The 72,089-nt window shown below is 41.1% G+C and overlaps 1 protein-coding gene and 2 pseudogenes across 1 annotated transcript; 2 read left to right on the forward strand and 1 right to left on the reverse strand.

Moving 5' to 3' along the window:
* The first annotated feature begins 473 nt into the window (after window positions 1-473).
* Fam199x (family with sequence similarity 199, X-linked) lies at window positions 474-24,735 on the forward strand. Its single transcript, XM_036174674.1, has 6 exons — window positions 474-932; window positions 13,412-13,631; window positions 19,255-19,404; window positions 19,718-19,879; window positions 21,414-21,686; window positions 23,100-24,735. Exons 1-6 carry the CDS (start codon window positions 736-738, stop codon window positions 23,268-23,270), a joined length of 1,173 nt encoding a protein of 390 aa, XP_036030567.1. The 5' UTR covers window positions 474-735; the 3' UTR covers window positions 23,271-24,735.
* A 41,029-nt stretch (window positions 24,736-65,764) lies between these two features.
* On the reverse strand, window positions 65,765-67,631 carry LOC118574789 (annotated as a pseudogene).
* A 2,248-nt stretch (window positions 67,632-69,879) lies between these two features.
* On the forward strand, window positions 69,880-70,483 carry LOC118574424 (annotated as a pseudogene).
* Window positions 70,484-72,089: the final 1,606 nt, after the last annotated feature.

Genomic DNA, 72,089 nt, shown 5'->3' on the forward strand with positions numbered 1-72,089 from the left:
TTAAAAGTGAGGCGGGAATTTTTTTTCCCCTCTCTCTATGGTCCATTTCCCTTACAGCTCATTGCTTTGGCTGGGGACACATACTGCAGGAGCTCAGTACAAGTAGAATCCAGACAGGGTGGGTGGTCCAGCGTGCTGGTGTTAAAGGACACGTGGGACTCGTTTTTCACATACTCCCTCCGTGTGACCTTGGCTAAGTCCCCAGTCCTAAGGGCTAGGGTTGTTATTTGGCTATCATTGGGTTCCTGAGTGCGAGTGGGAAGCGCAAGGAGGTTGGCTGAGGCATCCCAGAATCCGGGACGGCATAGAGCACGAGGCCAGCCAGGTGGCCCTGGGCTTCAGCCACCGACATTCAGTTCCTCCTCCACTCCGGCAGGGGGCAAGGGCAGCGGCTCGGGCAGCCCTGTAGTTGGTGGCGGCCGCGGGGCGGATCGAAGCCGCAGCGGGCGGCGAGCGCAGTGGGCGGGGCAGCCGGGCCGGGCGGCGGCGCCGCAGTGACTCTCTGGGCCCGGCATTGGCGGCAGCTTCCGAGGTTTCAGAGAAGCGGACTGGGTGGCCGGCGGGTCCTTGCGGCCTCCAGCGACCTTTGTGCAGAGCCCTTCACTCCTCGGGCAGCTGCGGTGGTGAACACACCCGGGGGCGGCGGCCACGGCGGACAGGTTAGCGTGGGGGAAGGGGCGAGCGCCTGAGTAGCCCATCTCCAGCCCCGGAGTCCGAGCCGGCCCATCTCCCACCATGTCCGACGAGGCGTCGGCCACCACTTCCTATGAGAAGTTTCTAACCCCAGAGGAACCCTTCCCGCTCCTAGGAGCCCCTCGTGGGGTGGGCACCTGCCCCAGCGAGGAACCTGGCTGCCTGGACATCAGCGACTTCGGCTGCCAGCTCTCCTCCTGCCATCGCACGGATCCGCTCCACCGGTTTCACACCAACAGGTAAGGAGCACTTCCGAGAGAGCAGGGGCGGACTTCCCGCAGCCCAGCAGGCGGCTGGAGGACGCCGGGTCGCGCTCCTGCCTGCTGCTCCTGGTCCCTCGTGCGGGGCTGAGCAGCGAGCTGCCCCCTCCCCCATCTTCCTTTGACCAGCGCTCTTCCCAGCTCCTCCCAGTTTTCACCCCCTGCCCTCTAGTTTTTCTTAAGACTGGTTTTCCGTGCCTTCTTTCTTCTCCCCCTTTCCTCTTTGGACTCTAGTGATTCCTCCCTTGCTGATCTTTTACCTCTTCGTGACCCCCCGCCCCCATCTGTACGCTGAGAATCCTAAACCCCAACTCCTGATTTTTAGAATCATCTGCAAAAGTTTAACCCCTTTCATTTCCGGCACTCTATAGAGTAGATTTGAGAGAGCCCAAAATCAATCTGTGGATCTTATGAAAGCACTTTTAACGCTCGAACCTCCTCTTTCTCAATTTTTAACCTCACCCTCAACCAAATTGTACCAGAGCATTAGAAAATTAGTCTTCCCCTCCCCCCCATTTTGCTTTGAAACCAGGATCTCTTGGTTTTGTAGTTAGGATGACCTTGAACTCCTGATTCCTGGCCTCTGTCTCCCAAATTCTGGGATTACAAACATTTATGATGTCCAACTAAGCTTATTGTATTTTAATCAGTTCAAATTTATAGTTTTCTTTTTGCAGCACTGTGGATTGATACCAGAGCCTCATGCATGCTAGACAATCATTCTGCCAACTGAGCTGCATACCCTTAGTCTAGAAACTAGTCATTCTTTTCTCCCTCCTTTGTGAACACCTTGCGTTACTTCTGTGGGCTATCCCCAAATGTAAACTCTGGAAAATTCCTTCCTAAAACGTACCACGTGGTTTGCATCCCTGGTGAGGGAAGTAGAGCAAGTGTAGGATGGGCTGATTTGTACAAATAACTTCTTCAGAGGGCTCATCTAAATTATTTTATTGGAAGGCAGTGTTCTGAACATGCAAGCATTTAAGTGTTATACCTAATTTGGAAGGGGTTTTCAATTTGGCCTCAAAATGGTTTATTGTATTTTAAATTGTGTGTGTATTGGTTGTAGTATTAAGACAACTCCAAGTTTGCTATGTGTATTTGGTTAAATCCATCCATATTTTGTGCACATTCCCCTCCAATCCTTAAATCAATCTATTTTTTACTGTGTAACTCATGCATTTGCATATATAATGAGATTTTCAATGGTAAATTCACAGTTTTGGGAAACAGTGTTATAGTTGAATAATCTAGCATAACAGCACAACACATTTTAAAATGAGATGACAGTGAGTTTCTGATAAAAATTCTAAATCTTCATTGCATACTAAAGAAACTGAGGCCCAGAGAGAAAGATCAAGTATGAAATTCATAATTCCTAGTCAGGTAAAGGCCTTTGGAGCCAGTGATAAAACTTGGATTAGAGCTAAAGGATCCCTGGGCATGGTGGTGAACTTCTTTAATCCCAGCACTCTGGAGGCAGAAGCAGGCAGATCTCTGTGAGTTTGAGGCCAGCCTGGTCTACAGAGTGAGTTCCAGGACAGCCGGGACTGATACACAGGGAAACCCCATCTTGAGAAAAAAAAACAAAAAACTTAACATTAGATCATTTAGTTCTTTTTTTTTTTTGCCGGAGCTAAGGGCCAAACCCAGGGCCTTGTGGTTGCTAAGCAAGCACTCTACCACTGAGCTAAACCCCCAGCCCCTAGTTCTTTTTTTTTTTAAATCATGGTCATAGAACTTTCTTAAACTAAGAGAAGCCTATTTAGCCCATGGTTTAATGAATATGCATGGAAAATTGGCAAATTAAGTGTGCTTAAGGTATTTAATTTTTGAAGCACTAGACCAAGTTACCTACCCAGTAAATTCAAATAATTTCAGAACTTAACCATCTCCGGTGATTGAGGGTAAGGGATTGGGTGAGACTTGAGGGACCGAAGAGATGGCTCCATGGTAAAGAGCATGTACTGCTTTCAAAGAGGATACAAATTCCGTTCCCAGCATCTAAGGATTATTTATTTATTTATTTATTTATTTTACAACTTGCTCTCCTCTGTTATCACCCCTTAAGACATTTTAGGTCAAGCCTGTTTTCCAGAATAGGGGCAGCCAGGGTGGAAAGGGAAGGCTCCTATTAAGGTTCAGTTTTCTGAAGTCAAACATTGCTTCTTCTATTTCCTGTCTGCTTATTTATTTAGTTATTTTTATTTATTTCAGACAGTGTCTCATTCTGTAGTATAGGCTGGTCTGGAACTCACTATGTAGCCCAGGCTGGGCTGGAACTTGACACAGTTGTGTCCTGGTCTCCAGAGTACTAGGATTGAAGGAAGAGCCACCAAACCTGGATTGACTGTTTCATTTCTAATATCCCTTTCCAACCCAACTTTTCCCAAGACTGGGAACAGTAAGCAGGAGTCCTAGCTATATGTAGGGTAGAAAGGAGTTGGTAATATATGTATGATGGATTTTTGCTCTAGTAACTTGTTTTTATATTATTATTATTATTATTATTATTATTATTATTATTATTTTGGTTTTTCGAGACAGGGTTTCTCTGTGTAGCTTTGTGCCTCTCCTGGATCTCATTCTATAGATCAGGCTGGCCTCGAACTCACAGAGATCCGCCTGGCTCTGCCTCCCGAGTGCTGGGATTAAAGGCGTTCGCCACCACCACTCGGCTTATTATTATTTTTAATGTTTGTTTGAGATAGGGTCCCATGTAGCCAAGGGTAGCATTGAATTTGTGATCTTCCTGTCTCTGTCTCTTGTGTTGAGAGTATAGGCATATATCACTAAAATTGATTCTTTTTTCTTTCCTTTTACTTTTCTTTATTTTTTATTTTATTTTTTGTTTTTTTGAGACAGAGTTTCTCTGTATAACAGCCCTGGCTGTCCTAGAACTCACTTTGGAGACCAGGCTGGCTTTGAACTCACAGAGATCCGCCAGCCTCTTTCTCCTGAGTGCTGGGATTAAAGGCATTGGCCACTACTGCCTGGCTCCTTCCTTCCTTCCTTCCTTCCTTCCTTCCTTCCTTCCTTCCTTCCTTCCTTCCTCTCTCTCCCTCTCTCCCTCTCTCCCTCCCTCCCTCCCTCCCTCTCTCCCTCCCTCCCTTCCTTCTGTCCTTCCTTCCTTCTTGGGGAGGGGGAGGAGAAGGTTTTATTGAGCTGTAGCCCAGGCTGACCTGGACTTCACTATACATCTAGAAAGTTTGTCAGTGGTTAGATATTTGGTTTAATTCTTTATTTTACTTCCTGTTTGTTACCAGATAAGAAAATGGCCAGACTGTTTATCAAGGGCCTCGTGATGATGACAGTTCTGTGCCTTCTCATTTATCAGATACCAGGCTGTATCTCCAATCTCATTAACCCAGGGAGTCACGGTACTAGTACTAGTGGCCTGTAATATTGAATCTCGTCTGTGACCTAGGTTGCTATACCAGCAGTCTAGATTTGGGGAAAAGTAAATCCCATCGCAAATAAATGCCTTTATTAAAGAACTCACTGTCCAGATGTTGCGATGGCATACACAAATGGTCTGTATTACTTAGAATGCCAAGGTAGGAGAATCACTTGACACCAGGAGCTTGAAACAGGTTTGGGTTAAGTTACTCGACTCCATCTTAGTTTTTATTTACCTTTTCCTGTGACTGTATTTTATGATGTAATTGGATTTGTCTAGAATTTTGGAAGAATAGAATAAATAAATAGAATACATTTTAATAAGTCAAAAATGAGTAGATTTATAAACAAAATGTCAGTGTTAAATATATGCATGTTTAAAACATTTTCTTTTAGTGAGGTTTTTCCATTGTAAAAAGAGGTTTCATTTACCTACCTTTCTATCTCTGGTTTCCTTCCTTCAATATTGGTAAGCCCTATAACTCAAATATGAGATGAAAGAGGATAATAAAACTACCTTCATCTTTCAGGAGAATTTGTCGCCAGCATAAACTGTTGTGAAAAGTGTATGGGTGAGGACATTACCTGATGTTTTTTCTGGCAGGATATGAAATGAGCTATTGAATATATCAATTACTCAGTTGGGTGATTGGTTCATGCAGAACTAGAGATGGTTCTAGAGCCTCATGCATGCTAGGCAAATGCTCTACTACTATTGTGTAACCCTTGTCATATTTTTATTCTGATCTTACAGGATCTTGCTGAGTTACCAAGGCTAGCCATGAAGTTGTACTCCTTTCTATGCCAGGCCCAGATCAGTTGTGAGATTTTAAAACCACAGATTTAGTTGCCCCTTACCACAAAAACCTCAGTATCTGTTTTCTATCTTCTTTTTCTGTTTCACTGTTGGGGATAAAGATATTTAGGGGCCAGGTGGTGGTGCACGCCTTTAATCCCAGCACTCGGGAGGCAGAGCCAGGCGGATCTCTGTGAGTTCGAGGCCAGCCTGGTCTACAGAGTGAGTTCCAGGAAAAGCACAAAGCTACACGGAGAAACCCTGTCTCGGGAAAAAAAAAAAAATCTTTATGGGGCTGGGGATTTAGCTCAGTGGTAGAGTGCTTGCCTAGCAAGCGCAAGGCCCTGGGTTCGGTCCTCAGTTCCGGCAAAAAAAAAAAAAAAAGATATTTAGGGAGTGCACTTTAGCACTGAGCTACATCCCCATCTCCAATTTTGTGCTTTTTATATCACCTGTAGGCATGGACCTGGAGGTTCTTCAGACTTGTGGCACTTTAAGCCATCTCGATAGCCTCACGGTTTGGGTTTTGAATACAGAGTCTCATTATATAGTCCTCACTGGCCTGGAACTCACTATGAAGACCAAGTTGCCTGGACTTGGGTTGCTCCTCGTCTCTACTTCCTGAATGCGGAGATTACAGGCCTGCACCATGCCTAGTTCTTTTATTCTTCTCTCATATGTTACATCCCGACTGCAGTTTCCCCTCCCTCCCTCCCCTCCCCCCAGTTCCCTCCCCCCACCTTCCCTCTCTCCCATATCTACCCCTGGCCCTCCTCCCCTCAGAAAAGAACCTAGCTATTTCCTTATTTTTAAATTGTTTCTGATTTTATTTTTGGCAGGGTTTTGCTCTGTAGCCCAAGACAGCTAGCCTGGAACACACTGTAGCCTAGGGTCCTCTTGAATTTGCTGGGCTCAGACTCATACAGTACTCTGGAATCACAGGCATGAGTAAAAGCAGCCAGTTTAATTTTAGTATTTAAATGACTACTTATCAAAATACCCAAGTCTTCAGTCCATATGTACTCTAGAACAGCCTTGGGAAGAAATGCTTGCTTTCCTCTTCAAAAATCAAACTAAAATTTGAATAGCAAGCTTAATTGTTAAAGTCAAACACCATAAATATTGGGGCTTTTGTCGACATTTTTCTCTTAAAGTTTTGGAGAAATTCTCCATTGACCATAATGTTATGCTCATAGTTAGAATTTTGGTGTTTTGCAGCCTTAGTGGACTAAAATGTGAGGGCTCGGGCTGGAGAGATGGCTCAGTAGTAAGAGCACTGGCCGCTCTTCTTCCACAGGACCATTCCCAGCACCCACATGGCAGCTCACAACCATCTGTAACTATTTCCAAGACATCCAACATTCTCTTCTGGCTTCCTTGGGCACCAGGCATGCATATAGGCACACACAAACATGCCAGGAAAACACCCGTACACATAAAAATAACTAAATAATTTAGAAGTGTAAAGGATTGTGAATTTGAATGATTCCATGCTGAACACACACTGAACATTCATTGAGACTTCCAAACTATCAGAACACTCTAAAAGAATCTTACTTAAATTTTTATTGCAAAAGCTCATTATAGAAAATTGAAGGCACTTTAAAAAGCCACACATCTCTTTTCTCAGAGATAACATAGTCAACACTTTGTTTCTCTTCATGTTTTTTTCTGTGTACAAATAGAGATTGAGGATTGCTTATCTAAAATACTTGGAATCTGATGTGTTTCTGATGTATAATGTGTGTGTGTGTGTGTGTATGTATATATATATACATATATAGCAGTATTTACATACATAATGAGATATGTTAGAGATATGACCAACATCTAAGTACTAAATTTAAGTTTCGAGTGTGTATTGAAGATATAGCTTGAAGCAAATTTTGGATTTGGGGACACTATAAATTCCTGATTTTTAGATTAGAGATGTTCCACTTATTTAAGTAAAAACAAAACAGGTTCGGGGCTATCTGTCTGTCTATCTATCTATCTATCTATCTTTCTATCTCTACATACACACATGTGTAATTTAATTTACCATTTATTTTATTTTGTGAGCTGTTTATTGTAATTATGTTGTACTTTCCTGTCTTTCTCTCGTGTGTATATATGTATGTGTATGTGTTCATGTATGTGAGTGTGTGTTTGTGTGTATAGGCTCAAGTGATGTTGACAATTGGTTTTGTCTGCTCTTCATGTTGTTCATTCAGGCAGGATCTCCCCATTGAAGCCAGAGTTTGCCTATTCAGCTAGCTTGTCTAACCAGCTTGTCCTGGGGATCCCTTGTCTCAGTCTGCAGAATGCTAGCGTGATAGGTGGACAGTAATCCCCACCCTAAATGTTTTCATCGTTCTGGGATTCAAAGTCTGCTCCTTGGCCTTGTGCTGCAAGTGCTTTAACCACTGAACCTTCTCTTCATTTTCAGTTGAATGTTGGAGAATATCATTAGTGACCTATACCAGGGTTTTTTCATGCTTTATTTTTATCTATTTAAAATAATATTATTTGCTAGGCAGTGGTAGCACACACCTTTAATCCCAGCACTTGGGAGGCAGAGAAACCCTGTCTCAGAAAAAAATAACCAATAAAATAATATTATTTGTACATATTTGTAATACTTCTATTATTTTTCAAATTTCTATTTAGGGAAGGGAGTAGATTCCTAGAAGGGGAATTATAAACCTCTTCTTCACATAGTACCAACTACCAGAAATGGATAAGTATTACTTACTTTGTTTTCTCTGCATTGCTTAAAGATAATAAGAAGAATTATATTTGCAAGTTAGACTAGATATACATATACAGAATTTAAAAATCGTTGACAGAAAAAGGTACTATTTTTCCATTTTGCAAATTATTTGTTTTATCTGTGAATCCTTTTCACTTGCTGCTGATTTAAAAAAAAAAGTCATTGGCATCTGTGTGGATGCATAATCTAGAGCCTTGCTGTATACACACAAACCTGAAACCCCGAGGAGCAAAGCAAAGGCCTGCCTCTTGTCAGTGATTGACTAGTTAGATTGCTAAGTGTGACAGGCTTTTCGTGAAGAATGCCATTATTCCTCATGGAGGCAAACGGGTTTCCACAGGATTCTTGCAAGCTGAAAGGCAATTCTAATTAAAAACAATTAGTAGCAGCTTCCCCCAGCACTGAAGATAGATAGTATTTGGCACTTAGATGTTACTAACAATTGTTAAATGGGTGAATGAACAAAGGTAGGGAGTGCTGTGGAGTCACATGGGATTGGAAGACAGGAAAAAATAGTTTGCTCAGTATATTGCTGCACCTGGGACAGAATTTCTGATTGCTATGTAGAGCTTTTATTGCAATACCTGGTAATTTGGTTAGTTTTGTTGGGTTGTTTATTATTATTAGTGTGTATGTGTATACTTTTTCATGTATGTGTATATGTGTTCATTCATACACAAGGTTTGATGTCATGTGTCTTTCTCAATCACTCTCAACCTTATTATTTATTTATTTACTTATTTAGGTTTTTCCAGACAGGGTTTCTCTGTAGCTTTGGAGGCTCTCCTGGAACTCACTTTGTAGACCAGGCTGGCCTCAAACTCACAGAGATCCACCTGCCTCTGCCTCCCAAGTGTTGGGGTTACAGGCGTGTGCCACCACTGCCCGGCCTCAACCTTATTTTTTAAATAACATTTACAATTTTTATTTAATTTATGTGTGTGAGTATTTTGCCTACATGTATGTCTGTGTACCACATAAGTGCAGTGTCAGAACCCCTGGAACTGGAGTTTACAGATGGTTCTGAGCCCCCATGTGGATGCTGGGAACTAAGTCCTGGTTTTCTGTAAGAGCAACCACTGAGCCATCTTGCCAGCTCCTAATTTATTATTTTCTTTATTTTTTGAGATAGGATCTCTCATTGAACCTAGAGCTCACTGATTTGGCCAGACCAGATGCCCAGCAAGACAGGCTCCTCTTATCTGCATCCTTCCCTCACTGGAATTGCATGCTCACATTGGTGTGCCAGTCTTTCTTACATGGGTGCTAGAGCTCAAACTCGGTTCCTCACATTAGCACCACAGGGGGAGCCTTACCAACTGGGTTGTTGCCCCAGCCCTATTTTTTTAAACGAGGATATTATCTGCCTAGTAACCATAAGATAAAACTAAGTAATACTAGAAAATGTTTTAAGGTCTGGGGAAATAGCTCAGTCAGTAAAACACTTGCTGAGTTTAATCCTCGGAACTCAAAACTTGGTGTAGCAGCGTGCACTTGTAACCCAGTGCTAGGGAGAGGGGTTTACTGGCCAGTCAGCCTAGCCTACTTGGTGAGTTCCAGCCAGCGAGACCCTGTCTCAAAACAAAAAGTGACGGTCCCTGAAAAATGACACAAGGTTGTCTTCTTGTCTAAACACACACATGCACATATCTACATAAACCCCTTCACTGATACATACCAGTATACGTGAAACAACAAAAGGAAAGGGTTCTAGAATTCTTAGATGAATTTTATATTTATGAAGGTTGATTGACAGCTGCTCTTTTATTTATTGAACTAAATTAATTTAGTGTTTGTGTTTCAGTGCTTTACAATTTTTTACCTTCAGCTCAAAAGGAAAATATAGCATGCAATTTTTATTGCCTAAATTTTGTAAGTTGTGGACTGTTGTATTTAAGGGTAGCCATAGAAAACAGATGAGGAATTTTTCAAAATTACATAATTCAAGAAAAGCTGGATTTAATGAAGGATGAGGAACAACCTAATAATAGACTTTTCTTCAGGAAGTCATTATTCCAGGAGCTTATTAGTATTGGAAATACTAGTTATTATTTTAAGGATTAATTTCCTTTGCTCCTGTTAAGGCAACTTATGTATATGTCTGACCTTAATGATCAATACTATAAAACTAGTGGAAATTTACAAAAGTGTGTGTATATATATATATATATATAATCTTTGAATGTCTGAAATACTCTTAAAAGCAGTAATGAAACATTAACACAAATAACAGAAATAGCTGATCCATATTTTTTTCCTTGTTTTTGTGATGCAGGGTCTCAGTATATAGTCCTGCCTAACCTGGAACTTGATATCTAGACCAGGCTAGACTTGAATCCGAGTGTTGGAACTAAAACATGCACCACCAAACCTGGCCAGACACAAATTTTTAAACACATTAAATATCAGAGCCTGCCAACAATCAGCTGGGTATCTGGATAGAGGTGTGTGGATTGAAGAGACAATGAAGAAGACAGAAAAGAGTCGACAGGTCTGCCAGTCAATGCTGGACAGCCCGAGTTTATTTCCCAGCCAGCTTATATACAGTTTTGAAGGACAGGGATAGAACAATGCACAGCACAGGCATTCAGCAGCTATCTATCCTGCCTTGCGTCAAGGAGCAGGCAGTTTCATTTTCTATCTCAGTGTGCCTCTAGCTGGTGTTAACAGCCTGGGTCTAGCTAGATAGTGTGTTCCTTCCCATGGGCTAATCAGGACTTTCTCACAGCCCTTCAAGGAGGCTCTGCAGGCTAATCAGGACGTTCTCATGGCTCTGGAGCAAGCAAGCCTGAACTCTATTGACTCAGAATAGAGTTCAGGTTCAAACTGGGAAACTGAGCCAGTTGTGGGCGCCCACAATTAAACAAAAGCTATTTTATATATTTTAAAATTTTATTCATTCATTATTGTGTGTGTATATATATATATATATATATATATATATATATATATATATGTATGTATAGTGTGTGTGTGTGTGTGTGTGTGTGTGTGTGTGTGTGTGTAGAGGCATAGACACAATAGAGATCACAGGACAACTTTGTGGACTTCTACCTTTATATGGGTTCTAAGGATGGAACTCAGGTCACCAGACTTCCTTTACCCTCTGAGCTATCTTACCCCTCTCAGAAACCTTTTTGATTAAAAGTACCATGAACCTTAGAATTGTATATATTCTTCGATCCAGTGGTTACTGTTCAAGTAGTCTATCCTAGGAGAACTTTTCTTTGGCTAAATAATTAGAAACAAAAGCTAATTTCAGCTGGATTGATGGCGCAGGACTGTAATCCCAGCTATTGGGAAAGCTGAGGCAGAGAGATTGCAAGCTGGAGACCTTCCTGGGCTACAGAGTGAGTTCTGTTCCAGTCTGTGCAACTTAGTGAAATCCATCCTTAAAATAAAAGTATCCGAAGACAGCCAGAAAGCCAGGAATATAACTCAGTTATAGAAGGTTTGTTGGCCTGTGTGAATCTCTAGGTTCATTTACTTGTGCTACTGCTACATAAGTATACACACACACACACACACACACACACACACACACACACACGGCTCATCTCAATATTATAAAAAAATGGAAACAGCCTACATATTTATTATTGAGAGAATAAATAAATCATGATGTATTCAGTTCAGTTGACTACTATATGAGATTGAAATGCTTTCATACAATACACAGGTTGAACATAATTTATGGAAAAATCCCTAGTCTAGAACTTTTTGAACACCATTACCACTGAAGTGGAAAATTCCATTCTGACTTCATATGATAGGATGTAGTCAAAATATAGGTGCATTAAAAATACTTTATTTTTCACTGGGTGGTGGTGGTGCATGCCTTTAATCCCATCACTCAGGAAACAGAGAAGCATGTAGAGGCAGGTGGATCTCTGAGTTAGTTGTACACAGAAAAACCCTATCTCGAAAAAAAAATACTGTATGTGGCCCTGCAGGTAGAGGCACTTAGCACCAGCCAAGGCTGATGACCTGAGTTCTGTCCTAGGGACCCACATGGTGGAAAGAGAGAGCCAACTCCTGCAAGTTGTTCTCTAACTGAAACACACACACACCATGGCATGTGCGCGCACACACGCGGGCACACACACACACACACACACACACACACACTAAATAAACATAATAAATACACAGTGTATAAGACTACCTTTACGTTATATGTATAGGGTGCATGTTGAAAATATGTTAGTTTATTTTTATGTGTGTGGGTGTTTGGAATTCATGAATGTCTGTGTATCCATGAGTGTGCCTTGTATCTATAAAGGCCAGAAGACAGTGCTGGACTCCCTGGAAGGAGTTACAGATGACTGAACTGCCATGTGGATATTGGCAATCAAAACTGGTCCTCTGGAAGAGCAGCCCCACATAAATTGGTTTTTTATTTAGACTTTGGTCTCATCTCTAACATATCTTAATATGTATACATACAAAAAATTCCAAAGATTAAAGAAACATTTGAAATCTTAAAACACATCCATTCCCAAACATGTCAGGTAAGATATTTGAATTGTTTACTTTAAAATATTTAGTATATAATGAGTAGTAAGTGAAAGTGGGATATTAAAATATATGTGCACGTGGGAAAAAAAACACCAAGAAGTTAAAATAGTAGGTCTTGCTGGATAGTGTACTAACTATGTTAATCTTCTTCACTTCTTTCTTATTCAAACACCTCTCGAGTGAGGCTATATAACATTAATAAAAATTATTGAAAGGGCCAGAGAAATGGCTCAGTGGTTAAGAGAACTTGCTGCTCTTCCAGAGAACCTGAGTTCAATTTCCAGCACCCACGTCAGTTAGTTCAGGCGGCTAACAATGGCCTGTAGTTCCAGTTCCAGGTGTCTGACACCCTCTTCTACCCTCCTGGACACCTGTACACACGGGGGTGGGTGGGGGAGAAAGGGAGGGAGAAAGAGAGAGAGAAAGAATAATCATTTAAGAGGCACTTGAACTTCCTTTTGTCTGGCCTGAAATGGATGACCTCATTCCTTAATAATAGTAATAACTGCCATGTATTTAGTGGGTTTTTGGGTTTTTTTCCTTGTTTTTTTTTTTGTTGTTGTTGTTGTTGTTGTTTTTGTTTTTGTTTTTTTTTGTTTGTTTTTGTTTGGTTTTTCGAGACAGGGTTTCTCTGTGTAGCTTTGCGCCTTTCCTGGGACTCACTTGGTAGCCCAGGCTGGCCTCGAAGTCACAGAGATCTGCCTGCCTCTGCCTCCTGAGTGCTGGGATTAAAGTCGTGCGCCACCAACACCCGGCTTAGTGGGTTTTTTGTATGTGTTAGTTTTCTGTATGGGTTGTGATATAATCCTCACAGTAACTGAGCCATCTCTCCAGCCCTTAGTATATTTCTTTAAAGGGTAAAAGCTTTAAAAAATATACTGCCCTCAGACTACAAAAGACATTCTTCACAAATACCATAAGTGGATTTTGCTAATGCCTTCAAATTGTGTGGGTTCTAGGATTCCTGATGTGATTTTTCTTGTGGTTTTGAAGGTGGAACCTCACTTCTTGTGGGACAAGTGTCGCAAGCTCAGAATGTAGCGAGGAGCTGTTTTCATCGGTTTCTGTGGGAGATCAAGATGATTGCTATTCCCTGTTGGATGATCAAGACTTCACTTCTTTTGACCTATTCCCCGAAGGAAGTGTCTGCAGCGATGTCTCCTCCTCTATCAGCACTTACTGGGATTGGTCAGATAGTGAATTTGAGTGGCAGGTAAGGATTTTTTTCCTTCTTACTAACATTGTAACATAAAGTAGGTTTTGAGTGGCAGGTAAGGTGCCCCCCCCACACACACACTTGTTAACATCATTATTAAATAAGTCAAGGTGTAAATTCTTCTTTCAAATTTTTCATTTCTACCTCCAAGTATTTATTTATGTTAATTTTTAAAAAAGATTTACTTGTTTATTATGTACACAGTGTTCTGCCTGCATGTATTCCTGAAAGCCAGAAGAGGGCGCCAGATCTCATTACAGGTGGTTGTGAGCCACCATGTGGTTGCTGGGAATTGAACTCAGGACCCCTGGAAGAGCAGTCAGTGCTCTTAACCCTAAGCCATCTCTCCAGCCCTTATTTTTGTTTTTTACATGTGCCAGTCACCTCTTACTGAACTTACTTCTCAGGATATGAAAAGATTCAGTGTAATTTGAATTCTTCATGATTGGGACATGATTGGGAGCTGGCAGGAAGTCATGTTAAGGAGTGCAGCGTGTCTTCTATTCTGGTTCCTTTTCAGTGGTACTTGTACCATTGCTCATAATTGAGTTTCTTGTAAGAAACATAAGGTGTTAGCTCTAAGTAGATGAAATGCACGTAAGCTATAGGTTAGCACCATGCTAACCCTAGTGATGGTCTCTTTGCTTGTGTGGACATTCTTTTTGTAATACTGCTCATAACCAATCGGAAATGCTTCAGCAATGACTTTGGGGGTGGAATTCTGCATCAGTATCCAGTATGGTAGTTCTCCCAGTGTAACATCCAGGACCTTCTTTGCTTTCATTACTATGACTGATGCCGCCTTGGAGTTTTGGGGAAGTCATTTTTTTATATATATTTTTTTGAAATCTTGTCGTACAGTTAGGAAATAGATGGAATGAACATTCTATAATTTTGCTATTACCCATTTTAGAAGTCTGATTCTACAGTCATCCTTTTGTAGCTTTTCATGTATTAAATGCCCAGCACTTTACTATGCAAATGTATTCTCCCTCCTTCCTAATTGATTGTGTTAGATATCAGATATGATACACCCTTTCTATCAAATGCATGTAATTTTTGGTTCTCTTATCATCTTATATACTTTTTGTATATAGATGTTTTTCTACCTACAATATTTTTTTTCTTTTTGTGGCTTATGTAATATGTAAAATGTCTTTGTGGCAAGATGTTTGAAAATACTGCATTATAATGAATATGATATATCAGAAAATGTGTGTTGCTTTATTGGAGCATCCATTTTATGATTGTAAAATAGCATTAAAAGAAGCTTCCCTTGCATATAGTACATGTTTTATTCAACAAGTAAACTTGAATCCCTGCTATTTTTAAAATCATCTAAATGTGGGAACTTATTTTTAAAAAGAGTTCAGCCATTATTTGCATTAAAACTATTTTTATGAAATATCAAATAACATGGGGTGGTACATTAAAAGTCTCAAAAACTCTTCTGGGAACCACTGTGAAGTGAAGTGCTTTTACAGATATAGGTGCATGTTCATATACACATAGTATGTATGTTCATATTACAAATATTTCACCCAATATTTGTATGATTTTTCAGATGATGGAATATGTCATTCTTTTTCAGATGATGGAATATCTCATCATAATGTTTTGTATCTACATCTATAAAGAGTGCTACACTCTTTATAAGTTTTAAAGAGGAAAAAGGAATTCACCACCCCCATTTTCATTTTTGTATAATTTCAACTCTGTTCTACATAGAGATGGAAATATACTTCAGATAAAAGTTTATTTTTTACCTTTAAAAAACTCTTAGCATTCACCATTTAAGTAATTTAAAAACATACAATTTTATGCTCATTAATATACTCACAATGTTTTATAGGTATCACCACTAATTCCAGGGTATTTCTGTAACCTTGCAAAAGGAACTCTATGCTTGTTAAGTTCAGAGTTTCACTTCCTCTCTTTGTCATCTGGAAAACACTGATCTGCCCTATAGATTTATCTCTAAAATATGTTTTTAATATTTTTAGTGTGTGCATGCATGTATGGGGGGGGGGCGTTTACGCACCACAACATACATGTGGAGGTTGGAGAACAACGTAGGAGTGAGTTCTCTCTTTCTACTATGTGCATCCCAGAGATCAAACCTAGGTTATCAGGCTGGAGTGTAAATTCCGTTACCCTCTGAGCTGTCCTGCTGACCTTTGATGTACTGTTCTTTCTGTGTAAATGGACTTACACAATTATATATGGCTGTTGTATCAAGCTTCTTATCTGCTGTGCTGTTTTCAAGGTTCATCCATATTGTAGCCTGTAACAGTACTTTATTCCTTTCTGTGGCTGATTTCAGTTTCTCCATCTTGGTCTATATTGATGTTTATCTTTTTTATTTCAGCCATCATCATATTGAGTGTGAAGTGGTGTCATATTGTGGTTTTGTTTTACATTTCTCTAATGACTAATGTTGAGCATCTTTTCATTACTTACATTTTTATATGTTCTTTAAAGAAACACCTATTTAAATCCTTTGCCAGTTTTTATTGATGTATGATTAATTGTAAACCCTTTTTCTATACTTTTCCTTACTAAATATATATTTTATGAAATTTCCCCTTTCGTAGGTTGTCGATTCATTTGAAGTGTATTTTACTTTAATAATTCCTTTTGAGAAACAAAATTTATTTAGAAAGGATCTTGCTACCTAGCAGAGGCTGGCCTTCAACTCAGGACTCTCCTGACTCAGTGCTAATCTTTCAGGCTTCTCCTACCATGAACAGCAAAAGGTTTTTAATTTAGATAAGGTCCTATGCCTGTGTTTTTTCTTTATTGTGCTTATGATGTTGTATTAAGAAGTGCTTTACCCAAGATCATGAAGATTACCTGTTCCTTTTAGGGTTTTAGAGATTTAGTTCTTATTTGTAGGCCTTTGATGTATTTTGAAAATTTTTTTGCATATGTCCCCCCACACACACACCTCAAAAAAACACCCTGAAACTGGGGAAAGCCTGTCTTTTTTCCTAGTTGGAAGGAAAAGCTTGCAATCTTTTCTGCTAAGTGTAATGTTTGTGTAGTTTTTCAATATGATAGCTAGAGAAGAATTTCTCTTTTATTCTCAGTTTATACAAATTCATTGCTGTGGGTGTTGATTTCTAGTTGTTGCTTTTTAATTCATCATCATTTGCTAAAATGTCTTGTATTTCTCATTGAATAGTCTTGGCATACTGTTGAAAATGGCTTTACTTTTGGACTCACAGTTCTATTGCCTTAATGCCAGTGCCTGTTCTTGTGCTTGTACAGCACTGTTTGGTGGTTCCGTAGCATGGAAAGCCGCTAGTCTTCAGGCCATGTTGAAAGCCGAAAACTGGCTTCTAATGTCAGCAAAGGAATGTAGCTGCAGGAATAGCATCAGAATTAGACAGAGTTGCTAGTAAAAGTGAAATCAAGCAGGCAAAAAGAAAGCCTCTTTCTTCTATCTTTGAAATCTTTCTTTTATCTGAACTGCCACCCACATTTAGGGTGGATCTTCCCACTTTAAATCATCAAATAAGGAAAATTGATTCCTTATCCAGTCAATTTGACAAACAAGATTCACAGTCTGTTAGGCTTTGTGTGTGTGTGTGTGTGTGTGTGTGTGTGTGTGTGTGAGAGAGAGAGAGAGAGAGAGAGAGAGAGAGAGAGAGAGAGAGAGAGAGAGAGAGAGAATGAGAATGAATGCATGTAGAATTCAGAGGCCAATCTCAGGAATACCATCCACACCATCCACATCTTTTGAGATACTATCTCTAATTGACCTGAAGCTCATCAGTTAAGCTAGGCTGACTGGCCAGTGAACTCCAAGGATCTGCCTCTCTCTGTTTTTATATCCATCATGTACTGCATTGTGCAATTGTATATGGATGGTATTGTGTTACCGTTCCAAGTATAAAATTTTCATGTAATGAACATGATTTCCACTCTGTTGAATCCCCTATACCTATTGCAGTGCCATATATGTATTAGAATTTAAAATACATATGAAAGCAATAGTTTTTAGAATTAAAGTTATCCTCTTTTGGAAAAATTCAAGGCCTAGAAATCATCCAGAGTGAAATATAGTTCCAATATCTAGATACCCAAGAACCAATAAAAGTTGATGTAGCTTGTAATCATGAAAATATTCTTTGAAAATTGCTAAGAAAGGAAAAGATTTTACCTATTTTTATTTCATTCTCCATATATTTCTTTTTTATTATTTCATTCTCCATATATTTCCTTTTTTATTTTTCTTTATTAATAAATTTTCTACTCACTCTACATACCACCCACAGATCCCACCTCCTCCCTCCTCCCACCCTCCAGCCCTCTCTCCCAAGCCACCCCACATCCCCACATCTCCCAAATCAAGGTATCCCATGAGGAGTCAGCAGAGCCTGGCACACTGAGCCTAGGCAGGTCCAAGCCCCTCCCCACTGCACCAAGGCTACGCAAGGCATCTGGATTTCTAAAAGCCTGCCCATGCACCAGGGACGGATCTCAATCCCCCTGCCTGGGTGCCCCCCAAACAGTTCGAGCCAAACAACCATCTTCCGTATCCAGAGGGCCTAGTCCAGTCCCACGGGGGCTTCTCAGTGTCCCCCACCTGCAGAATCCCTCCTCTCTCTTATTGCAGTCCAGATTTTACCTATTTTTTGATTAGTATCTTAAAAAATTACTTTAAATTAACTCATTTTAGAGGATATTTATATGCTTATCACTTTGATGTGACATGTTTTGGTTTCATGGGTGTATGTACATGTTCAGATAGATCAAATTATACATTTTGTAGTTTTTGTTTTTCAAGTATACATTAATAAAGCTGTTTAATCCACTCTTTTTAGAGGCAGTTAGTCTTGATACTTGTCTTGCTTTAATCGGATTTGATTTGATTTTTCTGTGTTTTGGGTTTAGGTTTTATTTCTCCTTTGTCTACACATTGTCTTATTTTCTTTTCTAATATTTCTATTCTTGAAAGAGTTTTTGCTTTATATCAATAGCATATTTTAAATTACTTTAGTTCTTATATATTCAGTACTGTGCACTTGAGAAGAATTTGTGGAATTATGTATCTTGAATAAAGTCAGTTATTGGCAGGTGGCTCAGGTCTCCTGTGATAGCGATCAGTACTGCTTACTACTCATCATGTTTTATGGGCTCTCATAATATTGTGGCTATAAATTAAAAACCTTAGTGACAAGTGAAACTTAAATTAGCATTTTAGTAATTCTTACTTATGATCTATGCTTTTTAGAAAGTACGTTTTCTTGGAATATCTTCAAAGAGAATATCCTGAGATTGGTCCTTTTTGTATAAAATAGGTATGGTTCAGGATTAATCTACCTGAAAGATCCTGATTGTATATTTACCTTAGTCTTGTATTGAAGTAATTATTTTGTTTTTGACACATAATCTGCTATATCCTAGGTTGGCCTGAGACTGGCTCTGTATCTCTGGCTGTCCTTAGACTCCTAATTGCCCGTCTGTACTTCCTGAGTATGGGGATTACAGGCATGGGTAACCAACCATGCGTGGCTAAAGTAGCTCTTAATTGATGTATACAACATGCTGCTGTATTTCAGATGCAGTTTTCCGTCTCCTGTCTTTAACCCCTGTACTTCTTACTTTTCTAAAGTTACCAGGCAGTGACATTGCCAGTGGAAGTGATGTACTTTCTGACGTCATACCCAGTATTCCCAGTTCACCTTGCCTGCTTCCTAAAAAGAAAAACAAACACCGGAATCTAGACGAGCTTGCTTGGAGTGCGATGACAAATGATGAGCAGGTAAATATTTAATTAATTAATTAATTAATTAATAATAATTAAAAATGGATGTGGAGAGAGGATGTGGAAGCTCCTTTCATTTCCTCTTTGTAGCTACTGAATTATGTGAATTGCTTAATAAGTCTGAAATTGAGTTTTAACTTTTTTTTTCTAGGAGACAAATGACATTATGACATCTTAGCAATGATCCTAAGAAATAATCAGCTTTCTAGGGCAAAATAATGCTTCTAATGTCTAAAACATGTCATAATTCACATATTCACATTCAGGTATTAACAATGATATTATTTGTTGTAATTTTTTCTTCATGTAGGTGGAATATATTGAGTATCTGAGCCGTAAAGTCAGTACTGAGATGGGCCTTCGGGAGCAACTTGATATTATTAAAATTATTGATCCTTCTGCTCAGATCTCCCCTACTGACAGTGAGTTCATTATTGAACTTAACTGTCTCACAGATGAAAAACTGAAGCAGGTATGTAAAGTAAATGTAGATTGTTTCTCTTTTGAAGATGCCACCATCTTATAAAATGTAGGCTTATATAATCATATGCATACTCATATACTCTTAGACCAGAATCACTGCCATGGGATGTAACATTAGAAGAAAATGATGCTGAGCTAAGAGTTGTAGTTCAGTGGTAGAGTGTAACATGCACAGAGCCCTGAATTCAATCCCTGGAACTGCAAAGAAAAAGACAAAAAAATGACAGTAGTATTTGAGAGCATATGGTTTGAATAAGTTTTATGTGACTCACATAACAACACCTTTCTGGTGAGGGAAGATCTAGAAGCTGCTTTTATTTATATAGGTCTTGAAACTTATTTCACCACTTAAAGGATGGCTGAACTAAGGCACAGGTTTGCGTTAACTCAGTTTATAGCAGACTCAAAGTACTAATTATAAAACCTAGAGTAGTAGCGTACTCCATAATCCTGGCACTAGGAGGATCAGGATTGTCCTCGATTAGTTAGAGACTTCAAGGCCTGCCTGGAATACATGAGATCCTGAATGTCTCAAAGCCAAAATAAAAACTGAAACCTCCAAGTTCTACTTAACAACATTTGCAGGTGGGCAGGCATCTGTGCTGAGGAATTGAGTAGTCTTGTGGACTAACAGCCCGTGCACAGTGAAATCTAAGGAACTTTCCCTCCCATGTTTTGAAATGTACACTTCCAATCCCTTCCAAATAACATTTTTTGTTGAACCTTTTCTCTGATGCATGCTTTAAATGAAAGGCTTTTAATTCTCTACTTCTAGTGTCTTGCATTTAGCATTTGTGAAAATCTCTCACAACAGGGAATATTTTTCCACATTTCAGCTACTTTCTCTAGTATGGTAAGTTGATGTGTTACATTTAAAATCAGGTACCATTGTCCCCCTCACTAAAATTTAGGGGGAAGTACACACTAGTCAGACATAAAATCATTAGTATACTTAACTCATCTTTAGTGGAAATCTTATAAAATGTATAACCACATGAGTTTTATTTTGTTATTTCTGTTTCAGTGTTCTTTTCTTAAAATTCAAATTCTGAAGGCCAATAGAATTTGCTAAGTAGTTTTATATCTTTAAAATACAGGTCTGTGTGTTTGCTAGAAATTTGAACACTCCTGGTATTTTGGTCATCCTTCTTCTCTTCCCTTCTTCCCTACCCTTCCTTTCTTTCATGCTCTTCCTCCTCTGCCCTTCTCTTGAGTATTGTCTTGAAACAGTTTCAATCTAGAGTCTAGACTGGCTTAGAATGCAATATTAAACTCAGGCTGGGCAGAAACTAGTTACAACCCTCCTGCCTCAGCCTTCCAAGTGCTAGAATTAATGCACCTGACTTGATATTTATTTCTATATTTAGATACTTCTTATGACCTTCTATTCCACCTCTTTTCTACATCTGAAGCACTCTGGGCATCTTTCAGATTAAACACACTGTGCCTGTTTTGGGCTCCAGCGTCTTGAGGATGGAATATCGAGGCGCCGTACTTAACAGTGCTTGTCCATGTGTCCTAAGGTCAGAAACTACATCAAGGAGCATAGCCCTCGTCAGCGGCCTACAAGGGAGGCCTGGAAGAGAAGCAACTTCAGCTGTGGGAGCACCAGTGGAGTGAGCGGCGCCAGCGCCAGCGCCAGCGCCAGCAGCAGCAGCGCCAGCATGGTCAGTTCGGCAAGCAGCAGTGGGTCCAGTGTTGGCAACTCTGCTTCAAACTCCAGTGCCAACATGAGTCGAGCACACAGTGACAGCAACCTGTCTGCAAGTGCAGCGGAGCGGATTCGGGATTCAAAAGTAAAAGAATCAATGCAAAACGTCACCTTTCAATATTGACCTTAGCACACTTTCCTTTAAATCTCTTGCAAACTAAAAATTGTCCCACTCTCTGGATGCCTGTGTGTTTGGGTTTTGATGGAACAAGCAGAATGCACTGCTGTTGAGGAAAGCACTAAAGGCTTAGTGCTTTCAAATACTCTTAACCCACAACCATGCCACCTTCTCTGATTGGTGCATCTCTGAAAGATGCCCAATCTTCTCTAATTTTTTATGTTCATGTTCAGTAAGAAATGTTGGAAATAGGAAAATAATAGCTAATTCTCAAGATTGCAACTCACTCCTGAGTGAATCTCACTATGTTGCTAATTTTGCTGTCTATTAGCTCCTAAAACTGTTTTTTGTGTGTGTGTGTGTGTGTGTGTATTTTCAGTGTTTTCTTGATGTTTTAACCTTAACTGTTCCTTGACTAATTAAGAAGTATGATAATGCTTTCTGGAATCTAGTTCTATTCTTTTGTTGTTGAAACTTGTTGTTGAGCACTTGTAAAAGAAAGTAGAAGTGTACATGGAATGGGTATGTGCCTATGTGGCTCAGCATCGGAGTATGAATGGTTCCTTGCATGGCACAGAATGGAGCCAATTTAAAGATGAAAAGAGATCTCTTTAACTCTTTGGAAACCCAGTGGTTATCAGAAGAGATACACAGTGATCCCCCCCCCTTTTTTTTGCCAGAGCTGAGGATCGAACCCAGGGCCTTGTGCTTGCTAGGCAAGAGCTCTACCACTGAGCTAAATCCCCAACCCTGTTTGGTTTGTCTTTGTCAACGTAGTAGAAACAGCCATCTTTGATGGTTACCAAAGGATTTCACCGGATATGTGGTCATTCTCTTTTGGTATTAGTTTACCAGTAGTGAGGATTAAGTATCTACTGGGTTCCTAACAGGCTTTTAAGATAGCATTTGCCTGGTATTAGGAAGGTGTGATTCTTTCACAGCCATTGGAAGATTTGTGTTACTCTGGTATAAAATGTACCTTGAAAGCATAAGCATTAGGGATTTGGGCAATATTTTCTGCACTTTATATTCAGTGTTATGCTCCAGTGTTTTATTTTTGCTGTGTTGATGCCGTACACCCTAATTCAATTTAAAAAATATAATTCTTCACAGTATTTGGTTATCCATAGCCAGCCCAAATGATGAAGTATTAACCCTTCCTTGCCAAAAGAGTCACTAGTCAAATGCCATAAAAATAGAATCTTAATTTTTTTTTTTTTTTACATCTAAGCCAGTGGATTACTTGTTGGTATAAGAACCACTCTGCAGAGAAACTTGAACAACTCCTAAAATTGAGAAAACGGAATTTGAGCCACAAAACCCTGGGCTGCATATAGCAATGTCTAAACCTTACTGACTTTATACTTTTCGCTTTCACAGAAACGATCCAAGCAGCGAAAATTACAGCAGAAGGCCTTCCGCAAGAGGCAGCTGAAGGAGCAGAGGCAGGCCCGGAAGGAGAGGCTTAGTGGGCTCTTCCTTAATGAAGAGGTATTGTCCTTGAAAGTGACTGAAGAAGACCACGAAGCAGATGTTGATGTTTTAATGTAATAGGGTGAATTTATCAACATTCTTCCTAAGCATTATTCTGTCTTCATTGGTTTACATGTATCTTGACCAAAAGTTTGGTTACGGTTGTGCTGATGTACCATTAATAATTTAGGCCAGTGGTTCTCAGAGGGTAGTTCCAGTACCTACAGCTTCAGCATCACCTGAAAAGATGTTAGAATTGCATTTGAACCCCATTCCAGACCCATAGACAGTATGGATTTGGGGTAGCACTATGTTTTAACCAATGCCAAGCTATTCTCATGCACATTCTAATTTAAGAACCGCTGGTAAATGTCTTAACTATTTTAACTTTATGGTGATTAAGTGGGCTTTTCAAAGACTAGTACATTTACAGTTTGGGGGATTTTAAAGTACAAGTAGTTTATTTTGTCACTATATGTGTGGGGTCCACAATTCAGTTCCTTCTTAATGATAAGATTTCTTAGTTTACTTTTTTTCAAGAGGGCCACAGTATAATTATCAGTTCCTAGGGGCAAATCTTTTTTGAGGTGAGGGTGAGCATAAGGTATGCATTGCTGTTTACAATAGTGCCTTCATTAGGTTTAGTTCCATTTCCATTAAGTGTTAATGCAAAGGTATAAGAAAAGGCCCTAATCTTTTCCAATTAGATGTGTTTTTTGTTTTTCTATACTTTATGTCAAGTGAGAATTATTTCTGCAAGTAATAACTACTGAGAAAATAATGCTACACTAGCGAAATTTTAGACTTAATGCTATGTTGATTAATTTTCAAATGAAGACTCCAATTAAGCAATGATACCAATCAAACTTTCCCATTGCATCCTTACATTTTAGCCTGTCAGATAATCTCTAAACTAGATAATTTATCTGTTTTTCTCTATCAAAATTGTTTTATGCAGCACATCTCCAATTTTTTATATTTGGTTGAACAGCTTACAGGCATGTGAACAGGTTAATGTTAAAAATTGACTGGTAGACCACTTAAGAGTTCTACCAAACTTCAGAAACTGCTGTGAGTCTACAAAGCAATGGAGTATAGAAAATACCTTTGTGGATTCCTAATAGGATTCTAACTCTAAATGTGAAATATGGAGTTTCTTTAACATTTTCAAAGAATTAATTATCATGAACTTAGAAATAGTCTCCTTTTCTTCTTCTGTAAGTCTTTGAGCTTTTACCCAGGCTAGAGAAGATAGAAACCGAGACTACTGACAATCAATTTGCTTTCTGACTTTCATTTCTATTACAGCATTTAGAAGGCAAACTGATTGTGTGGTGAATATTTTGAAAAGACTATAGAGTTCAGAGGTTAATAGGGTTTCAATAGTATTTAACTTAAGTTCTTCAAAAGGATTAACAACTAAAATCCCTTCATTTTTAGTTGATATAAAGGCTTAAATTTTACGAAATTAAAAGTTAAGATTTAATCCTGGTATGCTAGCACATGCCTTTAATCCTAGCATTCAGGAAGCTGAGATGGGGATTGCAAGTTCAAAGCCAGCCTGAGCTACACAGTGCTACTAAAATTTTGTATACATTTAAAATTCTTATTTTATTTAGCTTTTTTGGAGGGTTGGAGACTTGAAACTGAGGATGAAAATTAGTACCTTGCAGCATTGCTGAGGTCTGTGGTCTGGCTGTAACTTTTGAGTGCCCACTAAGATCAGAATTTAAAATGCTACTAAAGTAAAAGCATGAGTATGTGTGCTCAACTAGTATTCCTGACTTTTCTCCTACCTCCTTTGGTACTCCAGTCTAGTTTCGAGGGACCAAAGAGATCTTAGGGTCAGGCCCTAGAATGCTTGATGGAGGTATATTCTGTTTTCCTGTCCAAGCACAGAAATAGAACAAAGAAGAGAAGCAAATACAGCTAAACTCTCCAACTCCCCTTAGCATCAGCAAAATCCCACAGAGGAAGTATCCACATGCTCTTTCTGTTGTCCAGCGAAGATGGGCAGCATCGAGATACAGAGCAACATTTTTTCATCACACAATTACAAACTATTTATTTGTTGATGTTCAGTAGAAGAAAATCCAAAACTGGTTCCGCATATAATTTAAAACCAATTCCTCTATGCTCCCCAAAATCATGTAGTCTTCTTAACTTAGATTTAACTTAAGTCACTATTAAATAAGTTTACCAAAGTGCCATTGGCAGATTTTTAATGTCTGTAAAGGTTTGTGTATTTATAGAAATGTGTCATGAAATTTTGTGTAAGTCCAGATTCACTCTAAATGGTAGAACCAGAATATAAAGTCTATTTGGAGGAGATTGAAAACACTACTTTGATTTAATAGGAAAAAGTGGAACTACTGGACTTGTTTGTGATCTAAGAGACAGAGATTAAAGCCTTTCTCTTTCCCTGCAAGATAGAAACTATCACAAAAGACCAAGTCTCTTCTGTCTTTGTTATTGTGCTGTGTTCTGTTATCTGTTAGGATGTTTCATGGAGATAATTCAGAGAGAATTGTTGAAATAGGTGGTCATTTATTAAATTTGGTATCTCTTTGAGGTATATTTAAAACAAATTCAAGTCAGTATCTATTTTTCCTTTTCAATGGAAAGCCTACTTAATTAAAGGAAAATGAGGGAAATGCAAGTCAAAACTGTTGAGGTGCTATCTTCCTCCAGTCATAATGGCTATCATCAGGGAAGCCAAGAACAAGTACTGGTGAGAGTAGAGGGTAGGAAGGAATCTGTTTCTACTGCTGGTGATAATATAAGCTGGTTGTACCAGTGGAAATGGAAATCAATATGAAAGTGCTTTTTTAAAAAAATACAAATGGAACTATATTATCATCCAGCTATACCATCCCTGAGTATATGCTCAAAATAAATGAACTCAGCATATGACAGGAATACTTGTACTTCCATGTTTATCACAGTACTGTTCCCAATAGTCAATAATTGGATGCCTATCAGCAGATGAATAAAGAAAATGGGACATATACACAGAGCATAGTTGTTTGTATTCAGCCATAAAGAAGACTGGAATTATGCCATTTGCAGGAAAATGGATGGATAGAGATCATCATGTTAAACAAAGCAAGCCAGAATCAGACAAACATTGTGGTTTTCTTTTACATGTGGAATCTAGATTTAGTAAAATGCAACTCCTGAAATTGAAAGGGGGCACTATTTGGGAAGAGGAAAGGCGTTAGAGAAAAAGGAAAGGGGGGCAAAAGATGGTGGGTGAATATGATCGAAGTAGATTGTAAATATGTGTGGATAAATAAGTGAATGAACGAGAAGTCCAGAATTGGCTCCAGTGTACAGAATTTATCTTCTGTACAAAACTCATGGTGGAGTGAATTAGTCTCCTCTTTGCAGATTTATCCAGAGACTTTTTATTAGGGATCTTGGAAGAGTATGTCAGTCCTTACTACAGCTTTTAAAAGTGTGAGCGATGAGTTAAGCAAAATGGTATATATTTTTATACAGTTTTGCAAATGATTAAAGGAAGGTGGTGTTCTAGAATGTAGTAGGTTGTAAAGGGCTAGTTCATTCTATCTTACCAAGAACTTAGAGTAAAATGATACTTTTTCTTCATTCTGTGGTAGATAGTGGCAGTTTTTTTGAGTTCCTCTGTTTTTTGGGGTAAGTTAGATATTGCTGAATTAAATCCCAGAAGCTGACTTATAAAATAATGACCTATAGTGTGCATAGACATCTCATTTTTTGTTTAGCTTTTAAAGGTGGTAAATTCCCTCAAAAGGAAAAATTATAAGAAATTATTGTATAAAGGTATCCAGATTCTGATGAGCTTTAAAATTGTAAAATTTATTGTATATCTTCATATTTAAGCCAAAAATATTATTACATAAACTCTATAGACGTCTTGTTTGTTTTTTGATTCTCTTAGCAGACTTTTTTTCATGGCTTCTCTGTAGCCTCATGTGCCTTAAAGGTGGTGAATTTTGTCATTTTCATCAATATCAGGCTTTTCCAGACTCAAATAATCAGAATGTTATAATTTGGTTCATATAATGCTCATGGGGTTTGGATATTAGTAAGCAAAACTTACCAATCAGTAGTAGTAGAGTATAAAATGAAATACAAACCTTCAGATCTTAGACTCATTTGCTTAAAACTAGTTTTGATCCACCAGATTATTGAAGAGCCTTGCATTTACGTAAAGTTTTGGTTAACCTATTGTTTTTTTCCACTGGGGAAAAAAGTGTGAGGCCGGAATACTTTATTTCTTTTCTTTCTGAGACAGGGTCTCCTTATATACTTCAGTCTAGCCTTGAACTCGTCTGGAACTTGTGATCCTTTCCCCTTAGCTTCCCTGGTGTTTGGAACCCAGACATGTCGGTGGAATATACCTTTTTAAACTAGGTAACATATATCATGAAAGAGAATATTTAGGGTCTAGACAAAAACTCTTCGAGAAGCAGATTATCTAGCAAGGTATTTTCTTCTGTTAACTTTAGGGATTCCTTGGATTCATTGTGTAATCGTCGGGGCACCCTATCCTCTCTCCTTTATTTAACACAGTACCTCTTAGCACTCTGCCTTCAATTCATGAGAATTGATGGAGGGTGAAGTCAGTTTGACTTAGCTGATAAGTATAGTTCTTTTGTGTGAATGTTGAATGCACTGACATTCAACATATTTAAGTTAGAGATAAATTCCATCTCGAAAGGGACTATTAGGAAATAAATATTTGAGTAAAAATCTAGTATGGTAATGTTGCAGTAGGTTTAAACTTGATGAAGTAAGATAAAATTTATCCTAAAATTGAACATTATTAAATATATAAGAAGCCTCTTGGGTATTTTGAGCTAGGCATTTCTGTCAGTATAGTATTTGGAACACAATCCTTGGAATATTTAAATTTGGTCTCTGAAAAATAATTTACATTCTCTATGAGACTTAGAAGGAACTCTGACAATTCTTCTAACTGGGTGTTGAGAGTAAGGCGGTTGCTTGCCATAGCTCAAAATCCAAGTTGGCTCACTACAGTTACATTTCCATTTCTTAAATACTAAATTTGTTTGCAGCTCCCTGCCCAATTATTTTTTGAATTGAGGTTATTGATGTTTCAACCTAGACCGGAAAATGGCAAATTGCATTTTAATTTGATGTTCATGCCAAACTCGGAAAACCTAGTGTGGTCTTTGCTGATTTCAGTATGTAGTAGTTTTTTTTATTGTCACGTTTCTTCTGTTACATCTCTGTGGTGAATGGAACCTGTGGAAATCTGTGTTCTTTTTGTGCTGATGGATGGGGTGGGAAGGGGAAGAATTGCTTAATTAATGCATATCTGTTTTGACTATGTCAAGGTAATTGTAGAATTAATGTGTACAGATGACAAGTACACAGTTAAGATGCTGAATTGTCCAGAAGAGCCATGGCTTGTTCTGTGAAGTTGCTTGATCTTAAACTGAAGCTGACCTGGCTTTACATTGAGATTTCGGGGATTTTATAGAATGGAGCTGAGAGTTTCTTTTCCTGTAGTGGGTGAATTTAATTTCCTGATTGAGTACTCTATTTTAGATAAAACATATTATCCATGAATCTTTGTGATGGCAATTTAATCTGTTACCAAAAGAAATTAACAGTAAACACAAGTACATGTGAAACATTTCACAGATAGTTAAGAGTTGCAAATTGTGAAACTCTTTTCAAAAATTAGTTATGTAGCATCTGTATCATAACCAAAGTAAGGAGGAAGGTGACTGGTTTGGAGAATCTGCAAGTAGTCTTAAATATTGTAATGTATCAGATTGTTAACCAGGACGTTTTCCTGTATTCCTGAAAAATATATTCTATATTAATGCCCTTTTGTATATGCAACAGTCCTCTGTACATTCTGTCCTTACTACAGTGTATATAAAACTTGGTTGTTTTTCTCAAATGTCTAAGCAAGTATTATGGTTGTAACTGAAGCTTGCTATGTGACAGAACTGTCTTTTGAACCCGATATCAGAACAAAAGGAGTCATTTTGGTCATTAAGAATTGTGGTAATGATTCCATCTTAATTATCTCTTTTAAAAAACCCACTGCTGCTTTCTACTTTATACTCTGACCATTTCCCACTAACAGAGAATTGTCCTCATCATTGGTTCACAGTTTGATTGGACTCTATAAACTTTTTTTGTGAGAGTCTCAGTCTCCCCAAAAGTCATGAGCAAAACATTTTTTTTCTGAAGAGGTCAGATTTCTAGAGAGATTATCATTCATACAGCGAGTGAAAATTAGGTTGATTTTGTTGTTGTTGTTGACAAAAACGATCTATTTTCTTTATATATTGCTGTAGAATCTTTTAAAGTTAAGTTTCCAGAAAAGAAATGTCTATGATCAGTTGTATGTGTAGATTCAGGTGCCATTCTGATTTGTTGTTTTTGTTGTTTTGTTTGGTTTTGTTTTTTGATCAACAATGTTATTTCTTGCCACTAGAGGGATGTCTATGTTTGTTTTCTGCTTTGGAAAAAAATCTTAGCTTTTTTTTTTTTTTTTTTTTTTTAAGTTTCACAGATTGGCATAGACTTAGTCTCAAAATGTTTTCTGTTAGTAACTATGTTCATTTATTAGTCAAAGGTAGATTAATTAAGCTTGTTTAATGAAAAAGGCAGTCTTACTCATGCTGTCTGTAATCTTCCATTTTTAATAAATGTTAGATAATAAGTAAAACCTGTATGTGTGTGTGTGTTTCTTTTTTTAAGGTACTCCATAGTTGTACTGTCCTTATGGTAGGCATTAGACATATGTGACTATGTAAATGAACTGAAATTAAGTAAGTTCAAAATTTGTTCCTTAGTCATACAGCAATATTTCAAGTGTCCAATAGCCACATGTGGCTTTAGGCTAATTTTTGTTTTGGAAAACACAGAATCTAAAAAAGATTCCACAATGTTGAGCATAATGGTACACACCTTTAATCACAGCATTTGGGTAGCAGAGGCAGGTGGATCTCTATGAGTTTCAGGCCAGCCTGGGCTAAAGAGTGAGTTCTCGCACAGCCAGGGCTATAGAGACCCTGTCTCGTAAAAACAAAATAACAAAACAATTTTTATTAATGTTGCACAATTACAGAGAATTCTTGTGCAGGAGCATGAATTCTTGTGCAGGAGCATGCTGCTTATAGAGATTTGATGCTTTCTCTAGCAGTCCACCAGTTAACAATAATCAGTGGCTGAGAACTGCTGCCCACGGAGGTGGTGATGATTGGTGTGAGAGAGCAAGTGAAATGCATTTGTTTGCTCTTTATTAAAACCATTGCCAGAGTTGGGAAGCTGTGCTTTAGTGGAAGAGTTTCTCTGATACTATTTCATTTGACTATGAGAAAGAGTTAATGTTTGAATAATGTGATTAATTAGGCACAGTTTCTTTGGTTAGTTGGTTTTGGTGTAAGGGTTGAACCTAGGCCCTTGAACATATTAAACCAGTGCTCTTACTCTTGAGCTGTGCCCCTGACCCCACAATTTCTTTGTTTTATTATTACAAAGAGACTGTCATGCAGCTTTCTCTGTGAGTTCTTCCTTCGACATAAATCTGTTGATGAGAGTATTAGGACACAGAATCAAGTACAGACATCTTTTAGACAATCTTCATACTGAATGCTCAGCCCTGGACATGTGTACACATGGAGGCAACACTGAACAGATTCAGTAGGATGCAGTATATGTTGATTTGTGTATAAGTATATGTATCAACAATGGTTAGAGAAGAAGCCATGAGTTTGGGAGGGAGGATGGGGTCAGACATGGGAGGGAGAAATGACGTAATTACATTACATTTTAATTTAATACCACTATTCTTACAAATATAAAGAAGTGTGAGCTACAGAATCAGTGTTTCTTTATTAATTCTTGTGGTAGAAGATTCTAATCATCACTGCTTCTTGAACCTGACAATATTCTACCCTCTTGCTATTAGTTTGTATCTCATGGTAAGTGGAATGTTATATTGTATTGGCTGGGGGTGGGGGGGAAGTTGTGATAGGCTGGCAGTTACTAGATTTAGGTCCAATGTCACTCACTTTATAAAGAGGGGTGATTTTTTTTTTAGCATGACATTCATTAGGATGCTATAATCACTGTATATTCTTTTAAAATGAGCAGATGACTGGGTTTATGTAATTTCAACTTTGTACTATAGAAAAGCTTCAAGTAGATAGAACAATGAATCCCCACATACGCATACCTACTTCAACCTTGTAATCCCAGCCAATCTTTCTTTCTAACCTTCCCCCATTGATCCACTCATTCTACCCTCTAAAGCAGTAGTTCTCAACCTTCCTAATACTGTGACCCTTTAATACAGTTCCTCATGTTGTAATGACCCCTGGTGATAAAATATTTTTGTTGCTACTTCATAACTGTAATTTTGCTACTGTTAAGAATTGTGATGTAAATATCTGTTTTTTCGATCTCTGGTAATGACTGTGAAAGCATCATTCAAGGGGTCGAGACCCACAGGTTGAGAGTAGTTCCTCTAATGCTACAAAAGCTAAACCCAGGTGACAGAATTTCATCTCAATCTGTGATTTTTTTTAAAAGATAAATGTACTTCTGTTATATGTGTTATACACATGTATATAATCATATCTATAAAAATACTTCCTAATGTCAAGTGTTCTATTTATTTGCAATAAAAACCATAACCATTATTGTTACTAATTTCAACAATAATTCTGCATGTTGTTGACAGTAATATAAAATGAGTACTTTTTCTATGGCTTGAGGAGTTCTGGTGGTATCTTGGCCTCTGCCCTCTCTCACCTTTTTCTCTCACTTTTCAAGACAAGGTTTTATGGGATGCATGCTACCCTGAGCTTCTGATCTTCCTGCCTCCACCTCACCTCCTGAGGATTACAGTCATGTACCAACGCACCTGTTTTTATGCAGTGATAGGACTGGAACCCAGAACCTCATGCATGCTAGCCAAGCACTCTACCAACTGAGCTGCAATTCACCAGCATTGACCCCCATGTGCATTGAAGTATGATATCTATTGCTTTTTATGTATAAACAAATTCCCAGTTGTTCTCCTCAGTATGTTGTTAAAAGTCATAGAATGATTTGAGTTCCCAGGCAGAAGGAAGGGAATAGTTGACAGTAACTTGAAGTATGTTTTTGCTGTTTCGATGTGCCTCTATATCCAAGAATTTTCTTCTCATAGGCTGAGGTGATGGATCGGTAGATAAAGTGCTTGGCATGAAAACATAAGGACCATAGCAGATCTCCAGAGCCCAGATGAAAGCCACACAAGCCAGGTCATAGGCATAGCAGCTGCCCATAATCCTAGCACTTGGGAAGCAGAGATGGGATCCTTAGAGTAAGTTGGCTTGCTAGACCAGCTGGAATCAGTGAATTCAGCAAGAAACCCTGACTCAGTAAACAGAAGTAGAGAGCAGTCAAGGAAGACACCTGATGGAAATATACCTCCATACATGCACTAACAAGTACTCTTAGCCCCTCTACCTGTGTGTACCCACACACACATGTATGCACATTACACACATACACACAAAGAATTTCCTTAGTCAAAATTAACCCAAATGGTAAAGATTATTTCATTAGGGTCATGTGGAAGATATAAGGAAATGGAAGTTTTTAGCTTTCCCCCTTGTGTTTAAGAACATTTCTAAGACTATTGGATTGTTTTTAATTTTAACTTACCAGACTGTATAATTACCAGTTAAATGATACAACTTGAGGGTTTGCAGGGATTTTGTAGATCATCCACTGTGGTGGTTTGCAACTTTAAGTAGTGTATTATAATTCCCAGGAGGCTTACTCCAGCAATAATGGTAACCAGCCCTGGAGTTGCCAGGAGGTTTAGGGCTGGGCTTGAGAATTTGCCTTTTTTTTTTATTAGCAAAGTTTGTTCTTTTACACTTTCATACATGCACACTCTGTATTTTTGGTCCCACATTCTCCCATCTTCCTTGGGATCATACCAGCACCCCTCTATACGTCTCTTTGCCCTATTGATTTGTTTTGTCCTCTTGTCTCCCATGGAAAGTTCAATCAGGAGTGTTTATGTGAGCCCAAGTTTAGAACCATCTGTCAGAGCCTGGTGGACTCACAGGTTGGCACACAATTTGACGCCACGCTTCTCCTCTCCTCCAGGATCGGTTGTTTGCCAATACCTCAGCGGTGTGTGGTAGGCCCCATGGATTTTTCCACCCTCAGAGCTGACTGTTAGGAGGGTCCAACTTAAGTGGACCCTGTGCCGGATGCACAGCTGCTGTGAGCTTGTGGGGCTCATGTGCATACCCTGCAGCAGCCCCCTTCCTCATTCTGCATTCTTCCTTCTTCCTCTCACAATATTTCCTGAGCTTTGAGCAAGTGGTATAAATGTTTTCTCGGAGTCCAAGCCCTCAACATTTTGTGCATCCATGAGTGTTTGCCTGTATCTTCACTCACTGCAAGGAGAGCCTTGTCTTTTTAAGGCTGACCGTAGCCTTTCCCCTGCATAGCAACATGGGTGTTTGCAGGGGTGGATCATGCTATGTCAGTCCCTCTAAGCAGCCGTCTTAGGTGGTGCTCCCCTCCCCTCAGGTCGGAAGTTCCTGTGTGATGCTGGTGCTCTTGGTCGGGTGAACAGCTGTGGATAAAGCACAATCTTTTTTGCTCCCTCCTTCTATTGTAAAACTGGGAGAATTTACACCTAAGCTGAAAGGGATTATCTGCTGCAAGCTGCTGAGTGATGTAGACATAGCCAATTCAGAATTCAAAAGTAGTGGTTCCATTTTACACCTTCAGTGCAAAGTCTTTATTATGAATTTGCTTTCTTTGGAGTGGTTGGCCCAAAAAGCTTTATTCTCAGGCTCCTCTGCATATTTGAGGGGTTTGGGGGATGGTGGTCAGCTTTTGTCAGCTTTTGTATCACAGGAGAGTGCTTGTCATGTAATTGTGAAGATTTAAGTTTAGTTTCCTAAAATCACATTAAAAAAAAAAAGCCAAGCTCAACTAACTGCACAGAACTGTAATCTAAGAACGGGGAGGGAGAGAGGTGGATCCTGGGGATTTGCTGGCCAGACAGTTGTAACTGAATCAGTGAGTTTCATATTGAGTCAGTGACCCTGTCTTCAGAAAATAAGATGGAAAGTGATTGAGGAGGATGCTCAGCATCAAATTCTGGCCTCTTCACACACATGTAAATGCATATGTGCATACCTCCACACTAAGACAGGCATACACACAATTATATGGGCTAGCAAAATCAGAATCACTTATAAGAGGCTCAAATTCTCAGACTGTCCCAAACCATTGAGGAATACATTCTGGGAGTGAGGTTCAGCAAGCTGTTGTTCTCTTTTAATCTGGTGCTGGGCTTCAAACCCTTGTTCTGATCCATGGTAGGCTGGTGTTCTACCAGTTGAGCTACATATCCAGCCCAGTGATCTGTGTGGTAGTAAGCCTTCTAGATGATTCTGATACGTATTTAAATTTGAGAACAACTGGAATAGTATTTTCCTCTTCCCCTGAACATCAGAATCATGTAGAAATCTTTTAGAAAATACTGGTTTCTCCCATTTCCTGTGTGTGTGTGTGTGTGTGTGTGTGTGTGTGTGTGTGTGTGTGTGTGTGTGTTCATATGTGTGAGGTACACATGTTAATGCATACACATGTGGAGGCTAGAAGACAAAGCTGGGTTTCTTCCTCTGCTTTGCTTATTTATTTTTAGTTAGTGCCTCACCTTGTAGCCCTAGTTTGCCTGAAACTCCCTATGTAGCCTCAAATTCACAGAGATCTGCTTGTCTCTGCCTCCTCAGTGCTGGGATCCACCTTATTTTTAGAAGCAGAGCCTTTCACTGAACCCTGAACTCAGTATTATATGTAGACCAACTGGCTAGCAGGCTCCAGGGATTTGCTTGTTTCTGCCCTTCCCAGTGATAGCATTACATGCATATGCTACCACACCCAACTTTTATATGGGCACTGGGGACCTGAACTCAGGTCTTAATGCTCACCCAGTAAACATTTTACCCACTAGCCATCTCCTGGGCCACTAGTTCCTTTGAGTTGTGAGTCAGTACTGTGTTTTTGACTTTGTTATTCAAGATTTTCAGGCTTTAGACACCATATTTTATTTTTGAGAAAGGGTCTCTCATGTATCCCCAGCTGACATTGATCTCCTTCCTGTCCCTACTTTCGAAATGCTGCTATTTTTATGGTATGCTGGGCATTAAACTCAGGACCTCATGCATGCTAAGCAAGTGCCCTATCAACTGAGTTGCTAAGCAAGTGCCCTATCAACTGAGTTACATCCTATCCTTAATTAAAACATACTTTTATCTGACACATAAATTGTATGTATTTATGGCGTACATTGTAATGGTTTGATACATGTATATATTATTAAATATTTAAATTAGGGTTAAATATGTATGAATCAAATATTTCTTTATGATGAATACATTCAAAGCCCTTTCCCCCTACCTTTCTAAAATATATATTATATTATCTATAGTCATCCTACTGAGCAATAGAATGTCAGAATTGATTCTCTTTTTGTTTTTTGTTTTGTTATGTTTTTTCAAGACAGGGTTTCTCTCTGTATCCTGGAACTCACTCTTTATATCAGGCTGGCCTCCAACTCAGAGATCTGCCTGTCTCTGCTTCCTGTTGGAATTAAAGGTGTTCACCACTACTGCCCGGCCAGAATTTATTCTTATCTAACTATAACTTGTCATTTGGTCTACCTTTGGGATGCCCTGCCTCCAACTCTCTTCCTTATAGTAACAATCATCCTGCAAACATTAGATCCCATATTGAGTGAGGCCTGTCTTTCTTGCCTGATCTGTTTCTTGACGTTCTCTATATGCTGCTACAAATGACAGGACATCATTCTTTATGGCTATATAGTACTCCATCATGTATGTGCACTACATTTTCTTTATTCATTCACTGAGAGACACTTAAGCTGTTTTCATTTCTTGGGCCTTGTAAGTATTGTTATAACAGACACAGGAGAGAACATATGACCCTATCTCCCCAAACAAACAAAACAGCAAAACTATGACTATGACTAGGCTGTGACTCCTGTTATTAGATTATGGGAGGAAAGCCATGACTGTTGAATTCCTTATTCTCTTATTGTTAGCCCTTTGGCCTTTCCTCTCCATTGCTTATTGATAAAGCAAGCTCCTATGCTATGCGGTACCCTGGGGAGAAGATTACCTGGCAGAGAGCTGAAGGAGGCCTGTGGTAATATCTTGTGGAGGACAGAACCGTGGCAGCAGTCAGGTGAGTAAGGTACAAAGTAGATCCTTGCCAGTGAAGTCTTGTTATGATGGCAGCCTTGTGAGAAGACCTGATACAGAGTGCCCATTTCAGCATATACAGCATCTTGACTTAGGGACTCTGCTATAATATAATACAGAAGTTATGCTGAATTTGGGGGTAATTCATTATTTGACAGTAGGTAAATGATATATCATTTACAGAACAGAAATGAAACAACAACTTTTCTGTCAGATTTTTCTCATTCTCCGAATGGAAACAGATGCTGCTTCCTCGTTCGTTTATTGAGCAATACTTCTGGAATACCTACTAATTGCTAGGCATTGTGTTAAGCTCCAGGGGATGAGTGGTAACCAAAAACACACAGTCTGACTTTTTTCACTGGTTTTCAGAGTCTCACAAAAGAGGGAACCAAGACACATTCCATTAAATGGAAACCCTTTCCACACTGTCATTTTGGTCATTTTATTAAAGATCAGTAAAGACTTTATTCTGGTCTGGCCGTAGCTCACATACAGGTACTTCTAGAGTTTTTGTCTAGTTCATTTTAAGGCAACCCTAATTTACCTTTGGATGTATTTCTTCTACTAAAATATCCACTTTATGTTTATTTACCTTATATGTCATTCTGCCTTACAGGTTTCTTTTCCTATCTTCACCGCTAGTCCACACTTTCTCTTTTACATCCACAATAGTGTCTTGCATGTATGAAGAATGATAGTGATTTGATATTAATTATGGCTTTGTTAATCTGAGTGCTGTCACTATTTTCTCTTATTTGGAGGAATTTTTTTTTTAAACTGAGGATCAAACCCAGGGCCTTGTGCTTACTAGGCAAGCAAGCGCTCTGCTACTGAGCTCAATCCCCAACCCTGGAGGAAGTATTTTTTTTAAAGCCATTAACACATTTACTTTTAGATCTCTGTTTCTTTCTAAAGAATTTAGATTATAATAATGACGCCTAATAAGATTGTGAGTCCTAATCATCACAAGATAAAGCAATAGATCTATTATTGAGCTAGGTGGCGGAGACGCATACCTTTAATCCCAGCACTCAGGAGGCACAGGCAGGTGAATGTCTGTGAGTTCGAGGCTAGCCTGGGCTACAGAGTGAGATCCAGGACAGGCTCCAAAGCTACACAAGAGAAACTTTGTCTCAATATATGAAATTATTGATATTCTCCACTAGTTTTCTTAGTAGAACATTTTTCAAAATTTATGCAAATTATGTAGGGGTGGTTGTGCTTCATCCCTGAAGCACCGCCCCTAGTAGGCAGCTGATAACTACTAGGTACCTGTCCCACCCAGGGCATGGCCAAGACGGGGACCCCTTAAGACCTGAAATGCTTATGGGCTGGCTATCTCTTGGCTACCTCGTGATCCTGGATGCTGGATCAGGAAACCAACTCCCTTTGCTTGTTAAGTTAACTCAAAATAAACCCCTTTTGACTATCAGATAAACTACATGGAATTGCCTCATTAATTGCCACTATAAAAGTATCCTGTTATTTTATGTTTGTTTAATACTTTATAGTAATGTGCCAAAACACACAGAAAGGCATCATAAACAGAACACAAAATATGTAATTAGTGATCCACAACCAAGCACCAGGCTGAGCTCCTAGAGATCAGTTGAAGAGAGGGAGGGGGATCATATGAGCAAGGGGGTCAAGATCATAACAGAGAAACCCACAGAGACAGCTGACCTGAGTTGGTGGGAGCTCATGGTCTCTAGACTGATAGCTAGGGAGCCTACATGGGACTGAACTAGGCCCTCTGAATGTGACAGTTATGTGGCTTGATCTGTTTGTGGGGCTCCTGGCAGTGAGAGCAGGACTTACCCCAGGTGCATGAACTGGCTTTTTGGAGCCCATTCCCTATGGTGGGATGCCTTGCTCAGCCTTGATGAAGGGGGAATGGACTATGCCCTGCCTCAACTTGGTATGCTAGACTTTGTTGACTACCTAAGGGAGGCCTTACCCACTCTGAGGAGTGGAAGAGGGGTGGGAGGGGGAGGAGGGGGAGGGAGGAAGGAGGGGAACTGGGGTTGGTATGTAAAATGAAAAAAATTTTAAATAAAAAAATACCATGCAGCCGGGCGGTGGTGGCGCAGGCCTGTAATCCCAGCACTCAGGAGGCAGAGCCAGGTGGACCTCTGTGAGTTCGAGGCAAGCCTGGTCTACCAAGCGAGTTCCAAGAAAGGCGCAAAGCTACACAGAGAAACCCTGTCTCAAAAAACCAAAAAAAAACCCAAAAAACAAAAACAAAAAAAACCCATGCAATTAATAATGACTGCTTGTAGCAAGAATAGACATATTAGCTTATAAATTTAGAGCTGGCTATGTGCCTGGCAAGGGCAGAATAGTCTCTTAATGTTGGCATTAATTTGTCATTAGTCGGTTTTCTTGGTGACTCATCCCTGATCAAGTTTGTCCATCAGTATCAATTCAGTTTATGTCCTGTGCATTCAGACAGTTGCCTTTTCAGCAGTAACTATGAGAATAACCTAAAGGAGACAGTCCTCAAGATATTTCTCCCCACACTGGAAATACAGTCAGTCCCTTTAAAAGCTAGGGAAATTAAGATCAATGCTATTGTACGTATAACAAAAAGTTGTAACCAGACAGAGACAAACTGATTTCCTTAATTTCTGAAAGAAATATTTTCAGCTAAAAATTCAAATTAATCATGTATTTTCCCTATGTTAATGCATATATTTCTTCCTTCCTTCAGTTCAGGGTTTCTCTGTGTAACCTGGCTGTCCTGGAACATACTCTGTAGACCAGGCTGGCCTTGAACTCACAGAGATCTGCCTGCCTCTGCCTCCCTAGTGCTGGGATTAAAGGCTTGCACCACCACTGCCCAATTAATATTTCTTTAAAATATTTAGTGCTATCCTCAGTGTGTGGCCCAGTCCGATTGTGGATTTGCAATCCTTCTGTCTTTAGCTTCCTGAGTGTCGGAGGTTACCAGCCTGTGCCACCAGACCTAACTTATCCTCAGGTTTAAATTTTCCATGTGTTCTACTTTATATATGTTGTGTCTTTTTCTTTTGTTTCTGTTGCTGTTTTGACACAGCACCTCATGTATCCCAGGCTTGACTCAAATTCTCGAGGTAGCTGAGGATAATCTTGAACTTCTGCTGTTTCTGTCTCCCCCTCCTATGTATTGGTATTATAGGCATGCATTGACATATCCATTTTAATTTTTGAGAATTCTTTTTTTCCTTCTAGTTTTCTTTATTAAGAAATTTTCTATTCACTCTACATACCACCCACAGATCCCCCCTCCTCCCTCCTTCCATCCTCTAGCCCTCCTTCCCAAGCCACCCCACATCCCCACATCCCCCAAATCAAGGTCTCCCATGGGGAGTCAGCAGAGTCAGGCACACTGAGCCAAGGCAGGTCCAAGACCCTCCCACTGCACCACAGCTGTGCAAGGCATCACACCACAGGCACCTGGGATGGATCCCAATCCCCCTGCCTGGGTGCCCCCCAAACAGTTCGAACCAAACAACCATCTTCCGTATCCAGAGGGCCTAGTCCAGTCCCACGGGGGCTTCACAGCCACCAGTCCACAGTTCATAGTCTTCCTCTAGTGTGGCTGATCATCTCTGCACCTCTTCCCATCATGATCTCCATGTCCCCACCCCCTGCAGAATCCCTCCTCTCTCTCATCTATTGGATTCCTGGAGCTCAGCCTGGTGCCTAGATGTGGATCTCTGCATCTGCCTCCCATCAGTCACTGGACAAAGGCTCTATGGTGACAGTTAGGGTATTCACTAGACTGGACACCAGAGTAGACCAGTCCAGGCACCCTCTAGCCCACTGCTAGCACTCCAAGGTGGGGTCATCCTTGTGGATTCCTGAGAGCCTCCCCAGTGCCCTGCCTCTTCCTATTCCCATGATGTCCTCATCTATCATGGTATCTCCTTCACTGCCCTCCCACTCTGTCCCTGTTCCAGCTTGACCCTCCCACTTCCCTATGTTCTCATCCCCCACTCCTCACCCTCTGCAACCTCCACACTTCCAGTCTGCTCATATAGATCTCTAATTCTCCTTTGATGGGCCATCCATGTGACCCTCCTAGAGTCTTTCCTTGCTTGCTAGCCTCTCCGGAGCTGTGGGTTGCAGTCTGGCCATCCCTTCCCTCACATCTAGTATCCACTTATGAGTGAGTACATACTGGGTTACCTCACTCAGGATGATATTTTCTACATCCATCCATTTGCCTGCAAACCTCAAGATGTCATTGTTTTCTCTGCTGAGTAGTACTCCATTGTGTATATGTGCCACATTTTCTTTATCCATTCTTCAGTTGAGGGGCATCTAGGTCGTTTTCAGGTTCTGACTGTTATGAATAATGCTGATATGAACATAGTTGAGCATGTGTCCTTGTGGTAAGATTGAGCATTCCTTGGGTATATTCCCAAGAATGGTAGAGCTAGCTAGGTCTTGAAGACTTATTCTCAATTTTCTGAGAAACTGCCATACTGATTTCCAGAGTGGCTGTACAAGTTTGCATTCCTACCAACTGTGGAGGACTGTTCCCCTTGCTCCACATCCTTTCCAACATAAGCTGTCTTCAGTGTTTTTGATCTTAGCCATTCTGACAGGTGTAAGATGGTATCTCAGAGTTGTTTTGATTTGCATTTCCCTGATAACTAAGGATGTTGAGCAATTCCTTAAATGTCTTTCAGCCATTTTGAGATTCTTCTATTGAGAATTAGCTGTTAAGCTCTGTAGCCCATTTTTTTTTAAAAATTTGATTGTTCAGTATTTTGAAGTCTAGCTTTTTGAGTTCTTTATATATTTTGGAGGTCAGCCCTTTGTCAGATGTGGGGTTGGTGAAGATCTTTTCCCATTCTGTAGGTTGTTGTTTTGTCCTATTACTGTGTCCTTTGACCTACAAAAGCTTCTCAGTTTCAGGAGGTCCCATTTATTAATTGTTGCACTCAGTGTCTGTGCTACTGGTGTATATAATGTGCTTTGATAAAATCCACCCCTCCATTCCCTTCCCTCCAATTCTTCCAATATGTGCCCCACCACTTTTCCCTCTCAATTTCATGTGTTCTTTTTTAAAACCCATAAAAGAGAAAAGAAAAAAAACTCTTAAAATTTTGTTTCAACTCCTCCTGAAAATAAAAACAATAAATGAAAAAAAACTTAGAATCTACTTAATGATGCCTGTTTGTGCATACCTGTAGGACCATCTTTTGGAGCCTGAGTAACCTCTCAGGGTCCTTATCCCTAAAGACAACTGACTATCGCTCTCCCAGTAGCCATCAATTGTCTGTATTGGCACTAATATAAAATGAGTACTTTTTATTGCCCCCCCTTCCTCTCTCTATCTCCCAATAATGCTCTAGAAAGGTAACCATGGTTCATGATTCTTCTGCCACCACAACATCAAGTGTGCTTAACCAACACTAACCATTAACAACAACTTGTAACCAACCCTCCTAAACAATGAAAATTATCCCAGACCCAAAACTATTAAAAGACCAAAAACCACCAGCCCCACCATCTCTTTCGGAATGTGGGCGTCATGTTCTTAAATTTGTTTCCTGCTGGTCATGGGCAAAGGCATCTTTATTCTGAAAAGAAAAAAAATTGGGTTTTTTCTCCTGTCCCATGTCAGAAGTGGAAGGTGGAGGCAGAGAGACACTGCTAGCCACCACGATGACAAGCGAGATGTAAGCCACAAGCCACATGGCAAAGTATAGATTAATAGAAATGGGTTAATTTAAGATAGAAGTAAATAACAAGAAGCCTGCCATGGCCATACAGTTTATAAGAAATAAATCTCTGTGTGTTTACTTGGTTGGGTTTGAGTAGCTGCGGGCCTGGCGGATGAGAGAGATTTGTCCTGACCGTGGGCCAAGCAGTACTGGGGAAAACTCTAGGTACACTGGGTTAATTGTAAAATTCTAGGAAAGGTAGCTATATATCGTTGGTTGTCCAGTCCCTGCATAATGCCACAGTTCAGGGCTTATCCCAAGCCCTTATTCAAGTAGTCTGTGAAACTGGTTCATCTCAGCTAGCCATCTCAGAATTGCTCTGAGCAGTTTGTAGTCCAAAGCTGATCTGTAGATGACGTTTGTCAGCTTAGTGGTATTATTATTGTCCACATGGAATCATTGTTGTGGGGCCCCATCTTCTTCCTGGAGACTTCATATTTGATGTTAGGCCTGGCCATGATTTCCTGCAGAAAACTGATAGAGACTCAAACACAAAGACATGTATAGGCAGCTAATTGAAGCCTTTTTCCTAGAATTAGTTAGTACTCTATATGACCATTAATATCTTAACAAAAATTAATATATATATAAATCTTGTAAATTTTGATATAAAATTTATACTTTAAGAAAAGATTAAAGAATCAGAATAGGATCAAAGAATTGAGATTAGTAGCAATAGAATAGTCCCTTAATTTGGTTTTTCTCCTGTCCCATGTCAGAAGATGGCTTTCTTCTGGCATGATACAAAGTTTGCATTTTCCTTTTAACAACATGCTTGGCTTTAAAGAAGGAGAGAGCCATTCTCCAACTCCAAATTCAGCTTTAAATTTTAATTGAACTGGGACTATAAGAAGACCAATAGTGTTAATTTTTTTAGAGAAGAGCAGAAACAAACATTTAGGAAGACTTATGAAATTTTATATATGATATAACAGTAGGCCATTTTACTCTTTTTCTTGGAACATGTTTTTCTAGATGATTTGTCCTTTTTCTTCAGTTGTCTCATTTGTCCAGTGTTCTTCAGATTCCTTAGCCTTCATTCTCCTAAAAGACAAAAACAAAAACCCTTCCCCAAAGCTAATTTTGGGGAGGTCCCCTTTTGGCAAGTTACATCTGATTAAATGAAAAGGCATGTATTAATGGTATAAGTGAGTTTAAAATGGATGGTCATGTTGGTTGATGAACTATCACCTCCTCTAATTAAGAGGTCTCTCTTGTTCAAATCAAACTTTTATCAATTTTGATGGTATTCACAGCTTATCTTCTCCTGTAGAAACAAAAGCAAAACCTCGTCTCCAACATAACACATACCCTGCTTTCCATTCTGAGGTCAGCACATCCTTGAAGTATATAGGCTGATTTAATTCTGTAGTTTTTTCTATTATCCAATGTCTCTCTGCAGCTGTTGTTCCTTTCTCATTAGCACTGAAAAAATTCAAAGTTAAAAGAGCATTGTGCAGTCTATTTCTGGGGGTTTTTGTTACCCCTTTCTGTTTATTTATCATGTCCTTTAGAGTTCTGTTGGATCTTTCTATAACTGCTTGGCCTGTAGGATTATGTGGTATACCTGTAATATGCTTTATATTATAATAAGCAAAAAACTGTTTCATTTTAATAGAGACATATGCTGGAGCATTGTCAGTTTTAATTTGTGCAGACATACCCATGATGGCCATAACTTCTAGCAAATGAGTGATTACAGAATCAGCTTTTTCAGAACTCAAAGCAGTCGCCCACTGAAATACTGAATAAGTATCAATAGTATGGTGTACATATTTCAATTTTCCAAATTCTGCAAAGTGAAACACATCCATCTGCCAGATTTCATTCCTCTGAGTACCCTTTGAGGTACATCCTGTTGGTAATGGTGTCTGATTGTAGAAGGAACAAGTAGGACATTTCTTTACAATTTCCTTGGCTTGTTGCCAGGTTATGGAAAAATCCTTTTTTAAACCGTTACTATTGACATAATGGTTTTTTTTGGAAACATGATGTTTTTTTTATGAAATTCTAAGGCCTCTAAGCACATTTTCTATCAATAATTTATCAATCTCATCATTACCTTGTGCTAAAGGGCCTGGCAGACCCATATGAGTTATATATAAACGATGTTTCCTATTCCTGACTGTATCTTGTTACTGAATAAATAGTGAAGTTAATTCTGACTTATCAGAGATAAATTCTGCAGTCCAGGTGAGTTGGCCATCTGGGCACAAGTAGCTCCAGCTGCATGTAGCTGCTGCAGTTACAGTAGAGTGCAGCTCTGACCGTTTGCCAATTATAGCTCTGGCTGGGCCTGGGGCCTGTAAACTCTGGCCGAGCCGGGGCTCGTAACCACCAACGATTTTTAATGAACTCTTGCCACATGGGCACTAACTGTAGATGAAATTCTAAGCAGTCTTATTAAATAAGAAACAGAGCCAAATACAGAGTTAAAGCCTAAGAGATCAGAGCAAGAGCAACGACTCCCTTGAGCTTACCACTTGCTGTTTTCCTTCCCCTGAGAGAGAGACCTTCTTCCTGTGTGTCTTGAGTTTTATTGCTTTCCTGTTCTGCCTTCTCATTGGCTCCTAAGCCCAGCCACATGACTTCCTCATCACTGCCTGTCTTTACAGACCTCCTGGAGTCTATGGTTGGTACTGGGATTAAAGACTCAAACGTCACCATTCTTGGCTGTGTCCTTGACCACACAGAGACTCAGACTGCCAGGTGATCAGATTAAGGGCATGGGCTACCACTGCCTTACTGCTGTCCCTGGCTCGATATGACCTCTGATCTCCAGGCAAACTTTATTTATTAATGTACAAATAAAATCACATTTCAGCACAGTTAAAATATCACTACAGATTTGTGTATTTAATTTTATGTTAATTTCATTCCAAAAGAGTGAAAAGCAAACATAGTGGCAAGTTCCAAAAGAAAATTATGGGTGGAATCTAAAACATGCACAGATTTAAAAGTATCTACTTTGTGGAATTATTGAAAAAAAAAAACCTAGTGTGATGGTGCAGGCCTTCAATCCCAGCACTCAGGAAACAGAGGCAAACAGATGTCTGTGAGTTCAAAATCTGCCTCTTTTACATAGCTAGTTATAGGCCAACTAGGGCTATGTAGTGAGACCCTGTCTTTTTTTAAAAAGGAAGCAATAATTTACATATCTTAAAAATAGCATAGATCTAGTTGGGATGAAGGGTATGCAATATTTAACAATATTGACTATTGCTGAATACATGCATATTTTAGTATTGCATTCTTGGCCTTTGGGGAGATTGTCATCTGTGCTAGAGTGGGGCTTTTCTTGTTGTTCCTTGGTTTGTCAACTTGGACTTGAATGGAATATTTATGGTCTGTTGTTGTCACCCTATTTGTATTGAACAGACATCTGTTCACATCAACCCGGGCAAAGTTACAAAACAGTCATTTTCAGAACAGTCACATACTATACCATGGAGAATGCAAATGACTGAATGGATTAATCTCACAATTATAATGGGAACAAAATACTCTAGAAAAAAGGAGCATATAGTGTGCAATTCCATTTGTAATATTTAAAGAATAGGCACAACTAATCTCTGCTTTTTTTGTTTTTTTGAGAAAGGGTTTCTCTGTAGCTTTGGAGCCTGTCCTGGATCTCGCTCTGTAGACCAGGCTGGCCTCGAACTCACAGAGACCCGCCTGCCTCTGCCTCCTGAGTGCTGGGATTATAGGCGTGGGCCACCACCGCCCGGACTAATCTCTGCTTTCTAAAAAAATTTTCTGGGTTAGCATAGAAAAGACTGGGTTTTGTCATGACATCTGCATACACAATGCCATTACTGTGCTCTTGCTACTTCTTGCCCTCCTCCTTCCCCTAGTTAGTACAACCTGTGTTTCCTATTATATGTTTTCACCCTCACCTAAATCCTTCCTCTCATGATGTCCTTTCCAGCTTTGTTACCTACACACACACATAAACATGCACATACATTGAAACTAAATTTAATTATGTAATTTTAAAATTATATATTATATTATTTGTGTATATGTGATTTTAAATTTAGGTTCCACATATGAGTAAAACCATGGCATTTATTTTTCTGTGGTTTCTCTTTATTGTTATCTTTTTATTTTTAATGGTTTTTTTTGTGTGTGTATGGGTGTTTTACATGGACATGTCTGTGCACTGCTTTTGTGCCTGGTGCTCACAGAGGACAAAAGAGGGTTGCCAAATCCCCTGCAACTGGAGTTACAAACAGTTATTAGCCCCCATATAAGTACTGGGAGTCGAACCTGGGTCCTTGGGAAGAGCAACAAGTGCTCTTAACTACTGAGCCATCTCTGAATTCCTGGCCACTTGTTTGAAAGGTGAAGATGATGCTAGCTTTCAGAGAAGAAAGGAATAGTAATGGGGGTGGGTATCGGGGAAACACCTTAGGTGTAGTTGAGGACTTCATGGTGCTTTATACGTTTGTAATTTGTGGCAATGCATTCAACTGTGCATTTATTTTCTCTGTACCTTTCTGTATGTGTTATACTTGTAAAAAAAAATAGCTAGGTGTGGTAGTTGAGACAGTTGAGAACTGAGGCTGGAGGACTGATTGATCAGGCCAAAAATTTGAGACTTGGCCTAAAAAGTCCTAAATCTCAGTTGGACTTGGTGTCCCAGACCTGTGATCCCAGCTGCTACAAAGGCTGAGGCAGGAGGATTGCAAGTTCAAGGGCTGAGGAGAAAATAAGTTCAAGTCCAGCCTGGGTAATGTGGTGAGCTCCTGCCTTAATAAGTAAAAAGAGGACTGTGGATATAGCTCAGTGGTAGAATGCTGCCTGGTATGTGTGGGTTCAATTCCCAGTACCACAGGAAAGAAAACAAACAAAAATAAAATATCTATACATCATTTAGCATTTTTAACCTACTTTAACACACTTTCATATTATGCCTAAAATATCTAATTTGAATCTTGTTATTCCCTGCCTCCTCTCTGAAGCCTTGGCTTACACCAAATTATCGACTCCTTTTTTTGGTCCCTGGTTGTAGCATAGTACTGGCACTAATGTATTATGTCTGCTTGTCTTTTCATGCTAGAAAAATGTGTCTCCATTTCTGCCTCTCTATCTCCTCCTCCCTCTCTCCCTCTTTGAGAAAGAGTATCATTCTGTAGCCAAGGCAGGGCCTAGAACTTATTCTGTAGCCCAGGTTAGGCCCAAAGTCCTATAAACCCTCTTGCCTCAGCCTTTCAGGTGCTGGGATTTCCAGTGTATGTCACTGTGTCTGGATGTAAGTTTGGTTTTTTTTTTTTTGTTTGTTTGTTTTTTTTTGAGAGGGTTTCTCTGTGCAACAGCCCTAGCAGTCCTGAAACTCACTTTGTAGGTCAGGCTGGCCTTGAACTCACAGAAATCCACCTGCCTCCTCAGAACTAGGATTAAAGGCCTGTGCTACCATGGCCCAGCTGGATGTAAGATTTTTTAAGATTTATTTATTTATGATGTATGCAGAATTCTGCCTGCATGTATGACTGCAGGCCAGAAGAGGGCAGCAGATCTCATTATAGATGGTTGTGAGCCACCATGTGGTTGCTGGGAATTGAACTCAGGACCTCTGGAAGAGCAGCCAGTGCTCTTAACCCGTGAGCCATCTCTCCAGCTCCTGTAAGATTCTTAAGAGCAAAGATTATTTAGCTTTTAATCTGAAAATGGAGTATAGTGCTTAGCATTTAACAAATATTTTATCTAGAGAATGAACTGCATTATTTCTCATGTTTTTGCACATCATAAAGAAATCAGTATTTGGGGCTAGAAAGATTTCTCAGCAGTTAAGAGAGACAAGAATGCTCTTGTGTAGGCTCTGAGTTTACTTCCCTATCCCTACGTCAAGTGGCTCACAACAGTCTGTAAACTCCAGCTCCAGGAAGATTTGACACCTCTGGCCTCAGGTACCTGCATTCATGTATACATACCCACACATAGACACACACACACAAACAAATGATTAAGATGAAGCCTAAAAAATAAACAGTATTTAGAGAGGAAAAAATATCCCACCCACAGTCACACAGCTAACTTTGGAGCTATATCCATCTGCTTCTAAAACTGATGTTTTGTCTTCTACATTGGCAGCTCCCTATGCCAGCTTATTTAAACTTCATGGCTTCAAGATGTGGAGTTACACCAGTCATATTTATTCAGTAGACCAGGCAGTGGAGGCTCAGAGAGATTCTATAACCTGATCACATTATACTCCCTGAAACTAATTGCTCTGTGATTCCAAGTCATTTATTTCATTTTTAAAACCTTTGGTCTGCCTTTAATCCCAGCACTCCGGAGGCAGAGGCAGGCAGCTCTCTGAGTTCAAGGCTAGCCTGATCTACAGAGCTAGTTCCAGGACAGCCAGGGCTACACAGAGAAACCCTGACTCAAAAACAAAAAAACAAAACAAGAACAACAATGACAAACCTTTGCTTGTGATACTTCACCACAGTGTCTCAAAACAATCAGGTTGCCTACAGTCAGTCCAGAGTACAATTACAGCATTTTCATTTGATGCTGTGGTGCCCACAAATGTCCTATTCTAACCTGACTTGATGCCTCACCCCCTCTTTTAAATGACAGTCTCATGTAGCCTGAGCTGGCCTCAAACTCATTATGTAGTCAAGGCAGGCCTTTAACTAGATTCTCCTATGTTCACTTTTCTGAGTGGTGTGTGTACTACCCCACCTGTCTGATCTTGCCTCTTTTAAGGTGAAACCTTCTCCGATACATTTAAATATGAGATTTTATTTTGGAAGCTTCTGTCACAGACAGGGTTAATGGAACTTTGTACTAGGTTTGAATTCGAATTCTGTCACTTCCTCCCTGACAAACCATTTCTTGTTATGTAAAATGGTACAATCATAATATTTACCTCATGCCGTTTTTATAATTATGTCTTTTATTTTTGAAGTTATAATGTAATTACATTGTGGGGATGGAGAGATGGCTCAGAGGTTAAGAGCACTAGCTGCTCCTCCAGAGGTCCTAAGTTCAGTTCCCAGCAAGCCATCAGTAGTGAGATCTGGTGCCCTCTTCTGGCCTGCAGGGACACATGCAGATGGAACACTATATACATTATATATATATAGTATATATATATATATATATATATATATATATATATATAATGTATATATGAATGTATATATGTATATGTAAGTATATATATGAATATATATACATATATATAAAATTACATTTTTTCCCTTCCCTCCAAATACCCTCCTTGCTCCCTTTAAAATTTGTGACCTTTTCTTCTTTTTCTTTCCTTCAGTTTTTGTATGGATCATTGCCCAGTGATAAAATCCTAATCATGTCATCATTGGTGATACTGCTTGAGCTTCCTGTTTTACAGAAGAGGAAAGAGAGGCATACAAAGGGCAAGACCTTCTTTGTAGTAGCTTGTGTTTTCCACACAGGGCTTATTTGGGGAATGCATGTATTGTAATGGACCAGATTTTAGTTCAGTTTGTTCTTTTAGGATAAGTTCTGTTGAATACTGTTTCCATCATCTTGTTCTACTCAATAACTAAATAATTTTTGCACTTTAGAAAACTTTTTGTTTGAGATTTGCATACTTGAAAACAATGTATTTTCATCAAATCCACCCCCTTCTTCCTCCTCCCCAACTCCTAGAGCTCACCCATCCACTTTTTGATCTCAACTTTGCGGACTCTTTCCTACACTCATTGAGTCCATGTAGTGTTGTCAGTGTGTGTATGGGTATAGGTCCATCCATTGGAACATGGCAGCCTATCACAGGCCAATAGTTCCTCAGCCACATATGGAGGTTTGTGAGCCCCTCCCCAGGCCGTACTAGAATTTTAGCTGCCTTGATTACATGCACACTACTGTTTTGGATTATGAAAAATCCCCATTCCCGTGTATGTGGCTTTCCATTCCATTTCCTTGTTCCTATGTCCTATTTCTCCTGTCCCTCTAATCATGGTGCTTATTGTTCCCTAACATGGCCCTTGTGTTATGAGCAATTGAGTTCATCCGCTCTTCCCAACTCCCTATCTGGAAAGCCATTTCCTCTTCCGAGGCATTGCCATGTCCTGTAAAATCTCGCTCTATCTTCCAAGTATCCTGCTCACTTATTAACACATTTTGAATGTCTATCTACTGATATATACACATATATATATATATATATCATCAGACCAATTTTCTTTCTAAAGGTTTTTGCATTCTAAGATTCTAAGGGATAGAGTCTGGCGAGAGTAAAAGGAGAAAGCAAACAAATAGACTAACTTCAGGAGTCTGAAGGATTGTGAAGAGGCTTGGAAGATGGGTCAGTGGATAAGGTGATTGCTATAAATGTCTGAGGACATGAGTTTGGCTCTCTAGCACTCACAGAAAAAGCTTGGAGCAGAGACACGCACCTGTAACCCCAGCACAGGAAGAAAAAGCCAGGTGGGTCTGCAGAGTTTACTGATCATTCAGTCTAGTGGAATAGGAGGTTCAGGTTCAGCAAGAGAGGTACCATCTCCAAAAGCATAGTGGAGAGTCAGAGGAGGACACTGGGCATTGGCCTCTGGCCTCGGCACATAGTCATGCATAGGTGCACTTAGTGGAAAGTGATCTATTGAGTAATGGGTCGCCTAAGATTAGGGAATAGTGAAGATGTGAAATTCAAGCTTTTGGCCTGCAAGAGAAGGTTAAGAGGCTGTCATCCACTCCTGGCCAAGGGACCTGGCAGGGCAAAGAGACATCTCTGAAGAGGACACTGAATGCAAAATAGTTGCTTTACAGATTCTTGCTGAACACAGTTACGTGGCTTATCAAGTTAAAATGTGGTATTCTTTCTCTAGGCAAAACCACTCATTCTTAAAAAACCCAAATCCTTCCCCTTCAAACACCATTGTTGATAACAATAGATTTACGTTAATACTCACAAAGACAAAAGAAGGGAGCATCACTAAGGCTGTCAAATAGATCCAGTCAGTCACCAGCTACCCCCATTGGATTTGATAACCTAGCTTTTTGTCCTTGCCAAGGTCCCGCTGGAGTTCTGGAAGCACAGTCATATCCATGACACATTTTACAGGTATGTTCATTTCCCAAGAGCAAGGTGCAGTGTAGCCCAGGAGTTTCAGGTTAAAGAATTCTATCTATTACATGGTAATGTCTTTCAAGGCTTGCTCCAAGGGAGCAGCATAAAAATTTAGTCCCTTTATAAATTCATTGCCAATAGGACACATCAACAGAATTATTCCACTTTTCCTTTATTTCCCTTCTCTGTTTCCTTCCATTTCAATGGCTCGCTCTGCTTCCATTAGTCTGTCATAGGACTGAAATTCTATTCCTAGGCCATTTACACATTAAAATTTTATTTCCTAGAATTCCTGCTTAAAAAATGAATAGCCCCCAGGAAAGACAATGTACTATTCCATTGCTTCCTCTAATACAGTCCCATAATGGGATTAGTCAAATTGTCTTAAGCTATTACAATCTGAAGACAGCACTTCATAACTGAAGGGGAACAGTATGATAATAAGTAAAACAGAGTGATGTGTTTACAATTTTGTTGGCACTGCCACTGAAATTTTTTCTATAGACCCTTCAATATTCTCATTACCCATTCATAACCAAGCAAATTGACAACTGAGAGGGGGAAAAAGATTCAGATTCCTAGGCTCCATACCTGCAGATTTTGATATAGTAGGTCTATGTAGAGCCTAGGAATCTGTATTTTATATCTTCCTCCAGGTGACTCTGATGCTTGTCTTTCTCAAAGTACACCAAGAATCACTGATTTAAGATCACGTAGATGACTTGAGAGCAGCTGGGACTGAGGATTTAGAAGTGAGTGTGTGTGTTTATTTTTCAATGTGACCTGGGAGCTGGCTAAACCATCTTCAGCTAGGTATACCAAACAGAGCACCCACTGGTGAGAACAATGATTTCTAACAGCTTAGTAGTCTTGAAGAAGAGCTTTGAAACGCCTGTCAGGGCAGAGGACTGGAAGGAAAGAAATCAAATGGCTGCCACTAGACATCTGCCCCAACAGAAGGTGCCTGGCAGAGGGGGGGGGGTCTCTTGACCACATTGAAGGGAACAGAGGCCCCTAACTCAGTAGCTATGAAGTAGTTATTGTAAAGCAGGAAAGGCTGGAAGGGTGCTGACATGAAAGGAGTGGTGAGCTCATGCATGAAACGAGGGTGTAGGGTTAGACTTGGAGTCTATGCTTTGACCTTCCGATCGTTACTTATGTTCTCGCTCAAATGCTTGCATCTTCTTACCACACCTGCCTGAGAAATGCTTCCTTATCCCTCAAGGCCCTGTGTCTGATGCAGCCTTCTCTGTGAAGTCCTCCTGCTGCTGCTGTGGGGTAGGTGATGTGGTAAAATCAGGGTGTACCATAGGAATGAGTTCAAATTTCAACCATGTAGCAGCTGCTAGAGGAAGGTCCAGTGGAGGTGGGAGGATGCAGTGAGTAGGGAAAGGAGTTATCATGTACAGGGCTAGGGATCAAATCTAGGGCTTGGAATGCACTCCACTGGAATGCTACATTGAGCTATATCCCCAATCTAGTAAGAAACTTTTTTTGTCCAGAGACCAATGACAGTGAGCCACTCCCTAACTAAACACGTTAGCTTGGAAGATGTGTGTATTTAGATGAAGGGGTAGGGAGAATGCTAGGAAGGCAAAATCATCTGAGGAATGTCTTCAAAAGGTAAAACTCCTTGTGCTTCAAATTCCCAAATAATTTTGTGTGTGTGGGCATATATGTGTATGTGTTCAAGTATGTGCAAGTGGGTGTATGTGCATTCAGCAAGTATGCACATGCATGTTGAGGCCAGAAGGCAGCACCAGTGTCTTCCTCAATTGTTCATCATCGCGTCTTTTGTTTTGTTTTTGTTTTTGCTTTTTGTTTTTATTTATTTATTTATTTTTGGGCACGAGGTCTGTTACTGAGCCTGAAGCACACTGACTTGGTTAGGCTGGCTAGCCAGCAAGCACCAGGAATCCTCCTGTTTCTACCTCTCAAGCCCTGGGGTTGCAGCCATATACCATTATTCCTGATATCTTTAAGTAGGTTCTAGGAATCAAACTCAGGTCTTCATACTTGGGTAATAAGCACTCTATCAACTGAGCTATCTCCCCACCCCCAAATACCTTTATCTGTTTCTTGCCATATAGACCAGAAACCTGCTCTTTTGGTAAGTGTCTTGTAACTGATCTGAGTAGTCTCTAAGAATAATGTTTCAAGGCTGGGCATGGTGGCACATCCCTTTTATCCCAGAACTCAGGAGGCAGAGGCAGGAGAGTCTCTGAGTTTTAAGCTAACCTGGTCTATAGAGCTAGTTCCAGGAAAACCTGGGCCATACAGAACTTGTCTTGAAAAAATTAAAAATAAATAAGAAAAAGAATCACCGTTTTACATTCAGTAACTGATGGGAGCAGATGCAGAGATCCACAACCAAGCACTGGGCTGAGCTCCTAGACTTCAGTTGAAGAGAGGGAGGAGGGAATTACAAGAGCAAGTGAGGTCAAGATCATGATGGGGAAAAGCAGAGACAGCTGACCCAAGCTGGTGGGAGCTCATGGACTCTGGCCTGTCAGCTGGGGAACATGCAGGGGACCGAACTAGGCCCTCTGAATGTGGGTGACAGTTATGTGGCTAGATCTGTTTGGGGCGCCCCTGGCAGTGGGACCAGGATTTATCCTGGGTGCATGAAATGGCTCTTTGGAACACGTTCCCTAGGGTGGGATACCTTGTTCAGCCTTGACACAGGGGGGAGGGGCTTGGCCCTGCCTCAACTGAGTATACCAGACTTTGTTGACTCCCCAAGGGAGGCCTTACCCTCTCTGAGGAGTGGGTGGGGGTGAGACTGGGGGAAGTGGAGGACGGGAGAAAGGGAGGGAGGGGGAACTCTGATTGGTATGTAAAATGAAAAAAAAAAACTTTTTTAAAAAAAAGTAAATAAACTAAAAATGGAGAATCACAATTTAAAACAATATAACTGGATCAATGGCTCCTAGCTTTGTCTGTTCAGTAGCATCCCCTAGAGAGCTTTCAGAGGAAACGAAGTCCAAGCCCCACTTAGTAATTCAATACAACAGAATCATTGGCCCGTGGGCCCAGACACTTATAGTTTTAAAAACTCAGATTGTTATAGTTTGGTCATCTGTGAGTACTAGCAGATATTTCCACTGGGGCCAGTAAAAAAAAAAAAGTGCATTTCACTTTTCTTTTCTTTTCTTGAGTTGGGATCTCACTGTGTTACCTAAGCTGGTCTTTGCATTCCTGTGCTCAGGCAATTCCCCCAACTTAGCCAACAAGATCACATTTTGTGGCCCAGGTAGCCTTGGAACACACAGCCCTCCTGTGTCAGCATTCTGATTACAGGTCTATGTCACCCCATGCTCCTGCAGCAGTAATTTTTTTTTTTTTTTGATTTTTCGAGACAGGGTTTCTCTGTGTAGCTTTGGAGCCTTTCCTGGATCTCATGCTGTAGACCAGGCTGGCCTCGAACTCACAAAGATCCTCCTGCCTCTGCCTCCCGAGTGCTGGGATTAAAGGCGCTGCAGCAGTAATTTTTAAGTTAATTTTAATTTTTAATCCATTAATTCATTGATATTTCAATTTAATAGACATGCATAAATTGTATAGATAGTTCAGTAGCTGCAAAGACAATGCTAAAAATAATGGCTCATTTCCTATGAAATGAGCCAGCACTCTACTTACAATTTTCCATTTAATCTTCACTATACCCTGTGAGGTTGGTACTGTTGTTCCCATATTTGCAGATATATTAGGCACAGGGTGGTTAAACTATTAGTACAGATCACACAGCTCTAAGTTAGAGCTGAGATTTGAACTCCAGCACAAGACTCATTCCTAGATTTTATTGTCTAACATCATAGCCACTAGCAAAATGGAGCCACTGGGTACTTGGAATGAGATTAGTCCTAATTGATATGTGCTGGTTTCAGAGACATTTTATAAAAGAATAGAAAATCTCGGTAATATTTTGAGTAACTGGTGAAATGCCTCAGCAGAAGACCCAGTTTCAGATGCCAACACCTACATGGTGTTCCAGAACCATCTAGAGCTCCAGTTCCAGGGGAGCTGACACCCTCTTCTGGCCTCCATGGGCACCAGGCATGAATGTAGTAAACAGGCATAAGTGCAGACAAAATATAATAAAAAAAAGATTTTATTATTTGCTTTTCATGATATTTTGATAATAATTAAAATATAGAGTTGAGGTTTTGTTTGTTTGTTTGTTTGTTTTTGTTTTTTTGTTTTTCGAGACAGGGTTTCTCTGTGCAGCTTTGCACCTTTCCTAGAACTCACTTGGTAGCCCAGGCTGGCCTCGAACTCACAGAGCCTGGCTCTGCCTCCTGAGTGCTGGGCGTGCGCCACCACCACCTGGCATAGAGTTGTTTTTTTTTATCTTTATTTTTTTAAAAAATTGTGATTACTAGTGAATTTGACACATGTGGTTCACATTAGCTTTCACTGCACTGTTTTGCTTACTGGGTGCATACTAAATCATGGCCTTTGCTTGAATCAGAGATAAAGCGAATGGATCATGATGATCAAAAGCTCACAGATTGAGTGCGGGGAATGTAGTTCAGCGGTAAAGCATTTGTAGCCTATGCATGAAGGCCCTGGGAATCAAACATTTCTTCCTAAATTGTATTTAAATTAAGAGCTACGAAGGAGGTGGGGGCAATTCTAATTTGTTAATTAGAATTAATTGATTAATTGAAGGAGAATTTCTAATATCTTAAGATTACTTCACAGAGATTAATGGTAATGGTGAGGATAAGTGAAAATATATGGTGCATTTGGAAATAGGCTACTAGTCTAGTTTGAAATAAATGACACAGAAAGAAGAGAAGAGGTCAGGATTGGTGGCAGAAGCAGGAGAATCACTGAAAGTTCAATACCAGTGTGGTCTGTATAGTCTGTTCTGGGTGGGCAAAGCCTTTATGGCACTATCATACGAGAGAGAGAGAGAGAGAGAGAGAGAGAGAGAGAGAGAGAGAGAGAGAGAGAGAGAGAGAGAGAGAAGAAAGAGGAGCCAGGAATGGTGAATACCTTTAATCCATTCAGGAGGCAAAGGCAGGCAGATTTCTGTGAGTTAAAGGCCAGGGCTGCAAAGTGAGGTCTTGATTCAAAAAATAAAATGAGAAAGAAGAAGAGGAAGAGACTCTCTCAAAATGAAATAACCTGGACTTGATGCCAAGCTGAGTTAGGACCCTGAGTGTGAGTAAAATACATGAAAACAGTGAATCTCTCCAGTGGGAACAGAGAAATCAGAGGAGACTGGAGGAATAGGTCAATAAGGTCAGAATTGTCAGAATTTCCGTTTTCTAAGTGTAACATGATTTAAACGGCTAGTTCTAGAGTCTAAGCCCGAGACAAATGAAGGATAGAGGTCTCAATTTACCCATCTAGAAGGGTCAATGAGACTGCATGATCCTTAACGATCTGTCAAGGTCAAAATTCTAAGACATGTGGTGATATTACTAATGGCAATAAGACAAAGTCAAGTTACCTTCTGAGATCAGGTACTTGTGTTTTTTGGTTCTCTTGATGTCTTAGTTCATCTTCTTGAATTTATGACAAACTCTTTTTTTTTTAGACTTATTTATTTATTATGTATACAGAAGAGGGCGCCAGATCTCATTACAAGTGGTTGTGAGCCACTATGTGGTTGCTGGGAATTGAACTCAGGACTTCTAGGAAGAATAGTCAGTGCTCTTAACCTCTGAGCCATCTCTCCAGCCCGACAAACTCTTTTTTCAAAGTCTTCTGTCATAACACATTTAAAGCTGCTGAACTTGATGGAGTGAGTAGAGAAGGAACATGTAAATTATTTAAAGATTATTTAAATCTTTTGCTGCCCAAGACACTATAATGACTAAGACACAACTCCGGGGAAAGTACAAAATGACAAGAAGTTACGGAACTCAAAGTGATTAGTGTCCGCTTACATCTTGGAGGCCCTTTTATGTTTATTCAAAACAACATAAATTCGTGAACAATGATAGTGCTTAATTGAAATTACTCACAGCATGGGATGCTTTTCAGGACCTGCCAGACATTACGTTGCTCTTTCAACTGCTCATTGCGTGTACAAAGCAAACTAATGTAGATGCAAACACTGATAATTTAGGCCAGTATGCCAGCCTGTCTTTTCAGTGAATACAACTGGTTTTGACTTAAATGGTTTTAATTATGCATACAGTGTGGTACATGGTTTTCTACATATATAGTCTCCTTAAGACAGCAAGATGACTCAATAACAAACAGGATTTTGACCTTCCTTCAGAGACTGAGCCAAGAATAGAACTGCATCAAAACTGATCTTGGTGAGGGGACATCCACAACATGGCCTTTCTCTGGCAATTTCATATATATCAATCAGCCAGCTTTATCAAAACTGTTGGCATGTCAGAAAGAGAAAAAGAAGGATGCCTCAAATCAAAGAGTTTGTTTATGTGTTTATTTACTTGTTTAAAAAAAAGGTCTTACATTTCTCAGGCTGGCCTCCAACTTACTATGTAGCTGAGAATGACCTTGAATTTTTCATCCTCCTGGCTCCACTTCCCAAGTGCTGGGATTATAGGTGTTTACCAACAAGTTCAGTTTAGATGGCACTGGGGATCAAACTCGGGGATTTGTTAAAGCTAGGCAAGCACTGTACCGAGACAGCTACATCCCCCATCTTGAGTCATATTATTATACAAAAGCAGGAGCAGAGAAGGTGTGGAGCCTTCCTGTGCTGGAGTCCATTTTCTGTCGCTGTAACAGCATCTACAGAGTAATTCAATAAGAATAGAGGTATATTTAGTTCACAGTTGTGGAGACTATATGCTCTGCATCTGGTGATGGCTTTATGTTGCATCATACCTAATGGAGGGTATCTAAGGCTGACAGAGCAAGCTAGTCAGAGAGACCCTGATCTTTTTTTTTTTTTAATGTGGAGCTGAGGATCGAACCCAGGGCCTTGCGCTTCCTAGGCAAGCGCTCTACCACTGACCTAAATCCCCAACCCCAAGATCCCGATCTTCTAACAAAGTACTTCCCATTGATTCATCCCAAAATTGCTAATATGTAAGTAACTGCTTGTTAGAGTTGTCCTTCAATAGCTGAAAGGAATTTATAATCTACTTCTGTAATACTAAGGTTTTTTTAAAAATGGAATTTGAATCAGGCATGGTAGTGTACGCCTGTGATCCCTGCACTTGGAAAGCTGAGGCTGGAAAATAAATTCAAGTTCAAAGCCAGCCTGGGTTACACAGTGAGTTGTAGGTAAACCTGAACTATATAGAGGCCCTGTCTCAAAAAAAGAGGAAAAAGTTCAGTAGAATTTGAAGCTGGGAATGTTGGCACATACCTGTAATGGAAGCACTTGGGAGACTGAGGTGGGGGGAACCTGGATTCTAGGTCAGCCTAGGCTATAAAATGAGGATCCTGGGTTAAAACAAAGCAAAGAAACTAGCTAGAAATCTTTTTGAAAGTGGAGGTTAGATTTTTTTAAATTTTCATATTTCTGGGGCTGGAGAGATGGCTCAGTGGTTCAGAGCACCACCGACTGCTCTTCCAGAGGTCTTGAGTTCAATTCCCAGCAACCACATGGTGGCTCACAAGCATCTGTAATGAGATCTGGTGCCCTCTTCTGGCCTGCAGGGATACATAATAAATAAATTTAAAAAATTAAACAAAAATTTCATATTTTTATTTTTTTTGTTTTTATATTTATCTAATTTTATTTACACATTTTCCCTTCATAAGGTAATCAGAATTATTTTAAATCTTTGTTTTTCTTCCCCTCTTCATCAGATTATTCTTTTAAAAACATTTTTATTGATTCTTTGTGGATTTGACATTATGCATCATGATACCACTCATCTCCCCACGCTCTCACATTTGCCCTCTGCCCTTGCAACCTCTCCACAAAACAAAACAAAATTTAAAGAACAAGCAAAAACCAAACACACACACACACACACACACACACACACACACACACACACACACACACACACACATCCGTGAGTCACACAGTATACCCTTTAGTCCACACATCTTTATGTGCAAGTGTTCATTGCTATGAGTCATTGGTCTGGTCTGAGGCCTCTGGCTTCTGCTGCATTATTGATAATGGGCCCTCACTGGGATTTCTCTCGGATATCCTGTTACCCTGAGTCATAGAGATCCTGCAGCTTTGGATCTGCAAGTCCGGGCCCTTCACCTGCTTCTGCAGTTCGTAGATGAGATGGATGTTGGGTGGGCTAACCCATCGCCCTGGTTCTGGGCCTGAGTGGGTAGCTGGGTTGGTCAGCCCGCCAGCTTTCCCTCATCATCACCACCAGGGGGAGCTCTCCAGCACTGCCCTAGCTAGCTCACCCAATGCAGCAGGCAGCAAGGAGTAGAGTCAGTTCTGCTCTCAAGCCCCCTGGTCCAACTTGGTCACCTCTACAGGGCCAGCTCTACCGTTTTTCCCCAGACGAGGTACGGGGCCCACTCTCCTGTGTGGGTCAACTCTTCTGTGCTGTCCAGGTGAGGTATAATGCCCACTCTCCTGTGTGCTGCAGCCAGTGAGGGACTGTGTCAGCTCTCCCATTCTCATGACCTCAGGGTCAGCTCTATCATTGTCACAGGTGGGGAAGGAAGGTGGGTATGGAGATCTTCTCTCCCTCTCCCATTCTACCATAAGGCAGGTGAGGGGTGGGATCAGGTCTCCCATACACATTCTGGAGGCTGGATCACCTAGACCCCAGACACCCCCCCCCCTCAACAGGGTCTGCTCTCCCACTCTCCTGACCTGTGTCCCTGGGACCAATTTTTCCTGCCTTCCATAGGTGCTGTGGCAGGACCAGTTCTCCCTAGGGCCGGAGTGGGATGGGGCCAACTCTGTGCAGCCCTATCCTCATTGCCTTGGATGGTACTAGGAGCCTCAAAGACAGACCTCAACTCTCAGCTGCAGTAGGGCTACAGACCAGGCTTGGGCCGTGTCAGTAGCCCAGGCCCAGACAACACCATAGCCCTGGGTGATAGTGTAGGCCACTCAGATCTGTACAGTGCCAGCAGAGGCACAGCACTGGGATACTGACATGGCCCTAGGTGGTGGCCCCAGACCCCTGACGTCCAAGTGGCACTTGGTGGCAACATGGGCTAAGGCTATCAACACAGACCCCACCTGTGGTTGTACCATGGACCCGGACATGGTGCTTGGCAGCATTTCGGGCCTGGACATCACCTTGGTCCCCCATAGCAGTGCAGGCCTCTCAGATCATCATGACCTTTGTGGGGTCACATTCTTCAGACACTAACATGGTCACAGGTGGCAGCCTAGACTCCTGGCATCTGCAGGGCCCTTGGAGGAAACAGGAGCCACATACACCCATGGCTGCATTAGCAACAGCCCATGCCTGGACCTCACCATAGTCCTGGCCAGCAAGCAGGCCTTCTACATCAGCCAGTTTCTCACCGCACTCACCACACAAGATCGCCTCTCTTCCAAGTTCATGAACCATTCTGCCTCTTTCTCTCTTCTCTCCCAATTCCTCACCCTGTACTCACTCACAATAATGGTGCCGGACCACAGGCACTGTGAGGCTGGTTGATTTCTGCCCACCCATGCCAAAAGGCCTGGTGAGGAGCTGTGGCTTGGCGGTTAGTTTTTTGTTTGTTTGTCTGTTTGTTTTTTTGTTTTTCGAGACAGGGTTTCTCTGTGTAGCTTTGCTCCTTTCCTGGAACTCACTTTGGAGACCAGGCTGGCCTCGAACTCACAGAGATCCGCCTGTCTCTGCCTCCGGAGTGGTGGGATTAAAGGCATGTGCCACCCCACTCAGCTTTTTTGTGGATTTTTTGCCTGTTAATTTGGTAGTCTCACTGAATATTGAGTGTTTCCATCTTGTTCCTCAGCGGCTCAGAAGTTTGCATGAGATAGACTCAAGCAGAGGGAGAGTGGAGAGAAATGAGTGACAACCAACATGATGTTATAAATGTGTAAAAAATTTTAGTGAAACCCATTCATTTGTATGAAGGCTTTCCAAAATAAAAAAAAGGATAAAAGGAGCAAAATCCTTAAGTTTACATCTATTGATTTTACATACTTAAATGGCACTCAGGAATATTGCATGATGGGATAGTAAGTTATATTCTTAATATATCAGGGTGGCTAAAAAATGGATTATTTTTACTGTAGTTCTCTGATGAACTGAAAGCCAGCAAGAAATCCATGTTTTTGTTTGTTTCCATCTTTTTGGTGAAAATTGTGAAAACATTCATTAGTCCATTTTTCTCTCAAATTTAAGAAGTCTAGCAAACTGAATGAAATGCTTGATTCAAAGATTATGTATAAATCGAGGTGACAAAGTCTGGTTTGGGGTCTATCAGAGTCGTTTGCCTCAGCTGTGGTTTGGCCCATTTATTTAACCTCTTGGAATCTAAGTTTCCCCAGTCATAAAACAGTGGTAACCCCAATTCATGCAAACTGCCTAGGACAGTATTTGGGATATTGTAAGCCTTCAGAAAAAATTAAGTGTTACCAGTATCATTATTATTGTTAATTATAGGTTCAATGAGGTGGGGGGGGACCAGCCCCCACACTTATTTACCCCAGGAACTCTTGCGGATTGAGGAATAAGAGGGGATAAGAGACTTAGTTAGAAATAAGGAGGGAGACCAGAGAGAAAACACAAGATAGACTCAGGGTGGGCCCATAGCTTTATTCCAAAATGCTATTTATAACAATGCCTCCCCTTGCTAGTTAGACCCTTACAAACACCTGGTACCCAAGCTGGTGGTCCAGTCAACCTCCCGTGCAGTTCTGCTGGGTACAGCCACTAGGAATCTTAGTGGGCAACTGCATCAAACTTAAAGACAGACGGGTTAACATAACTCTAATATAATATTGCTATGCATAGTTACAATTTTCTCTATCTTACATCTTAAAGCAAACTCAATATTTCTTGCTAACAAAACATAGGATAAGCTTCTGATGTATACGTCTTAAACTTAAATACTTCACCAAACCATGGTGCATCAATATCAATAGGTTAACATAATAATTTCTACAAGCCTACTCTCAACCTGCAAACCCACTCTCAACCTGCAAACCCACTCTCAACCTACAAGCCTACTCTCAACTTACAATTTAGAACTATACAAAACATAACATTAATTCAACTCGAAAATATTTTAAATTAAATATACTGGAGAATATTAACATTCCCCCTTTTCTTAAAAAAAAAAAACTAAACAGTTCCATTTTTTACATAAACAGTTCCATAAGGAGTTCATAAGTCATCACTGCTGATAGAGTATATATGCATAAGTAAATTCAAACTGTCCCATTGTAATGAAATCATTACTGTCCATTTTATTTTTTAAGTTCAAAAGAGTTTTGATGGCCTTCCTAAAAGTTCCTTTGAGTGTTTATAGTCAGGGCTTGTCAGCTGCCCTTAGGTCTGTGTATAGCTGTTGGAATCCTAATGACTCTGAAGCAAACAGTTCCAAATAGAAGTTCCACAACCCAAACTTTTCAGTTCAAGCAAGTCTCTCTGAAACCTCCGATTTCAGCTACCGCTGTGCTTTGCAGTCTGTAGCCTTCCATAACCAGTCCCCGACCAGGCTAGAGCCACACAAGGCTCAAGGCTCCCTCATCTGCCATGAGCTGAAACTCTGGCCTTCCCACAGCAACCCCGGCTTTCGGAGAAAAAATCCATTTCCTGAACTGCTGACAGTCCAAGCGCTCAGCAAACCTGGTCTAGAATCCTCCTCCGTAGCAGTCAGCAGTTTTCGCAGTTTTGGTTTGGCTGTTGAGCCCGGAGCACTCAGCAGTTCCCGCGTGTCTCGGCTGTTTGTCCAGCACTGACACTGCCTTTCCGTCCTGGAAGCAGTTTGGTCTCTGCTGTTTACCGCTGCTCTGCTCGCTGTTCATCTTTACGAGGCGAGGCGAGGCAAATCGCGGGGCTTTCTCTGCCGTTCACCTTTCTCGAAGTGTAGCTTCTCAAAGGTTGCAGAGACTTGCTGTTCACTTTTCCCTCAGTGCTTCTCTGCTGGGCTTTCCAGACTGTTGTTTGTCATTAGCCTCTCCTCATAGCTTAGCTTGTTCGTTTTTCACCTTGGCTTTCTTTCGGGAGAAAGCTTGCAGACCCTCGTGCATCTCCCATCTGCAGATGCCTTGAGGGTTTCAGCTTCCGAGACTGCTATTTTCTGAAGCTGGCAGTCTTTGGAGCTATTTCTTGTTGTTATGGGTGGTTTCTGGAACTGCCAAGTCCATAGTCCAGCATGGACATTACTCTTCGAGTCCCAGGGTGGGAAAACCTACTCTAAACTACTTTCCCCACCATATCCTTAAACCTAAGGCCTATATATTCTAAACCTACATTTTTCTTACTAATTTTATATCAAACCTATGACCTATTTAAATCTATATTCTATCATTCAAGCCTACGTAATAAACTTACATTTTATATTACTATTCTAGTACTTTTTCTAACTTAGCAAACATCTAAAAGATATATTCTTACTTTTAACTAACTTACATTAAGAAGAATCTCTTAGCAAACTCTTTATAGGGCTACCCTAAACCTATATTTATAAACCTTACCTAAGTCTCACTTTAGCCTAAACCTTACCTAAGTCTTAGTTACATTTAATAATAGGTCCTGCACTATATTGCTACACTCTACCTTCCTTATTTTTTATAAATAGGAGAGAGAGAGAGAGAGAGAGAGAGAGAGAGAGAGAGAGAGAGAGAGAAATTCTAACGCTGTGGCCTCTTGGCATTTCACTGCCTGCCCTATACACCTGAGAATAAATACCGTTGTCTTCATTTTTCAATTCCTTACCGGCATGCCTACACTCACAACGCCCCCCTGCAATCCTTTCTCCAAGTCCTACGGATATTTTTTCTTTATCTTTTTTTCTTTGTCCCTGTTCAAGTGCCATCTGTGGGGGACCAGCCCCCACACTTATTTACCCCAGGAACTCTTGAGGATTGAGGGATAAGAGACTGAGTTAGAAATAGAGAGGAGAGAAACAGAGAAAGCACAGGATAGACTTGGGTGGACCTGGATCCTTATCCAAACGGGCCCAGAACTTTATTCCAAAGGTCTGTTTATAACAATGCCAAGGGGTGGAGCAAAATATCTCCCCCTTGCTACTTAGACCCTTACAAACACATGGTACCCAAGCCCATAGTCCAGTCAACCTCCCGTGCAGTCCTGCTGGGTACAGCCACTAGGAATCCTACTGGGCTCCAACAATGCGGGACCGAAAAGATTAGACACTCAGCTGGAAACACTGGGTGATAAATAAACAGTGGAAAAACATGGATACTGGGGCTGGGGAGATGGCTCAGTGGGTAATATGCTTGATATAAAAGTGTGACAACCTGAATTTGAACCCCCAGAGACCACGTAAAGTAATTTCAGTGTCTTTCTGGCAAGATGGGAGAAAGGAAAATTTCTGCCTGGGTAAGTGAGTTTGAAAAACCAAGAAGGAGGAGGAGAGTGTGAAAGCAAGTGCTGTGCCAGCAGGCTCCAAACAGGCAGTCCCTATTCAGCTAGAGGAAGAACAAGGACAGACCAGCACACGCAGAATCTGGGTCAGAAATGAGCATGACATGGGTATCTGTTATGATGACAGAGCAGTGCTGCAGCGTCAGGCTGGTTACAGATTACTTGCTAGTACAATAGATGAAAAAGCTGTAGGCAGTTAGTCCAGATGAAGTGAGCTAACTCCTGTCCAAATGGTGGTACAATGTTCAAGGCAGTGTAGAGAGCAGCAAAAGCAAGTAAATGGAAATTAAAATGTAAAAAGACATAAATAGGAACAACAGACTCTCCTGGTGCTTTTCCTTAAAAATAATATATGTACAATCCAGATGAGCCTGTGTTCTTGACAAGTGTGATTCTACTTAATTGACATTACACACCACACGATGACAGTTTAATCAGTGGTGGATTACATATACCATAGCAGTCCTGTACATTTATATCACCTAGAGCCACCTTCTGATAGGGTCTGGAGGATGACGCAGTGAGGATTGGTCTGTATATGAACCTGAGTCATTTTTTTTTAAATATGAAAATTACTTGAAAAGACAAGGGACAAACCCCGCTAGGCAGCTTTGCCGCTGCTGGCCGCACCAATCCTAATATTCCAGGTGTAAATTACAGAGCTCAAGTTCATCTACAAAAAAAAAGTAATAAAAATAAAATTTAAAATGGCACCTTCAACAGAACACAACAAAATCTTAGAGCCCACCCCAGGTGAGAAGCCCTGTAGCACAGGGCCCGGGCATTCCTCATCTCTGCTCCAGCCAGAAAGTAAACACAAAGCCAAAAAAGACTCCTCGATGTCTTGGAATAAGTTCGACCACACTTCTTCCCCCCTCCCCCCCCTCACGTCTACCAGAGGAGCAGTGTCTCTGCATGTGAGGGCAGGACTTGGGGCGCTATGGAAACAGAGGGTGGGGTGGGCAGCAGTCTGGTGGGGGAGGGAGGCCACTTGACCTCTACAGGCCTCACTGGATACCCTGGGGCTGATGGAGGGACCCCGGTAGGCCACATTGTGGGTGGTCGCCTAGTCTAGTGCAGGTAGGTGTGGCCGCAGCGGCAAGGCCTGACTCTGGCTCAGGGCAATGGGCTTGTAGGGCCGGCGGGCAGCACGCTTGGTTTCTGAGGACGAGAGCAGCTTGTGGATTTTCCTGGTCTCCTCAGTGGCCACACATCACGTCGTCTGTGGCTTCAATCCAGTTCATTTGCAGACGCTTGACGGGAGGCAGGGAGCCACCAAGGATTAGGCGCACTTTGGTGGGGTAAGACTTCCCATTGAGCAGGAGATTCCTGACTTGGTCCCTTGTGCCTGGTCTGTCCACGGTTTGCTAGACCCCTACTGGGCATCAAGAGGTGCTTCTTCCTGTTGCCATCCACCCCATTGTGCTGCTCATAGCTCCTCTAGCCCAAGATGGTGGGGGAGCCATTGTTGATAACAGGGGCTGACTTGGCAGGGGTCAGAGTGCTGAGCACACTGGATGAACTCTTAACAGGGTCAGGCTTAGGGAGGTATGGGTCTCAAGGTACCGGAGCACAGCCTCCAGGGGCTTCCGCCCTACCTGTTTCAGCGCCAGTGGGCTCTGGGAAGCTTCAGGCAGCGGTGCTGTGCCTTCCGCCTTGATTGCTGCGCCGTTGATGGGCATGTAGAGGTGGCTTGCGGCATGCCACGGGCGTAGCATCTCACGGCACAAGCGCTGGGCAATGCGTGTCAACTTAGTAGTATGCGGGTAGAAGGCCTGCCTTGTCTTCATGGCAAACATCCCACTGCTCCGGGCTGGGATGCCATGGGGACTCATGTTATTACTGTTTGGTCCCGGCCTCTCTCCATCTAATCGGGTTGGCATTTTCAAGCCACCGTATTTCTTCCAATATGTCCAACAAGATGCCCAGAGGTGACACCGCTGGACATATCTGTTGGTGGTCTTCCATATGTAATATTCAATGACGCTGGTGAGCGATTTCCATGGGAGAAAATCTTGTTGAATGTCTGTGAAATATCTCCCATATTTTTCCAGCGCTTCCTCAAAAAGGTTGGCTTCTGATGCTGACCACTCCTCCTCCATCATCCCTGCAGAGCACCAGCCCACCCTGAGGCACCAGGGTGGGGCTGAGATAGCCTTGGAGATGTCATAGATGTTCTTGTGCAGCGTGTCCATGGCATGGAACAGGGTGATGTCTCAGGAAGCTGCTACGGCACTCATGTGCAGGCTAGGCTGCTGCGCGGAGCTGCTGCAATCCAGGGCCCGTGCAAAGGTGCCCACGGAGCGGGCCACTACAGGGAACTGGTCAATCTGCTTATCCACAAGCGGATTATGGGCTTCCTACACCTTGGTCTCCAGTTTCGACTGATCACAGCCATCCTCCTCACCTTCTTTCAGCAAGTCAGTGATGTCAGCCTGGTACGGGTTTCCTACTTGGATTTCCCCTTTTTCTGCCAGGAGGGTCTTGTGCTGTGGGTCGTAGACTAGAGAATAGAAGAAGAAATCCTCACTCTCCAGGTAGGATTTGAGTGACTCAGTCTTAGTGAGCAGGGTAACACTGCCTTTGCCCCTGCAGAAAGAGGAATAGTTCCCGATGCTGCAACTGATGCTTAAGTTTCTCAGGCAGGTCCACCATCTCTGGGTTCTCTACCTCTTCCTCCACTTCCCCTTCTCCTGTCAGCCCCCTTCCACCCCCCCACCCCCGTCCGGCTGTATAGCAGACTGACAGGGTTGCATGCTTATCAGCCAGGGAGATGAGACTGCTGGAAATGTCCTGCCTTCTGTAGAAACACACTACTTTGGCCTCCACATTCCCGAGTTTGCTGTCTTATTGAGCTCTTCTAGCCTGCGGATCAGGTCCCGGTTGCTGGAGGAATTCTCAAAGTAGACTTAGTCTCCCACCCTGGCTACCATGTCCGGGGCCGGCAGCGAGGCCGCAGGGCGAGGTCGCAGGCCGCCTGCCTGGCGCCGGCCCGGGAGGGGGTGGACACAGGGGCGCCAGCAGGTGGGTTAAAGGGACCATGCGGTTCAGCTGCGGGCCTTCCGAGGCCGCGCCCATTTTTCTTTTCTTTTGTTAAGTCCAGATAGCCAGAACTACCTCCCAGGCCTGCACTGTCTACCTCCAAGAGACAGCAACCATGTGACAATGTCCACTCACCACAGAGCTCCCTAAACGCAGCCAAAAACAAGCATTTCATTCTCTGGTGGATCACTAGAATCCGATTTTCTACTCTGGCTGTCAAAATCTCTTCTGCTCTATTTAATTGTAACTCTTGTACAAGGATAACTGGATAGACTCTTTTCATTTTAGTAGTTTCTGTTTTATCTAAACCAAGATCCAAGATTCTTAGACCTGAAATGGAAAATTAGGTTTGAGCACTACATTCCTCAGAAGCCCTGGCTTTCTGTGGTGGCTGTTTCTGAAGGGTCCAGGTGTGTCATTGATGCTACCCCATGTTGTATGCCCCTTCGTCAATCACTTGTGCTTTCAGAAACCTTTTTGCATTCCTGGAGTCTAAAAATATTTGCGCGTAAATGTTGGGAATCCACTCTCCTTAAAATCTATGCTTTGCATGGGGAGCCGTACAGACCATTGGGGTGACGTTGAAATTATAGTTTGACGAATTTTACTTTAAGTCCTGGCTCCACACCACCACACTGACATCTGAGAAGCCTGACATTGATCAAGGCAAAGCATAAATAACCACATTTCAAAGTGAATACTAATTGTATAATGACAGTTCCCAAACTCTTGCCTTCTTTAAAAAAAAAAAAAAGAAAAAAAAAGTTAATTCAACATAAGCCCAGGGCTGGCTGCTGCTTATGTGTTGTGGTGCCAGCCGGCAGACACAGCTTTCCAAGGGGACTAGGGGAAGTGAGGGCCCTTTGTGAGAGGGGTACACTCTCTCAAGCCGCTGTTGTTCAGAGCTGGTGAATGGACACCGGGATACTGCATGTCCTCCAGAGAAATTGCTTACTTTTCCTAGAGGTGAAGTGGCCTGGTGCCTAAGCTTGAGGAGGAGATTCCAGTCTCTTTTTAAAGACAGCATTCTGGGCAGATGGACTGGATAAGTACCGAGGAGCTGTACCTCTTTGGCCCCAGGGGAGCACATGATCACACAGAGGCTGGCTTTTTCTGGTTAGACAGGTCATTGCACTGTCCCAGCCCCCTGCTGTCTTCTGTGTAAGATGAAGGGAGAGTACAGAGTGACTGAAAGCGCCCTCCCTTATCCTTTCTTTAAATCAGATGTCTCCCAGCAGGAAAAAAAATGCAATTATTGGAAGAGTGGCCTAAAAAAATTAGGGCTGGAATCCTATTCTCAACCTTTCCCTAAGAGACTGGGGAACATCTATCTGTCTCATTTGGGAAATTGAGGTAATGTTGTGTGAAGGTACCTCAAAAGAAACCACAAACGCATTTGCTAGGAAAGATACTGAACTAAGGGCTCATTCATTCCCTTGCTGGCCAAGCTGTATGGGCCAGTTAGTACCAACTTTTTCTCTTCTATCAACAGAAGGCCCTGGGCTATAACAATTAAAATGAGACCAACTTGAATTATCAATCAGGAAGCACAGTTAAGGGCTTTATCTGGGCACTGTACTTTAAGGTCTTCAACAACTGTGAAAATAATCAAACTAGGCCTAAAAGACTGGATAAAAATCCCCAACAGGCGGGAGGAGCCGATCCGAGCCCAGTCGAGCCTGCCGGGCAGCGGGTGGCTGATCGCGTGCGCGCGGGTTGTGGGTGGGGAGGCTCCCGGTTCCTGCGGAGCTCGGCAGGCTGAGTGCTAGCTCTGCTAATCTCGAGCGCGCGGGTTGTGGGTGGGGAGGCTCCCGGTTCCTGCGGAGCTCGGAGCTCGGCAGGCTGAGTGCTCCTCGCTCTGCTGGGGCTCCTGAGCACGGGGCGGCTCCACACTCTCGCCGCGGAGCCGCATTGCAAGGCCGGCTGCGACTTCCTTGTTCCACACTCCTGGGCCAGAGCCTCGGCAGAGGTGGCTTCCCCCCCCCCCCCGCCCCCGTCCTCCCCTCCCCGCCCCCCAGCTGCCTCCATTTCCTCAACAAAGGCTCCTCTGCCCTCTCCCTCCCCCTCAGCGATGCAGCACACGTGCGGGCCCGGCAGGCGTCCCATCCAAGAAGTTTTCCCAGAGATAACTTCACCAGGATGTCCAGTGATAGGCAAAGGTCTGCAGTGGCAGTTCAGATGCGGACCAGCGAGACCCTGCAGCTCCAGAGCTTGAGGAACAGGAAGAAAGAAAACCTTCTGCCACCCAGCAGGGGGGAAAAAAAAAACCAAAAAACCACCAAATATTCTAGCAAAACGACTGCTAAGTTATCCACTAGTGCTAAAAGAATTCAGAAGGAGCTAGCTGAAATCACCCTTGATCCTCCTCCCAACTGCAGTCCTTGGCCTAAAGTAGATAACATTTATGAATGGAGGTCCACCAGGTTCTTTATATGAAGGTGATTTTTTTTCCCCTGGATATCACGTTTTCTTCAGATTATACATTTAAGCCACCGAAGGTTACCTTCCGCACCAGAATCTAGCACTGCAACATCAACAGGGAATCATCTGCCTGGATATTCTAAAGACAACTGGAGTCCTGCTTTGACTATTTCAAAGGTTTTGCTCTCTATTTGTTCCCATTTGACAGACTGCAACCCTGCGGATCCTCTGTTTGGAAGCATAGCCACTCAGTATTTGACCAATAGAGCAGAACACGATAGGATAGCCAGACAGACAGTGGGCCAAGAGATATACAACATAATTGTCATGTTTGTATGCAGTGTGAAGAAGCAGAAGGCCTCTTCCCGTGGTGCTGTGGATCTTTATACCCTTTAAATATGGACATCTGTGTATTTGTTTCTACTCTTCCTTTATCCTTTGGAGACTGGGAAGACTCCCCCAAAAGGTAAAAGTTATCAAGAGCAGAACTTCGTAGCTGTAGATTAATTACATTTAAAATGCCTACTTGCAAGTCTTGCATCTCCGGGATATCAAAATGTATTTTGTGATGTACTAAGGATACTGGTCCTGAAGTCTACCAAATATTTTAGTACATTTAAACCTAATTGATTATCTGTATGAAGTTATAAAAGTAGCTGTAGATGACTAGGAATTATGTCATTTGTATTAAGCCCAGATCTATTTCTGAGTATGTGGTTCATGCTGTCGTGAAAACGTTTTACCTTTGTCAGTTTGTGATGAGAGTATTTCCTTTTACCTGTTGTTGCTCAGAAACCACTGATGTATCATCTCAAACACAATAAACATGCTCCTGAAAGGAAAAAAAATCCCCAACAGGTCTGCTTGTGCCTACAGCATTCCCAATATTAGGTACAATGCTGCACAAGTCAAATGTTTGTTCTTTGAAAACAATTCAAAACAAGGTCTGCTCCTCTGTTTTGTATATATTTATAGTAATTTTCTTCCTTGTTTAAATAATAATCTTCCCGTCTGTTTCAAGGGAAGTACTTCACTTTTATTCTTTTTTAACATTTATTTATGATTTATTTATTTAGCATGTTTGTGTGCACGCACAGGCGCCCCCCCTCGTGTGTATGTGTGTGTGTGTGTGTGTGCTCACGAGCCTGTGTGTGTGTGTGTGTGCTCACGAGCCTGCGTGTGTATGTGTGTGTGTGTGTGTGCTCACGAGCCTGCGTGTGTGTGTGTGTGTGTGTGCTCACGAGCCTGCGTGTGTGTGTGTGTGTGTGTGCTCACGAGCCTGCGTGTGTGTGTGTGTGTGTGTGTGTGTGTGCTCACGAGCCTGCGTGTGTGTGTGTGTGTGCTCACGAGCCTGCGTGTGTGTGTGTGTGTGTGTGTGTGTGCACGCGCGTGTGCGCGCGCGCCATATCTTATATATGGACATCAGAGAACAACTTACAGGAATTCCTTCCCCATGCAGCTCCTGGGGATTTAACTCAGGTTGTCAGGCTTGTTAATAAGTATGTTTGTTTACCTGGTGAGCTATCCTGCCGGCCCCTAAATCTTTTGTTCTTAGGTAATTAATTATTTCTTGGTTCTTCCTTCTTTGTCCTCTTTCCTAAGTACTTGCAGTTCAAAGGATGGCTTAAACTTTTGACTCCCGGGGCTGGGGGATTAGCTCAGTGGTAGAGCGCTCGCCAAGCAAGCACTATAGGTCCTGGGTTCAGGCCTCAGCTCTAGAAAAAAAAAATTTTTTTGATTCTCAATCACTTTCAGATTAGGATCTCAAAAGTTTTGATTATTTCGGTTTGGAAAAATTTCCAGGTTATATACATCTAAATTTAATAAGTAAAAGCTTGTTATTCCTAGTCAAATACTTCCTGCCTTCTGTTTGAATAATTTGAAGATGACAATTACTGTTGTTGAGAGTTTCCCAGCCTGTGTTCTTC

Source organism: Onychomys torridus, chromosome X (genome assembly GCF_903995425.1).
Source record: "Onychomys torridus chromosome X, mOncTor1.1, whole genome shotgun sequence".
NCBI lineage: Eukaryota > Metazoa > Chordata > Mammalia > Rodentia > Cricetidae > Onychomys > Onychomys torridus.

Excerpts from the sequence above, each read along its gene's own strand:
- Fam199x (XM_036174674.1), top strand. The coding sequence starts at position 736 with ATGTCCGACGAGGCGTCGGCCACCACTTCCTATGAGAAGTTTCTAACC. Across the intron at positions 13,632-19,254 it reads ATAGTGAATTTGAGTGGCAG|TTACCAGGCAGTGACATTGC; the intron begins GTAAGGATTTTT and ends ACTTTTCTAAAG. Across the intron at positions 19,405-19,717 it reads CGATGACAAATGATGAGCAG|GTGGAATATATTGAGTATCT; the intron begins GTAAATATTTAA and ends TTCTTCATGTAG.